The sequence below is a fragment of the Pogoniulus pusillus genome, chromosome 30 (assembly GCF_015220805.1).
Source record: "Pogoniulus pusillus isolate bPogPus1 chromosome 30, bPogPus1.pri, whole genome shotgun sequence".
Lineage (NCBI taxonomy): Eukaryota > Metazoa > Chordata > Aves > Piciformes > Lybiidae > Pogoniulus > Pogoniulus pusillus.
The window spans coordinates 17,911,001-17,971,948 of record NC_087293.1 but is presented as its reverse complement, the minus strand read 5'-3'; the positions used below and the strand labels follow the sequence as shown (position 1 = coordinate 17,971,948).

Here is a 60,948-nt window from a genome sequence, read left to right as displayed (position 1 = left end):
GGAGCAGGGGTTTGGTAGTTACCCTCTCAAACCGAGCTCACTTCTGCAAGGCTGTGCTTTGTTAAGAGGGCTCGTAAAGGCAGTACAACAGAGTAGGCCTCTTACATTCTGTCTGCAGTGCCAAGCCTTTATTTCTAAGGGCGAATGCTTTGTGGAAGACTCAAATTAATAAAACCTCAGTGGGACTTGGGAGCAGCTGCTGCTCATGTGGATGGTGATTGGAGCACAGGCGTGAGCCTGGCTGGCGCCTGAGGCTCTGCAGAACACCGAGATGAGACAGGACAAACACTGAGGCAGACATCCAGTTACTTTCTCCCCCACTGTCTAGTGAGTTTTGCATAAGCTCCATCTGTGATGTCTCACTCCAGCCCTCCCAAGACCTTGCCAGGGTCCTCCACAAAAAAAGCCCAGGATCTCATATTGTCCTGTAACATGCACCACTGGGAGGGTGCTCACTGGGCCGTCCCAGGCCGCTGTTACTGCCAGTCACTCCTCGAGCAGCTCACCCTGGCCGGCAGCGGCTGCACAGCACCCAGCTGCCTCACTCCTTATCGGGTGGGCTGGTAGCTGCCTTTGCCCACACTCCGTGGCAGGGATGCGCAGGGGAACCAGCGCATCCTGCCGAGACGCAGAATGGGTGTACGGGCACGTAACGAGGATCCTGCTCCCCCGGCTGCCCTCCCAGCCACTTCCCGAGAGCTGCGACTGTGCCTCGGCCGTCCTGCCGCTCTCCCCTTCCCCGTGGGGCCTGGACCTGTCCCACGGTCCCTCCGTTCCGTCCACCGTGACGCCGCCAGTCGCTGCGGTAACCGCGCAGCCTCCGCGCAGCCTCCGCGCTCCCCGCCGCCTCCCACAGTGCTTTGCGCCCCGGCCGCGCCGCAGCTCGCCGGTTGGACCGAGCGGCGCTCGGAACCATCCCGACTGGCAAAGGCCCTGAGGTCATCGGGGCCAATCAGTAACGTACCCTGGCAAGCGGCTAAGTGCCACACGTAAACGAACCGCCGTTAAATACATGCAGGGATCGTGACTCAACCACCTCCCCGGCCAGGCTGGCCCAGTGCTTGACTGCTGTCACTGAAAGAATTGCTCCCAATACCTAGACTGCACCTGCTCCGGTGCAGCTTGAGCTCGTTCCCTCTTTTTCTATCACTAATTACATGTGAGAAGAGACTAACTTCTGCCTCTACTGTTCTTTCCGGTAGTTGTAAAGGGCGATAAGGTGTCCCCTCAGCCTTGTCGTCCTCAAACAGTTCCAGCTCCCTCAGCTGCGGCCCCCGAGTCTCATTCTTTAGGCCCTTCACCAGCTTAGCTGCTCTTCTTTGCACCCGTTCCAGCGCTTCGATATCATTCTTGTATTGAGGTGCCCAAAACTGAACACAACACTCCAAGGGTGGCCACACAAATGCCGAGTACAGGGTGACAGTTACTTCCCTGCCGAGCTGCGTCGCCGTTCCGGAGAAGCCGCTGTGTAAAACCTCGTCCCTCCCTGAGAGCTGATTCTTGCCCTCGGCTCCACCCCGAACGGGCGCTACCGGCCTGAAGCATCCGCAGCTCGCAGGGACGAGCCGCGCACGCCTCCCCCATCCTGCGGCCGCTCAGCCGCAGCTGCTGTGCCGCTGCCCCTTGCCCTGGCGTCCCATGGATCTGTTCCCAGCGCAGCGCCGGCGGGCGGGACGCGAGCGTGGGGGCTGCGCCGCGAGAATTGGCGCCTGCGCGGCCGGCCCCGGCAGGGGTAGGCTGCCCCCTGGTGGCGGCAGGAAGGGGCGGGCGCAGCGCCGGGAGCCCGAGATGGTGGGCGCCGGGGCGCGCGGGGCGCTGCTGCTGCTGCTGCCGCCCTTGCTGCTGCTGCCTCCGCTGCTGCGGGGCGCGGCGGGCGGGCTCGCCGAGAGCGTCGTCTGGGCCGTCAATGCGGGCGGCGATGCCCATGTGGACGTGAACGGCATCCACTTCCGCAAGGACCCGCTCGAGGGCCGCGTGGGCCGAGGTGAGGGCGCGGGGGACGCCGGTGGCGCGCGGGCCGCCCGTCGCGGGAGTCTCGGTGGGGCTGTCCTCGGGGTGTGCTCTGCTCCGCTACCCCGGGGGCAGCGAGCGTCCTGGACTCGCGATCCCTGGCGCCGTCCCGCTTTTCCTGGCCGCGCCGTGGAGGGTTGGTGGTCTCCCCTTAGGGCCCCGGTGACCCGGTCAGGCCCGCAGGCGCCCGGCGTTGCAGGGGCGACGAGCTGGGGACTGCGAAGGCCCGCAGAGAGAGCCGGCCCGGTCCTCGCATGGTCCTTGTCACCTGCCGGCACCACGGCCGCTTCTGTCTTCTCGCCGGGACCGGCTGGGGTCCACAGTCCCCCCATCCCCGCGGCGGAGCGGGCCCTGAGCTGCGGTGGCAGCGGGATGAGCCCTGCGGGCTTCGGGCTGGTATTCCCGGCCTCGGGTGCGGAGTTGTGTAATGTCCGCGGGGAAGTCGCTCCCCGCGGGCTGGAGTGGAATTTCGGCTGCAAAGGTGGCGGGAGCGGTCAGGCTGCCCAGCTGGCCGCATGCAGCCGCCCGGCGCCGCCTTCTCCCGTTTTCCACTGCAGGACCCCGGTTTCCAGAGCAGGCTGCCCGCCCGCAGCGCTCGCAGGGAAACGAGAACATGCGCTGCCTGCTTTGCGCAGGCCGAAGGGCAGCAGCGCAGGCGGCTCGCTGGAGCCGCGGTGCTGGGGTTGGGCAGGAGGAAGGTGCAGCCGTGCAGCCGTCTGGTCAGTTCCACGGCTCCAGCCCTGGCAGGGTGGGCAACAGAAGGGCAGAGACAAGCAGAAATAGAGGTGGATGGGAAATGATCAGCAGCTCTGACTACGGAATCAGTGAAATCTTCTATCTACCAGTAAGCATGATAGAGAACTAATTATTGCACTTGGGTTGCTTTTGCCTACTTCCCCTGAGACCACTCTGGAGATATGAATTTTGCATGTTTCTGATAACTGCTGCGGCAGACTTAGCTGATTCACAAATGTATTGAAAAGTCATCTGTGCTGAGCTGCTCCAGCTGTCAGTTACAGGTAAGTGATGGACTGCAGAGAAGATTAGCTATCATGACTTAAGTCTAATCCTCACTGTTTTGGTGTAGGATGGTGAGGATTGGTCTGTGCTGTACAGCTGTGGCTGCCAGTGCGTACCCTTCACGGCAGTCATCCCAAATGGAGAGCTTTTTGGACACAATGGATGCAGGGGAGGTCACAATTAATGGCAATGCTGGTTGTTAGGATTTTTTCACCAGTGGAAGCTGATGCCCTGATTGCCATAGGTCACCATACCTTCAGGGACCTCTTGCATGTGTCTTCAAAGAGAATATCTTTGTGGATTTGAACAATTTATTTTTGAATTGAGGAGGAAAAAAGGTCTCTTTCAAATGTACACTTTGTTTGAAAAAGGCCGTGGTGTCTCTGAACAGCAGACTGTTCCAGTAATCCTGCTTCAGCCAGCAGTGCCAGGCACAGTGGAGAAGACTTTACCCCTTTGAGCTCTCAGCTGCTTTTCCCTCAATGGCTTTTTATTGCACCATTGTTGGCTTTGCTCTGGGCTCCTCTCTGTGTTGATAGCCATGTAAAGGGCTAGAGCAGGAGTAAGTGGCTGACTGGGACCAAACTCAGGGATAGCGTTTCTGAGCAAATTAGTATTTTTTTCCAAGTGTCAGTTCAGATTCTGTGCCTTAAAGGACTAAATGTGCTGATGGCAATTAGAGAATAGACAGGTGCTAAACATACCTGAGTTGCAACTTCATGGGTATGGCTTGGCTCTTGGTAAGTCGCCTTGCAGCACACCCAGAGGTGTAAAATCAAGTTCTCTTCCTCTGATGTGCAGGTGACAGACCTTCCTCTCCAGTTACCTTCTTGGCTGTTAAAGGGCTTTCTTCCTATGCAGGCTTTCTTCTAATAGGAGCTGACTTCTGCGGAGTTCTTTGGTTGCTGTCACTGTAATCTGTAGCTGGCAGAAAATACCTATGTGGGAGGAGAGGTTAAGCTTGTCACCTTCTTTATTTCTGGCCATTAGAGTCTTCAGCTTTTGTGCCTGTGTTAAGATAGTAAAGAAAACCAGAAAGTTGCCTGAGTGGCTCTGTGAGAAACAAGAGACTGAGAAGTGGCATTCATTTCCTCTCATTTGCATTGGCTCCATCTTCCACAACGTGTGCTGGGTTAGCTCTTGCTTTGTCTCGGCTGATGCAGCGTCTGTTCCCATGGAAATGGGGGTGGAAGGGGCATGTGTCATCAAGAGAACTTCTGGATCAACTTCTGCTGCCTGAAGTGCCAGTGGGCAGCTGCTATCCAGAGTCTTCTCTCCTGCCCCTGTTTTGATGGTGAATTATTTGGAGTTCGAGGCATGCATCAGTTTGCATTTGTACCGCAATCCTGACACAATAAAAAGTTGAGTTGGGTTAAGGTCTTTTGAGGGCTGCATTAGAGGTGATGAAATAATGACTGAATGCAAATTTTATGATTTCTGTTGTTTCTCAGATCTTCTCCCATTTGGGAATGGTGTTTGAGCCTTCCTGAGGGGTTTAGATGCCTGCAAACAGTTCAGCTCATAGCTGCAAGAACAGCAGTTACTGCACCTGCTGGTGCTCTTGAAACCTTTGTCCATCTTTCTTGCCTTTATTTTCTGCCTTCAGGCTGGCAGAAATTGCATGGCTGTGGTAAGAAGAAAGGGATTTCTAAGGCATCTAATACGTATTGCACTCCTGCCATTGCTCAGGTTTTCACTTGAGAATGAGCCTCTGAAAGCTGATGCCATGAACTGCTAACTTCATACCCATTGAAGGGCTGAGCAAAGCGAGTCAGTCCTGCACTGCTGTGGTGTTTTTTTATCACTCTGGAACTGGAATTTGTTAGAAAGGATTCTGGATGTTTTTCCACTTTGAAGCAGGAGTCAGTGGCCAAGTCCCTTGGCTCTGTGCCTGGTTTGTGGAACAGACTCTTCTTTCTGAAACGATGGCAGTGGGTTTACTGTGTCTTAGAGCACAAGAGGGACAGATCTGCCTTTCTGCGGAACCCGAGTTCTGACGCTTTGTCTCTCCCTGCTTCTGCTCCAGTACTGGTGCTTCCTGGGCAAAGAAGAGAGTCAGGGCTGGTGGGAGCAGAAGTGCTAATGCCACTTGGGGAGTATATAAAGGATCAGTGCCACAAGCCTCAAAATTAACCCTGTTCACTGTTTTGTGCTTGAAACCCAGCTTCTGACTATGGCATGAAGCTGCCGATCCTGCGGTCCAACGCGGAGGATCAGATCCTGTACCAGACTGAGCGCTACAACGAAGAAACCTTTGGCTACGAAGTTCCCATCAAAGAGGAAGGTGACTATGTGCTGGTATTGAAGTTTGCAGAGGTCTATTTTGCACAGTCACAACAGAAGGTAAGCAATAGCTCCTTGCTTGTCTCTTATGTGAGTTCTTGGCTAAGACTATGTGTCCAGGTTGCCCGGGCTGCTTTGCATGCTGGAGAAAGAACTGAAGCAAGGCAGTGATGGTTCACCTAGAGCTTTTCAATAGGGTCTAAAACTTTAAGCTCTCTTCCACATTCCAGATAAACAGTTTCCAGTTGCCTGGAAAACTGCATTGCAAGCAATTGAAAGAGGCATGCAGCTGAACAGAACTAGCACTAGAGCTTTAGCACTGGAGCTCTAGCAGCCCTGCTGCCTTTCAGAAGTGGTTTTGCCATTTTGCTGAACCTGACAAGCATGCTCGTGCTGGAAGGAAGGATTGCGCAGATTGGTCCAGGGAAGTGATCAGAGTTAAATATTATACTCCAACCAACTGTTACAAATGTGATAGTGGTAAAAACTGGTCCTGAAAGCAGAGAGTTAAATTCAGCCATCTTTGTTGCTCTTTAGAGAATAATCCTTGTCCACTTCTGAAATCCCTCACATACACATGTGGAAGCAGAAGCACAAAGAACTCCAAGCTCTGTGGTCAACTGGGAGAGGAATTGAGTGTGGTTTAGTCTAGCTTTCCTCCAACTCCATCAGCTTCTTTAGAGCCCTGCTCCTCAAGCACTATGCTGCCTTCCTGCCAGAGAAGTGTTTCAGGGAACAGAACTGGTGGGGCTGGATTACAGAGTGGATGCAAAGAGCAGCCTCAGATGAAACTGAAGGGCTGAGGCATCCTTGATTTCTCTTCCTTCATGTGGTTCGTCTGGGATTCCCCAGGTGCCCACTGACGTTTGAGACAGTACTGCCCTGAGAAGTGCTTCCACTCTGAATCCATGGAAACAGTTCAAGGCTTTGCCTCCTACAAACCCAGTGTCCTCCATCAGCTTGTTTCCTCTGCTGTGCTGCAGGCTGTTAGTTAGAAGCAGTTTAGGGTCTGGCATGCCACAGCCACCCTGGGTTGATAGGAACAGGTCCTCAGCCAGTAGGCGGAAAGTAAGTTGTGAGAGTATGAATAAACCAGAACAAAACTGTGCTGGCCTCGGTTCTGAGCAGCAGATATAGGCACTGGTTTCAGAGGAGGCAGATTTCAGGGTACTTGAAAGCAGTGTCAATGCTTCAGTGTCTTCCCTGGATTGTTTTTGTGCTCTGAATCTTTTCCAAGGGAACGGAGCTTGTGTGGTGGGACAGTGCATGCTGCAATGCTTTCTAATGCTGGGTGCAGAAGCAGCAGAGGCCTTTCCTCTCTGTTCTCCTTTCAGTTGTCATGGGCCCAAATCCATTCTGACACTGTCATTTCTTCCACCCTGAAGGTGTTTGATGTTCGCTTGAATGGCCATGTGGTGGTGAAGGACTTGGACATTTTTGACAGAGTTGGACACAGCACAGCTCATGATGAGATCATTCCCATGAGTATCAAAAAGGGGAAGCTGAGTGTCCAGGGGGAGGTTTCCACATTCACAGGGAAGCTCCACATTGAGTTTGTAAAGGTAATAAGCTTTTCTGGGCAGAGCTCTGATCTTCCTTTTCCCCTTCTTCCCTAGATGAGAAGAATATGTTTTGCCTCTGAGCTGCAGCACTGACCCCCTCCTTTGCTTTCCCTAGGGCTACTATGACAATCCAAAAATCTGTGCCCTATACATCCTGCAAGGGACAGTGGAAGGTAAGCACAGTTTTTGAGCCAGAAGGCTCTTCCTTCTTGGGAGAGCAGCCTGTTGCTTCTCAGACCATGAGATCATAGCTCTTGCTGATCCACCTCTGCCAAAACTGCTTCTCTGTTTCCCACAGCATGCTGTTGCAGTGTGAAGTAGCTGTGTAGTGCCCTGCTCCTCCAAGCACACAAAGCTGTGTCACTGTTGTAGCAAGAAAGTTCAGTTTGGTGTGGGGTAGAGCAGAAGGGGACACATCTGGCCAGTCTCAGCTTTTAGCTGTAGATAAGTTCTCTCTGGCCCTGGATGTCAGCAGCAGTCCCACCAACGAGTCATCTACAAAGAGCTAGTATTACCTGGAGCTTTGTTTTGCATTCTCAGCTTGAGAGAATTATTTAATCTTTTTTACAAATCGGCCTCACATGTTTTTCCCCATAAATTCCCCTAAACTCCAGTTCGTAACAGAGACAATGGCTTTTCTTCAGGGGAGGTTTAGGACCCCTTCTGAGCAAAGCAGCGGTTTGCTTTCCTGATGAGGGACTGCCAAGTGCTGCTGAAGATTTGCTGCATGACCATGTGGCCAAAGGTTGCCCCTTGCTGTGTGTTGAGCCTGCAATTCAGGCTTTAGGCACAGATCACTGAATTTGAGTAGGATGGGTTGTGCTGCTCTGATAGGTCTGAGGTTGTGAATTGCGGTGGTGTGAGGTAGAACCGTTTGTGGAAAGGGTTGTTCCCTCTTCTGTTTGTGCATGTATTTGGTGGTCCCACGGGCAGAAGGTGCTTGTTTTTAACACAGAGATCTAGTTATCTGACTGTTTATGTTCTAAGTGTGCTTTTGAGCCGTCACTTCTCCTGTGTGACATGTAGATGGAATGGAGGGATGTCATTTTCTTTGCAGAGTGGGTCTTCAGATGCTCTTACCTCGTGGAGGGAAAAAATAGTTGTGTGAGCCTCTGAAGGAGGATGCTTGGTGGCTGTGGTATGGATGTGATATCTGATGTCCTGCTGCCCACATTCCCACTAGACTGGGGAGAAGGGGAAGGAAGTGACTGGAGTGATTTCCCAGCTTACATCCTCCCTCCCTGTAACCTTTTGTCTTGTCCGACAGATGTTCCAAAGCTGCAGCCACACCCAGGTCTGGAGAAAAAAGAGGAAGATGATGATGAAGATGAATATGATGATGGCTCCAACATTAAAAAACAGGCAAATAAGAACCGGGTTCAGTCAGGCCCACGCACACCAAACCCCTATGCCTCAGACAACAGCAGCCTCATGTTTCCTATATTGGTGGCCTTTGGTGTCTTCATTCCTACCCTCTTCTGCCTCTGCCGCTTGTGAGAGCAAGCCCTACAGAGCATCAGCCAAGGGGCTGGGAGGGAAGGAGTTGGACTAAACATGGTTGCTTTCAATTTCTCCATATTGTTTATAATTTAAGGGAAAAAAAGAAAAAGAAAAAAAAAGAGGGAAAAAAAAGGATTTGGAATGAAAAGCAGGTCCAGGTGAGAGAGAGCTTACCTTCCCCCTGCCAGCAAGCAGCGAGGCCCTCGTATTCCCCTTCACACCATGTGCAACCTCTGATCCTCTCCAGGGCATCCAAGAGTCCTGGCAGTCTGTGAATGGAGCTGTTGAAAGCTGATGCTACCAGCCCTGGGCCGTGTCCTACTCCGAGAGAAAGCTGTGTGCTGCAGGATCTCTGCCTTTGCTGGGTGGAATGTGGTTCCTTAAATGGGGAAGCTGCTGGTAAAAGCAGGCCTGAGCACACGTTTTGTCCAGGAACATGCAAGTGTTGTGGTGCAGTTGGGTGTCCAATGACTCTGGAGGACAGAGCCTGGCTCAGCATCTCCCACAGTGTGTGCAACCTGATGTATGGTACTCACCTGCAGTAAGATACCAAGACTCCAGCTAGCTGCTCAGCCCCTCTGGAGATGTTCTTCTCCTAAGACTGCAAGCTGCACCAGGAGCAGAGGGATTTATCTGGTCTGATTTGCTGCACCAGTTGGGAGAGACTTTGCTAGTTTGGCAGTTGTTGGACCCACTGTAGAGGGAATCTGCTGTAGCCTGTGAGAGGCTGGTGCTGTTAGCATCTGATCTGATGCTCTTGTTTTCTGCATTGATTTTGGCTTTTGTTTCCTTTCATAGCCTTTTCAAAGGTTTCATTTTAAGACCAGTTCCTTGTTTTGCCCTTTCTAGAAAGTAACTTCTCCTTTGGAAGAGGCTGAGACTTAGACAACCTAGAGAGAAAGATCATTTCTTGACCTTCCTAAAAATTAGCTCCCTGGGCTGTCACTGAACAACTTGTGCTGTAGGACAGAGTGGAGCAACCTCGTGGATGCTTCCTGAGGATGTTCCCTGTTGTAGGACCAGTCCTGCCTGCAGTGGAGTTGGTCAGTGTCTTCAGTCATCTGGGTCTGTTGTGTATCCAAGGCCCTGTAGTGAAGGGGCAGATGTCCAACATTTCAGTGCTGTAGAGCAAGCTGGTTTGTTGCCCTTCAGAAATCCAGAAGTGAGCAGAACACTGGAGACAAGGTCACCTGCTTTCCCCAGGGATGTTTCTGCAGGGGGCTTCTGTTTGTACATGCAGAGGCTGTACCATCTTAGCAGAGGCTGAGCCCAGCAAAAGCCCTGGCTGTGCCTACTGCTGCAGAGCTGCAGGCCCCGAGGAGCTACCTTCCTTTGATCTTGGCCTCTGACACGTTGAGCAGTTGTGGCTGGTGGAAGAGTGATCTGTGTGCTGGAGATGGTGCCAGATAGGGTTGGGTCATTTTGGGTCAGCTTTGATGCTGGTGAGTGCTGGGCTCACAGAACAATTCACTTCATGTTGTCTCTTGTCCTCAGAAGTGCTCTCTACCTGGCACAGTAGCACTGAGCAGTGTCATCACTACTTCTCCACGTGCCTGAGATTTTGTGGATTTGACCCCAGTGGCTCAGCCTTCATTTCAGCCCAGGAAGGTCAGCAGAATTCTCTAGTTTCTCTCCTGCGCCCAGGCAGCTGAAGCCTTTGCTTCCTCCTAACCCTCAGGCTGTGACCCAGGCTGTCAGCTCCAGTGGGCAGATGGGGGAGATGTCGAGCACGCAGCAGTGGCACTGAACCGTGCCTGCCTGATTGCATGCAGCACTGTTGCAGCCCTGAGCCTAATTCCTTCTGTGAACTGTGAAGCAAGCAGTGGGACCTTAACTGCCTTCTCTCCAATTGCACCAGTGGTAACAGCCAATTTGGGAGAAGCAAGGGAGTCTCTGTTGCAGTGGAAGGAGAAGGGAGGCTTTAGAGAGGGCAGATCCTAACAGATGAAAAGGTGGCAAGCTTGAAGTTGTCTGCTTTGTCTTCTAGCTGCTGTGAAATTCCTAGTACTTAAAAACACCGGCTCTGGTTTGTGTGGTGATGGTTCCTGCAGAGCTTCTCCAGTAGTTTGGGGACTGCTCTAACTGGAGCACAGAGACATTTAAATCTTTACCAGTTCTGAGAGGCATGAACTGTGCTGATTTGTTAAGCAAAGAACCTGGACTCGAAGAGCAGGCTTCTCTCTGGGGAGCTGTGCTCCTCCGGGGCTTTCAGGTTGCATTTTACTTGAGCATCCTCTTAAAGCGAGGAATCACTCAAGCTTGTGGCTCACCCAGCAATCTGCACCTTGTCTAGCATGAGAAAAGGGATGAGCAGAAGTCAGAGACTTCTAGGATAGTTTATCTGTGCCTCCCCTGGCCGCCAGGGCACCCGTTTGGTGCCATTAGCACGGGCAATGCTGTGTGGGGTGAGCTGTTGTGTTCCAGTTGCTCAGTTTGAATGAATTTGTCTATTTGAGAATAGGGAGGAGGAAGAGTTCATTCTTCATGACTTCAATGTAGTTATTTTGGCTCTGGTTTTCTCCATCTTTGTCATTACAAAGTTGGTGTCTGTGGGGTTCCTGACCTAGTTACTGTGCAACAAGTAATTTGCCTTGTTGGTTCATCCCCTCCTGACAGATTTACTTGGGAAGGAGCCTTCAAATAAGGTGTGTGGGAACACAGGAGGGCAGTAGGTGATAGCCAGTCAGCACCTCACTGGGAACGGCATACTTGAGCTGGCTTCTTTTGCCATCTGTGTGTGGCACCTGCAAGCCAGTCAAATGGGTATAACAAGGTACCTGGTCCTGACCAGGGAAAGAGAAAATGTGGGATTGGTGTAGCTTTCCAGAATGGATGTTTATGGGGATATCCAAGATGTTGAACTGAGATGGGTTAAAGACAAAGCTGTTTGTGCTTTCCTGCCTCTCACCAGCAGCAGGCAGGTGAAGCAGTGTGGGGGCTGGGTCAGACTAGACCCTGGTTTCATCTGCAGAGCAGTTATGTAGAGAGGGACACATAAGGCAGTTTAATAAAGCTTCCACTTGTTGGCCATGTTTTGGACTGGGTTCCAGCCTCAGGGTAGTGGTTCCAGAGCCTGGTTTAATTACCCCTTCTCAGCCCATCAGTACTTCTAAGTCAGGCCATTTTCCCCTTCTCTGTGTGTGACTGAAAGAACAGCTCTGACCCTTTTGAGTGTCCCAGGTGGCTGTGAGCAGAAAGCTCCTTTACATTGAAATGGGATTGCAACAGCCAGGGACATCTCTGGTATGGGAAGCTGGGATGGACAGGCCTGGTTTTGATGAAAAACAGCAGGAGAAGAGGATCAGCAGAGCAACCTCAGCCCTTGATGTGAGACAGATTCTGAGTAGCTGCACAGGACCAAGCATTTCAGGCTCTGTTCAGTGCCCCAGTGTGGGAGAGATCTGTCTGCTTCTTGCATGTACGTGACAGGGAGGGAAACAGCATTGCTAAGAGTCTAAGGGCCAGCACTGAACCAGTTTACCTACTGGTGCTTCTGCATCTCCAAATGCCAAAGTCTAATACAGTTCACAAATGCTTCTTTTAACATCAGCCTGGTTCCACAGGTCTGTCTTCACTGCTGGCCCCACCTGGGCTCAGGTGTTCTGAACAGCACAAATAGCAGCAGGCTGGAGCTGTGAGGGCTCAGAAACGTGATGGCATGGTTTGGCCTCCCGTGCTTCCCAGTGGGGCTGAGGTATGTGGGTCCTAATGGTAGCAGCTGCATTGCAGTGGTGCTGGGATGGGAGAGGAGAAGCTAGTCTATGTCTTCTGTGGTTCTGGCTTGCTCCAAATTTGTTGCTGTATAGTAAATACTATTTTTTGAGACTGGGGGGGGGAGATGTGGGAGGGGGAGGGATGTGGCAGTGCTGTCCCCGGTCTGATCAGTGGGATGTTACTGCAGATGCTTTTTTTTTTTCTCAAGAAAGCGCTTATTGAACAAAAAAAAAGGAAAAACTACAGGACAAAGAAGTGCTTCCCTCCCTCCCAGCAGCAGTGCTGGCTGGGCAGAAACTGTCAGTGATCGTTTGCAAACATGAACGGTCTCTGCTAAAGAGTTTGTGAGATGGAGATTTCAAGGCAAGGGGCAAAGTACAGCTTGAACCAGTTTAACTGGGGAGAGTGAATCTAGGAGGCCTGGGATCTCTGCCCTTAAGATGCTCCCCATGAGCACAGTGGGAGGATGCTTGTGTCCCCCTGTCTCTGTCACACCCTAAGCTTCTGCCTTCTGCGGAGGCTTTGCGTGTGCAGGGCAGAGCTTGAGAAGTAGCCAGGTTGCTAAAGTAGCCCTCGAGGCCAGGGCATTAGCCAGGACTGTGAGGTGCTGTGCAGGTCCCACTGGCATGGCAGCTTGCAGTGCTGGCAGGTGATCCCACCGGTCTGTAGAGCCCAGCTGCGCAGGCTGGGTCTTGTGGAAGTGACTCGAGCTGTTGGCTTTAAGATCACAGCACAAACTAGAAGCTGCAGGTCTAAGTTGTCTGCAAAGGCCAAAGCAGAATGGGGAGAGGTGTCTGTACCGGTCAGTACAGAGTGGGCTTGAGGAGTTTCGATTCTGTTGTCCATTGCTTTGTGTTGCAACAACTGGCAGTGACATTCTTCTGGTTTGTTTTGCAGCAAGATTGAGCCCTGGGTGGGTAGCACGGAGGTCTGTTTCTGCCTGTGCTGCAGGGGCTGGTCCGGGGAGAGGAGGGGCGTGGAGGGGGTACTTTATTTTTGGTACATGGTAACAGGTTTATTTTTTTCGTTTCCCCAGGATGTGTGGTTGAGGGACTGTTCTGAAATCTGCTGTCTGGCAGTTTTAACCAGCAGTGTACTAAAGGAAAATAAACAAGATTATATTGTCGCTTGGCCGAGGTGGTGCCTGTTATCTGGCAGGGGGGGGCAGAGGAGCCCCCTCTGCGTTAAGGCTGGATGCAGGAGGCTGAGGCTGGCTGCGGTGCGGAGGGGACCGCAGGAGATGCAGTTTAACATCCCACCGCTGCTGCAGCCCAGAGCTCTCCCTGCTCCGCTGTCACTCTGCTGGCTGTTTTGGGTAATTGAATGCAAGTGAACGGTGCAGGATCCTCTTACTGCTGTGGCCCTCCTTACTCCCTGGCCAGCTCAGGAACACCGAGCTGTAGTCCGCCTTCTGGGGTTCTGCAAGCCACCCAACTTTCAGCTTGAAACAGCATCAGAGGTGGTCAGAAGGGCTGGAGCAGAAAGCAAGCAGCACCTTCTTCCTCTCAGTGCCTGTTCCTCTGTTCCTGTGCACAGCAGCTGTTCTTCCAGATAGCCTTAATCTTTGTTCATCTGTTCCTGGGGCACGGGATGGAGGGACCACACCCAATGCATTGAGGAGGATTTGGGAGCACTGTCGGGCTTGTCAGAAATAGCATTCAATTGACTCTAGCAGGCATGTGTTGCTTACGAGCAGCAGGAAACGCCACTAACCACCGCTCTGCTCTAAATCTGTTTCCAGTCAGCTTGAGCATGTTGAATGTTGGCTGCAGTCTGAGAAGCCAATGCAGATGTTTCTTGTTCTTGCCCTGCTTCCCTGAAGGGCTGGAGGTGACTCTTAAAAGCTCTTAAGTGCCTACTGCTGGCCAGTGGGCAGTTCTTTTGGGAAGAAACCCTTCCTTTCCTCGACGTGATGCTCCCGTGGGGCTTCCCGAATCCAGGAGGTCAGGCTCAGGAGACTTTCCCAGCATCTGCCATTGTCCCTCCAACGTGTGCTTATGGGGCACTTGAGGTGGGGGTGACAGTGGCGTGGCTGGGAAGCTGGCTGGCCTGGGGAGAGCTGCTCCCTCTTGTCACTGTCCTTGCCCAGGTCTGGGCCCCAGCTCCCCAGAGCCCCCAGCTGGGATGCCCCAGGCCAGGACAGCAGGGGGGTGTGCGCCCATGGCATCCCTGTGCACTGCTTCCTGGAAGGTGCCACCGATCCCTGCGGGGTCCACGGCTCCCTGGGAGACACCTACTCCTGTAATTACCGCCGCGCTGCGGGACTCGGGCCGTGAGTTAATTAACGGAAGACAGAGGTGCCTGCAGCGCCACACCGGGAGTTGTCCCGGGGAGGGTGCGGCAGGGGCGGGCTGCGGCTCGCAGCGCTACAGGGGTCGGGGCTGGTTTCGTTTGGGTGTTGCGTCCCTTTTCCGCGGTGCCCGTGAGCAGCGCGCTCGGTGCCGCGCTCGGTGCCGCGCTCGGTGCCGCGCTCGGTGCCGCGCTCGGTGCCGCGCTCGGTGCCGCGCTCGGTGCCGCGCTCGGTGCCGCGCTCGGTGCCGCGCTCGGTGCCGCGCTCGGTGCCGCGCTCGGTGCCGCGCTCGGTGCCGCGCTCGGTGCCGCGCTCGGTGCCGCGCTCCGCGGCAGGCGGCCGAGAGGCGGCTCGCGGCCCCCCCGCTCGGCCTCGGGCCCCTCTCGTTGCCCGGCAGCGCTCGGCCCGCGCCCCCTGCCCGCCCCGCCCCGCGCTCCCATAGCTACCGCGGGCGGCGGCGGCCATCTTGGCGGCGGCGGGGCCATGAGCGGCTCGAAGGCGAGGCCGGCGGCGGGGCCGGAGAAGAAGCCGCCGCCAGTGGCTGGGGGCCCCCTCAGCCGCCTGCGGGGGCGGCGCGGCTCTGCCGACGCCGCGCTGCGGCCGCCCTGGACCGAGTCCGAATTGCTGGCCCTGGACACGGTCCGGCCCGAGCACGTCTTGGGGCTGTGCCGGGTGACGGAGAGTGAGTGCGGGCCGGGGACGGGAGGGGGCCGGCAGCGCTCGGGCGCGCTCCGGCTGGCTCTGCGGTCGCGCATACGCCGCGCTGCTCCGTTAACCCCGCTTCGGCAGCAGCAGAAGGGGCTGCGTGGCCGGGGTCGCGGAGCCGGCCTTGTCCGTGCCCCCGGGGTGGAGGAGGAGGTGGCGGGAGCGGGGGACACTCGGATTCGTGCAGCCCTCCGTTGCGCTCGCGTTGGAAGCGGCCGAGGAGTGTGCGCTGCCGGGCGCTGGCTGGAGCAGGCGGAGCGCTGCTGCCTTCAGCTTTGTTATGACTGCGGGAAAGTTGGGAGGTTGGGGCTATTTGTTCTCCCTTTGCTTTTCTGTCCCGCGCCCTTCCCTCCCTTGCTCTGTTACCTGGCGCCTAGTGTGCCTTTGTTTATCCTGGTCTCCGTTTTCTCTTGTTTCCGTGAAGCTTCTACAAAAGAACTTGCTGCACGTATCTTGACAGGCTGGGGCTAACAGCAGAATAACATTCCTTGGTAACTGCTTGGAGACTCTTTGAAATACTTCTAGATGTCTTCTCTGTCTTCTAGATTACTTATGCAAACCCGAGGACAACGTTTACAACATCGACTTCACCAGGTTTAAGATTCGGGACCTTGAAACTGGCACTGTGCTGTTTGAAATTGCAAAGCCTTCTGCCCCGGGTATGTTTTGCTACCCTGACAGGGAGGTTAGAGAGACTCGAGAAGTTGTAACGCAGGATCCATGCAAACGAAGCAGAAAGGTCCTTTGATATTGCCTGGTGGTTAAACTCCTCTCCCCTAAGCATAGGCCTGAGTTTAGCTGTGCTGGCAAGCTCGTGAATGTGGTTACCGTGGGATGGGGAAGTGCTCTCGGCACTCACTACTGGCTGATTACGGTACAGAGCCTCGTGCTTTGGCCATTGCAATGGCAGACAGCTCCTGCCACGTTGAGGCTGATTTCAGCTCCCGAGCCACCAAGGCTGCAGCGACTGTCATGGCACATCTCTTATTACTTACTGCCAATGCATGTCTCAGAGCAATGACTGAACACCTAAATTGTAGCCTGCTTGTCCTGTTATCACCTGGCTGTGCACTGTCAGCAGAGTGACTCCCGCGGTGTGCTTTCTAGAGCAAGATGCCGAGGGTGAGGATGACAGCAGTGAGCCGGACGCTAGTGCAGGCCGCTTTGTTCGGTACCAGTTCACCCCAGCGTTCCTCCGCCTGCGGACTGTTGGTGCAACGTGAGTATGAGTCCCTGGAAGGGAGACTGAGGTCTTCACAAAGTGCCAGTTGAGAGTTAATAATTCAGAAACCAGGGCACCCAGCTTATGCTGCAGATATTCAGGCCTCTCTTTCCTGAATGGTGTATGTGATGCTCATGTAGCCTGGGGCACGAGGCTCTCTTCTTCTCCACAGGAGCACAGGTACCTTGTCTCAGGTGGTTTCTGCTGCTTTTTGCACACAGAGTGGAGTTCACAGTGGGAGAAAAGCCAGTGTCAAACTTTCGGATGATTGAGAGGCATTACTTCCGAGATCGCCTCCTGAAGAACTTTGACTTTGATTTTGGCTTCTGCATCCCCAGCAGCAGGAACACGTGTGAACACATTTATGAATTCCCTCAGCTCTCAGAAGACCTCAGTGAGTATCTCCTGTCCCACGCTGAGTTTGTTCGTGTGCTTGCACATGCTCCTCTTCTCCCTCTGTCTGCTTGTGGAAGAAGTGGTGACTGGGATGGGAGGGGACAGGAATAAAAAGATGCATGTTCCTGATTTAAGTTGGCTGTAATCTTGGCCAAATTGCAGATTTGTGCTGCAAATTCTCCTTTGAAAATGAAATCCTAAGTCAACTTGTGTTGTCAAGTCACAGGCTGCAGGAACTGATCAGTCACAGGGCTGACATGGCTGATGCCTGACAGCGTAGCCCAGAAGAAAACAAAACCCTGAAAGAAGATTCTCTTGGTAGCCACACGCCTGTTTTCAGCACTTGCTTGTAGGGCTCGAGCCTTCTGCTTTGAAACAAAACAGGCTCTTCTCTGGGAGGTGTTCTTTTGAGCCTGCCAAGACCTCTGCAGATAGGTGTTGTGCAGGGTATGTTTGACTTCAGAGTGGATGGGGCAGGAGCACGCGGGCCCGTCTGTGGCTGTCCAGGTGTGGGAGGAGGCAGAGTTTGTACCCTACCTGCATACCTGTGGGGAGTGCCACTGCTGTTTGGTTTGTGGGGCACCACTGCTGCCTGCAGCCCTGATTGCCACTCTGCTCCACTGGTGGCTCTCACTGTTTCTAAGGTCTTCTGTGAGATTGCTCGACCCCTCCTTGTTTGCTTTTGACAGCACTTGTCCTGGAAATAGGAAGAATAGGATGAATAGGAAGGGCAAGCCTGAGCTTTTGAAGCTGCTGAGCAGAGCAGTTTGCTTCTCTTGGGCAAGGCAGAGCATCAGGCTGGTAAAAGCAGCAGTGTCAGAGTACCTTTGACTCTGTGCTGGCCAGTGGAGTGTGTTTTGGGTGTAACTGAGCTTTCTCTGCCCACAGTCCGTCTGATGGTTGACAATCCCTACGAGACCCGCTCGGACAGCTTTTACTTTGTGGACAACAAGCTGATCATGCACAACAAGGCCGACTATGCTTACAACGGAGGACAGTAATCGCTCCACAGCCGCGGGATGCTGCGATGCCCTTAGCTGTTCTGGATGTCAGGAGTGGACTGGAGATGCTGTCTCGTGGAACAAGGCTGCTTCACCATAAGGGTGGTGAGACACTGGAACAGGTTGCCCAAAGAGGTGGTGGAAGCCCCATCCTTGGAAGTTTTTAAGGCCAGGCAGGATGTGGCTCTGGGCAACCTGATCTAGCGGAAAGTGCCCTTGCCCCTGGCAGGGGGTTTAGAACTAGATGATTCTTGAGGTCCTTTCCAACTCTGATAGGTCTGTGATTCTTGTCCAAACCTTTTCTCCTTGCGTGAGGCTGAAAACATGAAGCAAAGAACAGCTCGTGAAAGTAAAGGGAACCTCCCTACAACACTTCTCTGTCCTGCACGCAACATATTTTGCCTCTCATTCTCTACTTCTGGTCACTTTCTGATACCTTAATTTGGTTGTGGATAAAGAGGCATTGTTTAGAAAATTCTTGCTGTTACAATCTTTTTAGTTAGGTTGCACCTTTAGTTGCTTCTGGTGTTCCACCTCCTGGGTGCCTGCTCCTTTACAAGAGGTCAGATTGTCTGAGTAAGCTTTCTTGGCAGGAAAATGTTATCCCTTCAAGTAGCCAGTGATGCCTGAAGAGCAAATCTCTTCAATTGGGTAACTCATCTCTTCAGTGCACAGTGGCTTAATTTGTAGCATGGCTGACATTACTTTCTTAGAGTGCACCCCAGTATTCTCCAGTGAGAAAGATAAGAGGCATAATTCAGCTTCTAAGCAGGACAGATATCTTCCTTCTGCTCAGGGGACTTCTGCTGCCCCTGAGAACAGTTTAATGTCTTAGCAGAGATAAAGGATTGGGGAAAAAAGGGTTTTATCCAGGTTGGTAATCCAGTCGGTCTGATGGCAGTTTTGCCATCTTGTGAGCAAATTGTTGCATTTTGGAGTTCAGGGGTTGACCTCAGAGATGGAGTTAATCTTACTATGTTTACTGTTTCTCCTGCTTCTCTTCGTATCGGACTTGTGGCCCTTGCTACAGAATGTATTGCTTTTTAGATGGACAATACATTGTCAGTCTAGCTTGGATGGAGGGTAGGTGTCAATCTAGTGGGGCTAGAAAAAGGGAGAATGTGGAAAATCACTTGAAAAAATTGTGTAGGAAGCAGAGCTTCCTAGGCTTCAGTCTTTCTTTACTTGTAAACTTGAATGATCTGTCAAAGGCTCCTGAAGGAGAGAGATGGTGCTGGGACCTGCTCACTGGCTGTACTTCAGCTAGAGTGTTAGTAGCTGAAAGCATCCTGGATCAGATCAGTGTTAGGGAATGGGATCCTTCCTAAGAATTTACGGGACTTTCTTTTTATTTCAGCTCCCATCGCTCCTGTGCCTACTTAGATGCTTGTTTATGGTCTAGGAAGTTCTCTTGCCAAGGTTTTCACCACCAGACTGAAGGGTGCATTTCAGAGCTGCTGTTAGGATCTGGCAGTTAAAATAGCATTGGCAGTGGCAGGAGGAGACCTGTGCCTTCCCAGCAGCCATACTAGGGCCCAGCTCCTGGCCATGAAAAATCTTAGCAGACAGACCCCTTTTCTGCCTATTTTGCTGGCTCACATTTTTGCTGTCAGTTGTATTTCTTGTACATGGGAGTTAGGTTTTGTCTAGTCTAGAGGCATTTGCTACTATTAATTCCACTTGTTCCTTGAGACAGTTGAAACCTAACTCCTTGTGGATGCAGCTGGTTACTTGTTTTCCTAAGTAAGATTCTGTGTAGTTCATATTTTAGCAGGATTGAGTGAGGTGGGTCCCACAGCCTGAGCCTGGAAATGCATGAACAGCAGTAGGAAACCACTGCCTTTACCTTGCAGATTAATGGTATTAACTTTGGTGTGGAAGACCAACTGGCACCAAAGTAAGCAGTGAGAGTATGTGGGGTGGCAAGCTATGGAAGAATCTCCAGCTCTTGGGAATATACTTAATTATGATTAGCCACATCAAATGACCTAGTATGGGTGGAGCATTAGTCAAAAGCAACCACAACAAATGTTTTGGGAATGTGGAGGGGCAAGGTCTGCTTGGTTGAAAGATGAAGAACAATTCTGCCAGCATCAATCCCCTCCATCCATTCCAAAGGCACTTGGGCAATCTCATTTAGTTATTTCATAATTAGTTAAAGCTCCTTATGAGGTGGAGCTTGGGATGTCTCCTGCAGTGATTGTCTTTAGAAGGTCTCCTGTCGAGCCGGTGAGGTGGGAAACACTTGTTTTGCTGGAAGGTACTTGTGACAAAGCAGAACTGCCTGGAAGTGTGTTTTTAAACCTGGAATGTTTGGAGATGCTCAGGATCGTGTCTGGAGAGCCTCCTAGTGGTCCCCTGGGAAACTTTAGTATCTTGAGCTGAATTTGTGTAATGTAAATCCAAGTGCCTTTAAATGTTGCTTTTATCACAGCTTCTCTACGAAGCAACCTTCTGCTTTTCTTAGGAGCGTGAAGGAAGCTGAAGGGCTGCCAGAGCGAGCAGTAGGAGTCGCTGCACCGTGTGGTGCCAGCCCGTGCCAGCTGTTCCAGGGGCAGGCGGTGCGCGGCTGCCACCTAGCGGCTGCTTGGCAGGCAGCGGGGCAGAGTGGGTTCCTGCCTGTCGGCACTGCCTCTGCCTGTAGCCATGAGGAAAAGGCATGGAAGCAGTTCTCTGCCATGGGTGAACGTGTCAGCTAGTCAGCAATGAGGGGAACTGGAAGAGAGTCAGAATGCTTGCAGGCAGCAGTAGTACCCCTCGACTTGTAGCTGAATTGTTTGCTTTGACAAATTAGAAGTCCTTTTCCCAAAAAGCATGCTGCAGAAAAAAGGCTTTACAAGAGGGCAGCCCAGCATGGAGAAAGTTGATTGGAATCCAAGAAGTGACAGATTTCCAAGCTCCTGTCTCCACTTCAAATGCTTCTTGAAGGTCCCTTCTCTTAGATGCTTCCTATGAAGTCTTGTGGCAGGGATGATGGTAAACAAGATTTATCAGAGCATCTTCCTTCAGGGTTGTCTGCTCTGGTGCTTCGATGATGGCTCAAAGCTACTCATTCCAGTGAGATAGGAAGAAATCCCAGTTGTATCTCATCCTTGTTGGGTGGTTGCATTGTGTTAGCTATCAGTTGATGTCATGGGAGATGCTTCAGTGTTGGCTGAAGTTTGAGCAAGAGAAAAGGTATCTGTGCATACAGCTTGTTTCAGGACGTGTGCTGAGCTGGAAGAAGAGTTGGGATCATGCTGTGTTCTGCTCTAATGGAAAAAGGGACCAAACCCACAAACCCAGTATTTGTCTTTTTAGCACCAGGACCAACTTTTCATATTTTTGAGGCAAGTGCTTTGGATCCATGCAAATGAGCTTCCTGGGCAGCTATTTTCATTGACTGAAGAATACATATTGCACCTTGTGAAGGAAGGTCGTGTCTTGTTGTGTGGTCTGGGAAGTGCTACCTGTCTTCTGTTTTTAATGGAAGTGTCTTCCTGTGTGTGTTCTTAGGATTTTCAGTGTCTTTTGCTGCAGGGAAACAGCAGCCTCCTTTCTGGTGCTTGAGGATATTTATTCCACTAGTCCAAAGTTCAGGAAGAATAAAACAAGTGTTAGAAGTCAGAAATTAATGAGGAAGGTGGTGGTGAAGTAGCAAGGTCCAAGCACAGTAGCTACTCCTCAAGCTCTGTTTCATTGCATCCTCTTCAGCCGTTTCCCAGTGTTTGTCTCGTACCCTGCTGTCCTGTCACATGGAGCTGCCAGTAACTGGTGCGACCCTCGGGCACTGCCGACTCTGCAGCTTCACGATGAGGACTCTGGTGGAGTTGTCACCTCTTCCTCTGCAGCAGAGGACAAAACAGACACCAGCAAATGCCGTCTCTGTCTGCCTGATCTCAGTGCTGCTACAGGACACCTATTTGTATCTCTCACAGCGTGGCCTTTGGGCACGTCGACCTCCTGCTGTCCCTTTCGGGCACTGCTTCCGTGGCCCTGCCTGTAGTCAGGGCTCGGTAGCGTGCTGGCAGTGCCCATTCGGTGCCGGCGTGCCCAGCTCCCTCTCTGTCTCCCTGCAGGGTGCCGGCGGCCCCTGCACCTTCGGCGCGGTCGCGGGTGCCGATGTCTTTGTGTGACCGTGCTTTGTCACCAGCAGTAGTAATAAAACCGCTCCCGATTCCGCACCGCCGGGGCCTGCTGTCGGGGCCGGGGCCGGGGCCGGGGCCTGCTGTCGGGGCCGGGGCCGGGGCCGGGGCCTGGGCCTGCTGTCGGGGCCGGGGCCGGGGCCTGCTGTCGGGGCCGGGGCCGGGGCCGGGGGCGGGGCCTGCTGTCGGGGCCGGGGGCGGGGGCGGGGCCTGCTGGCGGGGGCGGGGCCTGCTGGCGGGGCCGGGGGCGGGGCCTGCTGGCGGGGCCGGGGGCGGGGCCTGCTGGCGGGGCGGGAGGGGTCGCGCGGGGTGGCGGGGGGCGCGGCGCGTGCGCGGCGCGTGCGCCGTTGGCTCTCCCCGAGGCGGCCATGGCGGCGGTGGCGGCGTTTGTGTCCCGCGGCGGGTGCAGGGGTGAGGGCACCGGGCTCGGTTCCGGGCCGCCGCTGCTTGCGAGGAGGGCTGCGGGGCGAGGGGGAGTGCGAGGGGGTGGGAAAGGGCTGCGAGCCGCGGGGAGGCCGCGCCCCGGCGCCTCTCAGGGCCTGAGGCGAGTGCCCTCGTGTTAGCGGGGCAGTGTCGCCCTTCAGACGAGCCCCCTGACCGCTGGGTCCTGGCCTCCTTCGTGCACCACCGCGGCCCCGGTACCCACCGGGGAGGCTCCTAGGCACGTTGTCAGATCGCGCTAGGGGTCGGGCTTTTCTGGGTCGATTTTGACCCCATTCTTCCCTGAGCGGTGCTTAGCGCCGGTCCTTCCCTTCAGCCCTGGCCTTAGGCTGCCTCCGCCGGCTGCACACCGTGTACCAGTCAGCGGAGCTGCCGGAGACCCACCAGATGCTGCGGCAGACGTGTCGGGACTTCGCAGAAAAGGAGCTGATGCCTCTGGCGGCTCAGCTGGACAAGGAGCACCGCTTCCCGGCCGAGCAGGTATGTGCCGATCCCGCCGGCAGTGGGCGCGGAAGGGGGCGAGTGGGCGCCTGCTCACGCCGGCTCCCCTGTGCTGCTGCTGCAACAGGGCTGCCAGGGTCCGAAGCAAAATGTACGTTAAGCTTTGGCATCGGAGAAAATTAATGTTCAGACTGGCGCTTGGGAAAGCTGTTTGAGTGCAGAGGATGCATGAGACGTTATGAGCTCTTCGCTTGCATTGCTCTAAACGTGGCTTGAGTACCAGTGAATTTTCATCTCTTACTGACTCTCCCGTCGGGTGTAATACAGTTGACTTATAAGATTAAGGAAATGTTTTTATACACTGCACATAACCATAAAAGTGAGGAAGCATAGATGAGTTGAGTGCACTTCAGATGATGAAGAGGCTGGGAGATAGGAGATGCATGTTGGTCATCCTCTGAGATTCCAGTCAAACTTGTGATTACTGTTGTGAAAAGTGCGAACAACACAGCAGTGCCTTTCGTGCCCTCTTGACCAGAGTGCCTGCCTGTTGCATTGCAACAAAACAACAGGACAAGGGAGGTTATTCTGCCCCTGTACTCAGCACTGGTCAGGTCACACCTTGAGTGCTGTGTCCAGTTCTGGGCTCCTCAATTCAAGAGAGATGTTGAGGTGCTGGAAGGTGTCCAGAGAAGGGCAACAAAGCTGGTGAGGGGCCTGGAACACAAACCCTGTGAGGAGAGGCTGAGGGAGCTGGGGGTGTACAGCCTGCAGCAGAGGAGGCTCAGGGCAGACCTCATTGCTGTCTACAACTACCTGAAGGAAGGCTGTAGCCAGGTGGGGTTGGGCTCTGCTGCCAGGCAGCCAGCACCAGAAGAAGGGGACACAGCCTCAAGCTGTGCCCGGGCAGGTCTAGGCTGGATGTTAGGAGGAAGTTGTTGTCAGAGAGAGTGATTGGCATTGGAATGGACTGCCCAGGGTGGTGGTGGAGTCGTTGTCCCTGGAGGTGTTCAAGCAAAGCCTGGATGGGGCACTTAGTGCCATGATCTAGTTGTTTGGATAGGGCTGGGTGATAGGTTGGTCTAGATGAGCTTGGAGGTCTTTTCCAAAGTGGTTGACTCTATGATTGTATGAAAATACTGAGCTCCAGACAAAAACACTGTTACATTAGCCAAAAGACTCCAAGTAAGCACAATCAGAGGCATGCCAGATGTATCATATGCCCCTCTGTTTGTTAAGAAGCAAGGAAGATAGATAGGGAAATCATACTCACTCTAAGGAAGAAAATACTTTCCTCTTTACAGTTCTTACTTGAGAGACCTAGAGTGAGACAGCCATTGCTCTGAAGAGCTTATGGTTAAGAAGCCAGAGATCCAGCTGAGACACTTGGGGTGGAATAACTTGGAATGTAACCAACAGTTAAATTCTTTGTCAGCAAGACCTGGTTTTGATGGGAATGAAAAATCACCTTGTAAACTGTGGGTCATTCTGTAAAATTCTTGCTTTGTGCAGCCTTAGGCTGAAGCTCAGCAGACTTAAAGGTAATATTCTAATGACTTACATGAGCTGGATTTTCCCTTGCAAGCTTCCAAGTGACAGGAGACATGCCAAAGGAGAAGCTTTATTGAGAGACTGAGGAAATTCTGGTGAACTTGTATCTCTCTCTTTCACCTTGTAAAGGTTCTCTCCTTCCTGGTGCTGAAGAGAGCTTTTTAAATAAGCAAGAGCTTTCAGCTCTTGTTGAAATAACTGTGACCAAGGGACTCTTACCAGTTTGCACTGTCAGGCTCCCATTTCACCAGGAGCAGTGCACGTGTTTTCTTCTGTGTGCAGCCCTACTTTGACCTGTCTTTATCTCCATGTGTCTGGGTGTACTTGCTGGACACTGGTGGTGCAGAGGAATTTACTTCACTATTCTTTACGTGCAGGTGAGGAAGATGGGTAGCCTGGGGCTGCTGGCTGTGGATGTGCCAGAGGAGTACAAAGGAGCAGGCCTCGACTACCTGGCTTATTCCATTGCTGTGGAGGAGATCAGCAGGGGCTGCGCATCCACTGGCGTCATTGTCAGCGTCAATAACGTAAGGATCCCTGCCTGCGTGTGAGGGACAGGCGTGGGGCCCGGGCTGGCATCGGGGTCGTTGCAGAGGGATGTGTGGGAGAAACGGGAGCTGTTCCAGGTGCTGGCATTTTGGAGAGCACTTAGACACCAGCTTGTTCCTGGATTAGTACCTCCAGGAGGCACTAACTCAGCTCTCAATTCTCAGTCTCTGTATTTAGGACCAATACTCAAGTTTGGCTCCGAGGAACAGAAGCACAAGTGGATCACCCCCTACACCAGTGGAGAGAAGATTGGGTGTTTTGCCCTCAGTGAACCAGGTGATGTGACTGTTCCTGCTGCAAAAACAGAGCAGCTTCTTTTCTTAGTCGGGTTTAGTCTGGACTTCAGGGCTTTGGACTTGTAGCACTTTGTAGAAAGCAGATTTAGAGCAGTTCTGTATAAATGAAGTCGTGGTGCCCAAGGCATTAACTGCTCTGCTCATGTGTGGAGATAAGGACATATTAGACGCATGGAATTTGCCTTTCCTGTTTGGGCCCTGTGGGAGGGACAGTGATGATACTATTGAAGCTACAAGAGGTGTTGTGAGCTGATGGGAGGGTGCAGGTGGAGGTGGGTTTGTGCCCCAGGCTGCCACCGGCTGCCAGAGTGGTGTTTGCTGGTGCCTGCCTCAGGAAACGGCAGCGACGCAGGTGCGGCTTCCACGGTGGCACGGCTGGATGGGGACGAGTGGGTTCTGAATGGCACCAAGGCCTGGATCACCAACGCCTGGGACGCCTCTGCCACCGTGGTGTTTGCGACTACGGACAAGTCCCTGAAGCACAAGGTGTGTTCCTTGGGGCAGGCAGGAAGAGAGGGTGGGGCCAAGGAGTTGTGCAGGAGGAGCGCTCTGAAGAGGCTCTGGGGACTCTGTTTAGCCTAGAGTGGCTTTGCTCTGTCTTGGCTCTCTCCTGCCTGCTCCACCTAGATAAATGGCTTCTGTGGAAAACGTTTGGAGAGAGCCTCCTGACAGTCAGGTGTGTGAGAAGTTGGCACCATTCCTGAGGCTGTGTCTTCTTGTAGGGAATTAGCGCGTTCCTGGTTCCTATGCCAACTGCTGGGCTGTCACTGGGAAAGAAAGAAGACAAGCTGGGAATCCGAGCCTCTTCCACAGCCAACCTGATCTTTGAGGACTGTCGGATACCCAAGGCCAACCTGCTGGGACAGCTGGGAATGGGCTTCAGAATTGCCATGGTGAGATCTGGCTTGGTGTGTAGCTGTGGTTGTGAAAAGCTGCCATGTTAAACGCACTTTCAGATTCACAGTCCTTTGAGTAAGAGGTGTCACCCTTTGCAGCATGGGAGAAACCATCCATAGAGCTTGATGAGTCATGAATTGACTACAGACCCTTGGCAGCACTTCTGCTGTAGTCTCAGTGTGAGGGTATGCCCTTGAATGAGTGCTGCTGCTCTTGAGGTGGTGTTTTCAGCAGAGGGGATGTATTTTAGTTCTTCTTCCCTTGCCAACGTTATTCCTTTAGTTTGTACCCACAGATAAAGGGAAAATGTGGTGTTTTCCCTCAGTGCTGTGACAGGAAGGCTGTCCTTGAGGTCCTGGGCAATTTCTGGATAGTGTCTAAAGGTGGGTGGAATCTGAGTTACAGCAAGTGTGCCTTGTGAGGAGAGCACATTACTCTTGACAGTGTTCAAGGTTCTCTGGTGACAAAACCCCCTGTGTTGGCCTGGCTGTCTGGAAGAGGCTGAGCTCCCTGGAGAGCAGTCCATCCTGTTACAGCCAAAACTAAGAGAGCCCACCAAGCACAGGCCACTTTTTAAAGACGGCCCAAGTCTGAACAGATGAAGCCTGTTCTCACTGTGCTGCAAATTCCCATGCCTAGTGAGTTAAAAGCCTCCTGGGCAGGTGTTGGAGGTAAGTCAGGCTCCTGTCTCGATTCTCGAGTGGTGTTCTGAGGTGCTTGCCTGAGTGTGTGTGTGCCAGTAAAATGGCAAAGTGGAAATCTCGCCAGCTTTCCTCTTTTTTTTTCCTTTTGTCAGTTGAGTCACTTAAGTGAAATCAGCTACCTGGTGAGCTGGGGTCTAGCAGATGCTGCTCCTGCTGTTTCCCTTACTTGGCATCCCCTCGTTTTGCTCCCAACTAGTAAGAAGCACCTCTGCTTTTGGGTTCCCCCTCCTCCCCTCGGCCTCTGCAGCACCCAGTGCATTTTGTGGCTCCCCATTCTTACATAACCAGCAGCGTTCTGAATCAGTGAGGCCTCTGACCAGAGGAACAAAGCTACAGCAGCTTCCCAGCAAGATCAGAAAGGCAAGTGTGCTGTTTCTGATCATCATGACTGGACTTAACAGGTACTTTTGTGTCTTTCTCAGCAAACTCTGGATGGAGGAAGGATTGGCATTGCCTCACAGGCCCTTGGCATAGCACAGGCCGCTCTGGACTGTGCTGTGGACTATGCTGAGAAGAGAATGGCCTTTGGGTCACCCATCACAAAGCTGCAGGCAGTGCAGGTACAAAAGTGAGAGGCCAGAGCACTGCTGGTGCTGGTGGAACCCTGTTGTGTCCTCTCAGGTGTGCCTCCAGGCACATGGTGCACTTTGCACTGTCAGTGGTGGATGTGGGTTATTTTAGTCTCCACCTCTTAAACTGGCCGTTGGGGTAGGGGTGGTGCTTTCCTAGCAATGGGTGGGAGACCTGTGCTGTGTATTCTTGTGCTGCCTGAGCCAAAGGCACTGTTTGCCCTTGCAGTTTAAGCTGGCAGACATGGCTGTGGCACTGGAGGGTGCACGCCTGCTGACCTGGAGAGCTGCTATGCTGAAGGACAATGGGAAGCCCTTCACAAAGGTATTTCCAGCCTTGCATTTGTCAGCACAGGGCACAGGCTGAGGACAAGAGAGCCATGCTGTGCCTAGCATCACTCGATGCTTAACTCACCAGCAGACACTGGACTCTGCTGGCTGGTCTCAGGCAGCATGCTGCACCCAGTCCCAAACGTAGCCAGGGGCTATGGCTGGGGTAGCAGGGGTGGCTGCTGGCAGCTGGCATTGCCATCAGCCAGCTGGTCTGTGAGCATCCCAGCTGCTTAGGCGGGTGAGGTGCTCTTCTCTCTGACAGCTGCACCCTCAGCAATGTTTTCTTTCCCCAAAGGAAGCAGCAATGGCCAAACTGGCTGCATCAGAAGCTGCAACAGCCATTGCTCACCAGGTAACTGCCGTGGCAGAGGCCTCTGGAGGGGATTGGTCTTGTCACACCAGTGCTTGGGAAGGAGCCTCAAGCAAACCAACCCACCCTGCTGTAGCTGATCACACAGCCACCTTCCTGGGCTGGGCAGGGATTGCTGTTGGCCTCTGGCAGCTTTGTTATCAAAGTCTTCCAGTGCATGCTGCTGTTCAGGGCAGGGCGGCATGGGCTGGGTGACGTGGGAGGGAGCATGGCTGCACCAGTCAGAACTGTGAAGTTTGCAACACAGGAAGCAAAGGGAGCAGGACCTCTGGTATTTTTTGAGTGGGTTGCAGGCATCCCCATGTGTCCCTCAGTTATGCTTAGCTCCTTGTTTAGGCAGCCATGTTCTGTAGCAGACCAACTTGCTCACCCTGCGTTCCTTCTAACCTGCCGCCTTTGTTGCAGGCCATCCAGATCTTGGGTGGGATGGGGTACGTGACAGAGATGCCAGCAGAACGCCATTACCGGGACGCTCGCATCACCGAGATCTACGAGGGGACCAGCGAGATCCAGCGGCTGGTGATAGCAGGGCAGCTGCTGAAGGCCTACCGTGGCTGAAGGTGCTGCCCCAGAGTGCCTTACGGCAGTGCTCAGCAGTGACTGAGGTTTGGTCCTCGTGACTGGGGCTAATGATGGATGTTTCCTCACCAGTGAGTGACCCTCTAGTTAACATGTGCTGATTCTTCTTTGGACAAAGGTCTCTGCACGGGAGGCTGCGTTAGGGCTGTGGGGGCAGGAGTGAACCTGTCCTTGCAGGGGAGCACAGGCCTTTTCCTGAATGTGGAGCCATGCTTTTGTGGAGGCCTTTGCTGTTCAGGGAAAGCAGGAGCTCTCCTTGTGGCCCCCGTGCCCTGTTCTGGGCTGAGGTGAGGCTGCCTCCTCTGCACAGCCTTCAGTGAATTTCAGGTGTGAGCTCCAGCTCCTGCATGAATCCTTGCAGCAGGAGAGGAGTCAGATGCGAGGTAGTACCTGTGCCCAGGGGAAGCTCTTGTGTGGCCTCTGGTTAGCTGCCTCCAGACAAAAACAAAGGTCAGAAACATGCCCTTGCTCCTGCCCTGCAGAGCCCAGCAGCCTGCTTGCTCAGCCACCCATGGTGCAAAAGCAAAGGACAGAAAAGCAACACAGTGCCTGAGACTTTGGGTTTTGTTTTTTTTTTTTCAAACACCAATGCTGCTCCCAAAGCCTCTTCTGCTATGCAGACTACTGCCCCACATGAAAGAAAGTGCATCAAGTGCCAGCAACAGCCTTTAATCTCTACATCTTTTGAGCAACAAGGAGGAAGAGAACTGATGACACAAAAACCTTACCAGGAAGCTTTAGTGGTAGCACATATCCTCAGTCACTGCTCTTCGGCAAGAAATTAACTTTTAGAAGGTCCAACAACCAAAACAAAAGCTCTAAAAGCTGGAAACAAGACTACATCCTCTCAGGTCCCCTTGTCCGAGGAGGAGTGCACTAAATGGTTATTGTGCCGTGATGCCATTTCCTTAGAGTTGTGTGGAGAAAAACACAGCAGGATTCTGTTCTACAGAAGAGAGCAAAGGAGCCAAATAAAACCTGACTGCTAAAGGACCGCCCTCTCCCCCCTTCTTTTTTTAATGCAGGCATGCATCCATTGAGAACATTTTCTTCCCCTCAGAAGAGGCAGAAGCATAAAGCAGCAGGGCGGGCAGGCAGTGCACTGGCACAGCCATCCCAGGTTGCTGGAGGGCAAGGGCTCCAAGGCTTGAGATTCTGCTTGCTGTACTCTCAGGCCTAAGGAGGTGCAGAAATGGGGCAGGCTCTGCATTTGGCAGGGTTACTTCTAGTGCCGAACCATCTGATGACTGTGCTGTGCTGTGCTGTATGGAGGGTTTCTAGCAGTGGTAGGGGCTGTCCTTGCTTGATTCCAGCCTGTGTCACCACTTTGACGCTTGCCGAAGGCTGAGCTCCATGACTCCAGGAGGCTGGGATTGTACTTTGTGCCCATTTCTCCTCACAGCCACCCAGCTGGCGCAGACACTGTTCCAGACTCATGACAGACACCTTTTTCAGCAAAAGGCTTCCTCATGTTACCCAGCTGGAACCGCAGTGAGGGGCACCCTGGTGTGCTCTTGAGCCTGTGCAGGCAGAGCAGCGCAACCTGGTCACGGCTTTGACAGCGTCCGAGTTGCTCCCGCAGGCCAGAACAGAGAAGAGCAGCTGCATGTCCAATGTGCTGTGCCCGTACTGGCCGACCAGACCACCTTAGGGCATCGCTGCCTTTGCAAGATCGAGTGTGACCTTAGGGTCAAAACACAAAACAGCAACATTTCTAAGCCTACTGGTCCCAAACTTGCAGCAACAAAGACTCCAGAACTGGTTCCAGGTTTGTACATCACAGTTCTAGTGTATGTCCTGACAGCTTTGCTAGAACATGCCCTGGTCTATCACTTCTACTTTCCTCCAGGATTTAGCTTAGTCAAAGAATTTTTTCTGACTGCTTTTCAGAAAGCAGGGCAGGTGGTGTGGCCATCTCACTGCAGGGCCATGCAACAAAATGCTAAACCACAACTGCAGGAATGCCAGACCCCCAGGACAGGGAACCCTGGGCCCACCATGGCCTCCAGAAAGCTGAAGGACCAAAGGCAGCTTGCAGTTTTGCCAAGCTGGTATGTAGCTGGCCAGACAGAACAAAGGAGGACAAAAAGTGTGTGCAGAGAGAGGGGTCACCAGCTGTTGAGGCAAAGCAAGGAATCTGTTTCTAATCCCCCCCAAAGCTGTGGGACAAAGCTTTACCTTTCCTAAAAAACCTAGGAGGGTGCTTTTCTTGCTGCATCCTGAGACCTTTGGCTTTGCAAGAGTAATGCTTGGGTTACTCAGCAAAGCACTGCAATGCTTTTCCCATAGCTGGTGGCTGCTGTCCCATGCCGAGGGGGCAGAGCTGTGGGCCCAGAGCTGCCCCCTGGCAGGTGTGAACCTCCTCAGGGAAGTCAAGCAGTCATCTTGGCACTGCAGGCACTTGCAGCTCCTCTCTTACCTTGGTGCAAGTCAGAAGGATGCAGTGTGCAGGAGGCCAGTGCAGCTCAACAAGGAAGGCCAGAGGTTTTTCTGGAAAGCTGAATTAATTCTCATTAAGCATTTGTCAGTTGGCACTTAGGAAGCATTCTGGTAGAAGATCCAGAAGTGTAGAAAATCATTCACAGGCAGGGACTAAGAAATGCCACTGCAAACTGGAGAAAGACCTTTCCTGTTTATTCCAGAGACAGGAGGGACCTGCTGAGAAGTGGTAAGCACTGGAGAGCTGGCAGATGGGTGGAAGGGCTGGGAAGATGCAGCAGCAGCAAACTGAAGCCACTGCTGGGAATCTCTGGGAAAAAAAAACCAAACCAAATATGCCTTTTCTTCCTCTCTGAATGCCCTCATCAATATTCTGTTCACCTTATGTTCAAGGTTTGTAGCTGAGATCCAATGACCCTTTTTGTCCCAACCTGACTGCAGGTCTGGGACCGGACACAGAATTTTAACTCAGACCTATTTACTGTTCTGCAGAGTGAGTTACCTGCCAGTAAGCAGTGCAGGCACATGCTAAATGCTTTCAGTTAAGTGAGAGATGAGCTGGGGGAGGGAAACCACTCAAGCACAAAGGCAGAACAGCCTCTGCCACACACACTCACCCCAGCTTGGTAAATCTGAGCCGCTGTAGGGCTGTGCTGCTCCTTTACTGTTTGTTCAGAAGTTGCACCTGCCTCAGAGATCTGTCACAGCCAGCCCAGGGGTCCCGTCCACCCCTCTGCCTGTGAGCAGTGCCTGAGAACAGAGGAAGTTGCTACTGGCAGTACTCAGCTGTGGTCACGCACAATATCCTCCTCTGGCACCATCTGACGGAGCAGGAAGGACAGGCCTGGAGCTTCTCATCTGCTCTGCCCCACAAGGATGTTCTTGCTCGGTCAGGAGCTGTTTTCCTTCCGCTCAGCCAGTGGGGACCAGCAGCACCTGCCAAGACAAGAGCCACAAGCTTTGGGAGAGCTCCCCAGACCCTGTCTGGGACAGTAAAAGAAAAAAGCTCTGAGTAGCTGGTGGAAGGCTTTGGGTTAAGACCAGAACAGCAGCTGGTGGTTTAAAAGTGCTGAACTCCACACTGTAACAGGCTACACAAAGCAGTCAACACAGAGACTCCAGCCAGGCAGACAGGAAAGGACTTTTCTTGTTCTTGTTCCTTTTTTTTTCTCGAAGGGGCAGGGGCATGGAGGATACAGCACACTACTGAAACAAAATGCAAAAATACAAAAAAATAGAAAATAGAAAAAATGTATTTACAAGTGATACATTACTATGATCAGAAAGCACAAAGACAACTGCTGCTATCATACATGCATGGGGCAGGGACTACGGAAAACCTGTGAGGGAGCTGTTCAGAGAAAAGAAAAGAAAGAAGAAAACAACAGAAGGACCCTCCCCACCCTCCCAAACCAACAAGGCTGACTTCGAGCTTTTTTTTCCTCCCTAGTTTGCTACATTGATCAAAATCAAGTATCCCCTAAGGTCCATGAGTACAACCAGTACAAACACTACACTTGGGTTTAAACTGCAGGTTTAGTGGTAGGAGAGGGGGGAAACAGCAGCTCATTGTAGATCCATATACAAGAAAGCCAGAGTACACTGCTCTACATGCTAGAAATTACAGCAAGCCCCTGTCTGCTACACAGCATGATCTTAGCAGGCTTCCTTCGCGTGTGTTGGGAGCTACCTCTCTAGGGATATATAGCTGTATAAAAACCGTGCCCTTTGTCACTGCACCATGACACCTGGGTGGAAATGGAACTCAGTACAACAATTCTTCATATGTATACTGCAAGAAGTCACTCAATGTCTGTGGATTTAATAAGTAACCTCACACCACAGGAAATATTTAATAGCTCAAAAAAACCTAGTATGGTGACAGAAGACTTTTCTGTCTCAGTTCAGAACCGAAGTCCAGCAGGAAACTGGTCCCAGTGTCCATAACGGGTTCTCTGAAGAAGCTTCAGTTTGCTCAACTGTTGTTTATTTTTAGTGTTTGCAAGGTGTGGAACAACTCCAAGCCGTTCTCAGTCTCCAGTCTGTCTCTTCCTCCCTCACAAAGGTAAGTCTGGTGCTATTCCATCCGAGTGAGGAAAGGAGGAAAGTGGCTGCAGTTGCACAAAGGGTCCCCAGGTCCACGTCTGCAGGGAGCCACAGAGCCACTTGGAGCTCCAGATCTTAGCCTTTCTTTCCTTCCCTACTGTTTAACACCAAGTCCTTTCATATGAGTCCTGTAATTGGTACCTTCCCAAGTACCAGCCAGTCCAGCTTGAGGAGACGACAAAGCCACAAGTTAGTTAAAGGACCAAGGCAGAAGTTCAGGTCACTTCCTCTCTGTGCCATCATACTTCCAGGAAACGGGAGCTGCTAGACTTGGAGTGGAAAGGCTCAGACCACATGCGACGTAGATCGCCCTGGGCAGGGAAACAGCAGAAGAACCAAGCTTCAGGACCCTCAAAGGCCACTCAGAACTTTCAGTTTGAAATGAATCACCAATATGCCTTAGCAAAGCTGGGCCTTGCCTGTGCTGCAAACTAACTGAAGACAGTAACAACAATTCCTTTCCCTAGCAGGCCAGACCCTCTTTCATTGTTGGCAGAGCTACTCACAGGGAGTTTGTGTTGAGCAGGAAATACTCACATGAGGAAAGCTCTGCCCTTCCCTGCACTCCTCAGCCTGTGGTGTTTCAGCCACAGCCCTCCCACAAAACGGCTGAAGGTAAAATTCAAGCTCAGAGCAGGCAACTGCCAGCCTCTGGCCTTTGTGCACATTGGTGTGACCAGCTAGGGGAGGCCAAATTCCCTGATGTCACGAAAGGAGCATTCCACACTTGAGAGTGGAGTCACCCCATCAGTGCTGGTGCCCTGTGTACATGAACCGCCTCTTCCCAGGAGCTCACCTCCCAGTTGCTCATCTCCCCCAGAACAAAGGCCCACCCCACTCGGTTCTGGACCGAGGCTGCTGGGGACACAGCATCCTCAGCAGAACTGCTGGCCAAAGCAAGATGTGCCCCTGCCTGCAGCTGCCCTCAGAGCCTCAGCCCTGCCTTACCTTTAAATAGGCCATGGTGAGCAGCGGCAATAAAGTGAAGGGTACCAGGTAGAGGAGGGCAGGCTGGGCTGCCCGGTGGATGCGGGATGCCACGGTGGCAGTTAATAGACCTGTGACAGAGAAAAGGGACTCAGTGTCTGCTGGCTGCAGGGGGCTGCTCTTCAGCCACAGCCACACATGGCTTCCTTCCCCAGCATTGCCAGAGGCAGGCTGTGGAAAAGGTCCCTGTCTGTGCTCCCCATTCCCTGAATACCACTGAAACAAACAAAGCAGTTCAAGTTACTCTGTTGTTAGGCTGTGGTAAGCCACTTGCTCCAGTGGAATATCAAAGACTAAGCTAGTAATAACTGACAAGAAGAGGCAAGGGGGAAGAAGCTGAGCACATCACACTGAAGAGCTACTCCAGTGCTGGTACCTCTTGAGACTGTCAGTCTGGGGCCTCCAGCCTCAGAAATGGGTCGAGAGGAAAGGCTGCATACACTGGGAATGATTTTCCTGGATACTTGCTGGAAGGGAATGTCAGGGGGAGGAGGAAGGGTAGGGGTAGGAAATAATCTTTCCTTTTCATCTTTGGAAGGACTGCAAGGAGTCAGGATATGCACACTTGTGGCCTGACCTTAGGGAAAAAATGTGGTTTACATTAGGGAGGAGAGAGATGGCTACAGCAAACTATGAACAGCATTCCAGGTGTGACCATTTACCATTTTCTGTATGCAACGAGATGTCCCAAGGTCATGAGCATTAACAGTGGAATACGAAAGTGCAAGAATTACCTGGGTGAGTCACCTCGATGTACTCTTGCACAGCATAAGCCACCTATAAACTCCCATATTCCTCCCATCAGCCAGGTATGAGCTATACCACCTGTGTGCTACCTCTGCTAGTAAAGCAAAGTGTGAACAACTGCTAAAACCCTGCACTGATAACCTCTTCCATTTTTTAAATACAGTACATCACCACCCCTCAGAAGACTGTAGAAGAGGTCTCCTCCCCAGAGCACATGAACGAAACCCAAGGAGAGGAGGATTCAAAGAACACAGCCCAGCACTCTCCTAAAGCCTCTTTATCCCTGCCTCCATCATCTCCCAGCCCTGCTCTGCTTGCCAAGTGGCGCTCAGGGCACGCTGCTCACTCACCTACAAAATACCCAATGAGTGTGCAGTGGAAGTAGGAGACCTTCTGCATCCGCCCAGAGATGTTTCCCGGCCCCGGGGTGCCGCAGGAGTCGCTGCTGGCCTGCTTCTTGTAGTTGTCGTAGCGCAGCACGAAGCAGAGCAGGAGGCCTGGCATCACGATGTCCCCGATGCCCAGCATGGAGAAGTGGCTGCCTGTGGAACTGGAAAGCAGCTGCAGTTGGCTTCATGTTCAGCTACAAGGTGATGAGCTCTACCCCCTCTGCTTTGGTTTTCAGCTTTTTTCAGCCTTCTTCCTACCCAGAGGCTTGTATGTGGCAGAAGCTAAATGCTGGCTCCTGAAGAACTTTTCCTATGCGATTTCACCACTGCCCCAGCTCTGCCCCAGCTCCGTCTGAAAGCCTCACTGGGACAGTGATGCGATGTTGCTGCCAACCAGTTTATTTCTGCCAGCAGTCTTGAAGCTGCCTCTGCTCTTAACTCACCCCGTGACACAGATCCATCAACCCAGTGTCAGCCATCTCTGTGCTGGCGGGAGGCACCAGCTGGCTGACCAAAGCGCTCTGTTAGGGCTGACAGACATTGACTGCACCTCCCCTCCCTCTGCAAGGATTGCCTCCAATACAAGAAGTCCGTTTATGGACTTCTCAGATCTTTGTCCTCGTTCAGACAAAACAGGTAGGAAACTCCAGGTTCCCAGGGAAGAGCCAGCTGTGAGGTAGGTGATGAACTAACACTGCCCCTTAGCTTAACGCCAGCATGCAAACGAAGCCAAATCAAGTTATTGCAAAGCTGACAAAATGAACCATTTTGGTTTTGTCATCACAGACAACCAGCTCCTAATCTCTGTGATTTAAGCAACCCAACATCTAAAGAAGCCACACTAAACATCCTAACATAACCTACTGCACAGCTGCTGAGGTGCCTGAGCTTGGTGCCCTGTCGGGCCTGCGCACACCCTGGTTAAAAACAGGCAAGGAGGAACCCCCAGAGCAGAGGGAGGTGGAACATCTGCTCCCAGCACAGCACTCCCTCTGTAAGCTGCCCTTGTCTAGGTCAGTTTCCAGCTCCCTTCCCAGTCACTTGCACTGGGCTGCCATCAGTTCTGCTAATGAACCTCAGGCTTTTGCTTTTAAACATTAGGTCTTAAGCATTACAAGAAGAGCAGAACTCCCACACGTGTTGAAGGTCTGGTTCTAGCCAAATTGAGGTCAGCTCTGTGCACCGAGGTCAGCCCACGCAGTGCCCAAGCCTCACCACCTGTTATGGACCGTTTCATTGTGAAGATGGATGACTAGCAGGGAACTAAGCTGCTAATTTCCAGTGGAATTGGTGCTGGTGCAGGGCAAGGGGAGGGAGCTGCAGTTGTACCTTGGAAAGACGAGCTTGCCCGGCAGCGACAGGCGTGGAACGTCTCTGCCCACGTTTGGTCCCAGGTGGAGCTTCCGGGATAGAACATCCAGGGGGTTATCAGCTGGCTGGGTAGCCACTTTCACCATGACATTGCTGTTGAAGATGTAGGCAGAGAAAAACACCTAGGGAGCAAGAAAATCATCATCTGTTAGAAACTGAAATGCCAAGCTGAACTCTGAGAGCTGCTGGTGCCTTAGTGTTCATGATAGAAGGCAAAACAGATTTTCCAGCCACCCAGGAAAGATTTTCACACCTAGCAATAGTAATTGGGAAACAGCTTCTGGGCTCACAATATTGACCAGCATCTTGAGATCCTTAGGCAAAGCATCTGTCCAGCCTAGTCTACAGAGGCAGTACAAGAAAGCCTGAATGTAGAGAAGAGCCAGGAGTGGTGCTGACTCGTAAAGGGAATGATGCAGCACTGGCTTCAGGGGCTCCTGCGCTCCAGTTTATCACACTGGGAAACAGAGCAGCTGCCAGAGCTGTCAGCAAGCACTCCCCTGGATCGTGGCTGGGTGTAATGCAAAAGGTGAAACAAAATCCTGCCAGCATTAGGAACGATGTCCTGTCAGGCTTCCAGCAGAAGTGAAGTGCAGTAAGAGTTGCTGCCAGCCCTACTGGCTCTGCACTGGGCTGCAGTCCTGTTCTGCAGATTTCATTGCCGACCACCCGCGTGCTTACTTGCAAATGCTCATTCTAGTCTTCAGCCAGGCTTTCAAAACTGGGTTCATACTTATATTTTTAAATCATATGCCAAAGCTGAAATATTCTGACCATGTTTCTGCTCTGTCAAGTAATTAGAGAGCAAACACATCCGCATCCTGCTGCGGACTAACACCTCAGAATGGAGCAACAAAGCCCATCCTCTATCTTTGCCAGATTTCATCAACTCACACTAGCACAGTCCATGTCAAAATGGCCTGAGGCCGACTACAGATCCAAAGGATAAAAGCAATTTTAGCAAACCCAAACAAAACACTTACCCAAAAGACATCATAAATTAGTAACCCAGAGAGCAACAAGCAGGAAACCTTCAGGCTGGGCAGCCGAACAAAGGCTATCATTGCAACACACAGGCCCATAGCCAGAGCTACAAAATGCAAGCACATGATTAGTCCATTAAAAATAGCAAAACAAAACAAAAACCCCTTTGCCAAAACCTCCCCCCGAACCACCCTTCCCCCTGCCAAGATGCCTCTCTTTGCACCTGTGCAGCACTGCATGCACTAGAAGACTGTCTTCTGTTTCCAGAGAGTTAAATTCTTCTCACCAGAGTCAAGAAAAGTCAAAACACATTCAGCAGCCAACTGTGGACATGCTGCCATGGAAGCAGAAATGCCTCTGCAGGCACAGTTGCCCATTCCACTCAGCTTCCCCCACCCACCAGAAAGAAATGTTTTCACGTCTGTGTACTAGAGCCTCGACCTCCCACTGACTACTCGGTTAGAAACAGGAGCAGCAAAACAACTCCTTGTGCCCCAAACATAAGCCTCTGCTCTTACAGCATGAGGAGGTTTTCCAGTTGCTGTGTAAAACCCAGTGCGTGGCTCTCAGTCCAGAGGCAGCCTGCTTACGTGACCTGTTCCAACAGAACCCCTCTCAGCTTGAGGCTGTGCAAGGCTGCCCAGATGGCATCTGTGAAGCAGCATGGCTCAGGCAGACAGGGATTTGCTCACTACAGAGGCAAAGCCTGCCCACCGCAGGGTAAAAATGTGGCCCAGTCTTGTCCTAATCCCTCACCAAGCCCAGGTCACCAGGCCACAGACCATGCCACAGCTCTCATGTTAGTTCTGTTCCAAGGGGAATTCTGTCAGAGCAGAAAGCTAAGATGTTATCCAAAATGCAGTAACTCCTAGCCCACTACCACAGGCACTCACCTGGCTCTCAAGCATATTTCACATTCCAGCTGGCTACATGCAAATCCTTAAGGAGATGCTAAAAACCCAGCAGACCTTTACACGTAAGCGAAGTTCCACCCGTGACAGCATTGTATCTGCTAGGGTAAGGGAGCCCTGCAGGGCCTGGGCTGCACTGAAGGATGCAGACAGCTGCACACAAAGCATACCTGACAGTGCTGTCCTGACCAACTGCAGCTGCAGGGACCACACACTCAGGACGTCTGCAGCCACTGGCAAGGCAGCTTGTCCAGGACAGGGTTTACATGCTGGCCTCTGGGTTCTGCTGTAATCATGCAGCTGTGAAACTGCTCTGCACCTCTTCCACCTGCCTCCCAGGCACTGAGGAAACCTTTGATACAGAGTCAAAGCCAAAAAAACAGCACAAATGCCTGCCAGCCATGGCAGTGCCCAGGGGCTGCACCCCACCAGCAGCTTTGCCAAGCCCACCTGGTCACAGACTCAACCAGATTGGAAGAGACCTCCAAGATCATCCAGTCCAACCTATTGCCCAGTCCTTTGAAAGCTGACAAATGTGGCATGACAGTGAATGTCACAGCTGCCATCTCTAAGAGCAATGGGATTCCTCAGAGAAAAACGTACCCTGCAGTGTGCTGCACAACTGCAGCCAGCTATAAAATGTACAAAAACTGTTAAGGCTTAAAGATTTTGTCACAGCAAAGCAGCAGAAAAGAGAACTGCGCTCAGTAACACAGGGTAGCCCTCACTTACAGACCTCCTCTGGTAGGAGAGTAAGCAGAAGGGAACAATCTGCCTGAAAGGTTTCTCTTAAAGGTAGAGAGGTTTCTCTCTACAGCCAGTGCTAGCGACAGCTCAAGCAAGCCTTCATTTAGGAGAGGGTTTCCATGCTACAATGAACTAGAAGTGGAGAAGTTATAACCAGCCTTAAGTTTTATCTTCATATACTTCATTTGCCCATGGCTGAAATGAGTGCAGGCACACATGTGAGGCACTTCCATCCAACTGTGCAAACAGCAGGGAGAGGAGGAGATGGAAAGAAACCCCTTTGGATGGCAGTGAAACGCACATGCTAATCGCTGTGCAGTTTTGCAACTGCCTTAAGAAATCTTGGCAAATCAAAAAGAACAGAATGCTGAAGGGCTGCTATGAGCAACACAGGGCAGAGTGCAGCCACAGCACCCAGGGGCTTCTCTAAATGCAAGCCAGGTCTTTTCCAATGAAGTAGTCCAGAAATACAGGAGGAACGGGTGTAAGCTCAGGGATGGTGCTCACGAGCTATATCAGCCATCTCTCCACTCAAGTGCACCCCAAAGCATCTCTACAAAAAATAACGAGAGAGAGAGGGAGGCCAAACAGCCTTACAAACAGCAGCTCTGGACAATGCCTTAACAGAGCTGAATGGCAAAGAGCTAACTGTGAGAGATAACCTCCAGCCAGCAGAAAGAATTAACTTTGCAGTGCCTGCAAGCTCTGCCCTTACGGAATAAGGACATTCTGTGGATTAGGAATATTCCTGCTCGTGTGATCAGCTTCTCCAGCTCCAGCCTGTTTTGCAGCTTTACTGCACTGCTGCATCTGGAGCAGACGATACCAAGGTGCTGATGGTGTGGTGTCTGCTTTACAAAGCATTATGCAAGCTGGCAAGATCAAGGTTCCCCACCGGCCACCAGATGACCTTCAAAAGAAACAGGTACTGAAGCTGTGACCTAATCATAGTCCTACACAGCTCTCCAAGTGTCTTTTGAAGAGTGGGAACCAGGATACGTGCCACGAAACGGCCTCCAACTGACTGCTGCAGCAGCCTCCAAGGTACCCATGGCTGTTGCACTCACTGCAGCTATACAGACACTGCACCTCCACAGAATTCCCACTGCAGAGATCCAGCTACATGCAATGTTTAGAGAAGCTTTTAACCAGGCTTTGGAGGGGACAGTGACCATCCCTGATGGCTCTATCATCAAATAATCCACTCTGAGAATTAAGCATTTCAGGACTCAGAGCAAGCCCTCAGTGACAGGATCTGGCTTTGGAAACAGCCCAATCAGCTCCTGCGCAGATGAGGGGAACTGCACCACCTGAGTGAGAGTTGTTCTGGCAGCACTGCCACACTGCCAGTCTGGACAGACCGAATCTCTTCACCCAGCTCAAGCAGAAACACTCCCTCACAGTTAGCTGCAAAACAACAACAAATCACATACACAAGAACCGAGGTGCACTGCCCCACTCCTCCCTTCAGCACCTTCTCAACACCTGTTTCTTTTTCTGGCTGCAGCCAAACGAGCTCCTCCTGGGCAGGCAGGAAGCAGCCAAGTCCCAGCACAGCCTGATAGAGCAGGGAGAGCTCCACTTGCATCACCCTGCACCTAGGGTGCAGACTCTCTGGGAGCTGGTCTCGAGTGTGCAGTTACAGAGAAGCAAAGGCACAGTTGATGTGATCCCACTTCCAGGGGGTTAGAGCAAGGACTCAAACTGCAGAGTCTTCCCACAACAAAAGCCAGTAAAGGCTGCTCCCTGTGCAGTGTCACAGACAAGTGCTGATTTAACTGGATCTGAACAAAGGGCAGGAGTCTGCACCTGCACAGGACAAACTCGAAATAGACTGCATCAAGTACTGCAAAGCTGGACACTGGCAACACAATGCAGTAAATCATAAACCACCAACATAGGAGACAACCTCCAGATCTTCTGCAGCAGCAGTTCATGGCTCTGCAGATGGATCGCCTCAAGCCCACTCTTCCAGACCGAGATGTTCACAAGCAGCCAAGTTTAAGGCAGTGCTCCTGCCCATACCTCAGTGCAGCTCATACCTGGCAGCTCTTGCCAGATGTTGCCAAAATCCACACCTGCCTTTCCTCATGCAGCACCTGGGTACTTTATGAAGTAACAGGTGGGAATTTCAAGTGCAGCAGAAAGCAGGAACTGAGGTGACACCAGTGTGAAGGCAGGAAAGAAGCAAGGGTATGCCAGGTGCCCAGAGACCTGCTGTGGCCACTCACCCCAGGAGGAGCAGGGAAGCTGGCAGTATGCATGCTTGCTGTTGCAACAGCAATTTCAGGGGTGGGTAATGTTGTCCCAGCCTTCCTCAAGCAATCACAACCTCAGGGTGCCACTTCACCAGACATCCTAAGCCAGTTTAGCTGCTTTGACACTGCTGAGAAGCAGGGGTCCTGCTCTTGGCCATCTCTCCATCCCTTCGCTGCCATCTCCACTCCATTCTTTGGGATCCCACCACACTGCCACTACCTCGTGCCAAGTTTAGCACATACCTGGCTGCACAATGATCCAATTCAGCTCACTGCAGCAGCAGCAAAACAGCCTGGCAGAAAGACGGCACGCTGCCATTCTAGAGAGCTGAATCACTTCAGCACGTGATTAAGTGAGCGCCAGAGCAGGCACAAGAGATTTGGAAGCCAGGACAGAGAAGAAAAGCTTTTTGGAACACTAAGCTGTGAGAATTCAGTTCAATTAACACGAAAAAAATAAATAAATCACACCTTCAGGCCAACTGGATGCCTGCCAGCTTTGCCCATCTCACTATCCTAACTGGCAAGCATCAAAGAGATCAAAGACAACCAGCTACTGTGGACTGTCTCACAACAGATCATTTGATCATCTGAACCAGAAACCCAACAAGATGCACAGCAAACATTAATGAGGCTGTTAAGATCAAGTTATGATTCATAACAACCACTGTCTGCAGACATCTTTAACTAAAGCTGGCGATTCACCCTGTGCCACACAGGTGCAGAACATCTCTCATCAGCTTTCACAAACCTGAAAAACGTGTCCCAGGCACTACCCTGATGCGCTCCTGGCAGCGCTGCCGTTCCAGGAGTCTGCCACACAGCATCTCAACTCGGCAAGCCAGCAGGACCAGCAAGCTTCACTAACCCTCCCCTGGGAATGGACATGCCAGAGCAGGCCAGAGCAGGAACTAAAGCCCTTCTCTTCTGTACTCACCATCCATGAGGAGCCAGTGGCCAGTTAGGACCCAGATAAGGACAAGCATCACAGAGAGAGAAAATGAGAGCAGCTCAGCAGCAGTGAACCGCCCACAGCAGCCAAAGGAAATCCTAGGAAGAACACACAAACATCAGGCAGCAGGCTTGGTGTTTCCACTTACGGAACAGAAAAGGGATGCTCTTGGAACAAGGCTCAACTGCCAATGAGAGGTGCCAAGAAAAACTGAAGGGAAGTTCCTTTGCTGCAAATAGGCACCAAGACAGCAAGGAATAAAAGTGTTGCTTGTCCAAAGGTGGTGTGCAGAGCCTTAACTACAGAGGATGCTGGCAGCTCTCTTCAGACTTCACCACCACTGCTAGCTCCTTGTCCCCTCTCAGAGTGCTTTCTGCAACAGCAACTCCAGTCTCAGGGTAAGGAACACCACCAGTTTTCAAACATGACATAACAACTGCAATTTTCAGCGGAGTAACCCCAGCCTCTGAAAGAGACAGCACTGAAATCCATAGCCACACATTAACAAACAGCAAAATCCAACATCCCAGACACTGGAAGCTCAGCCAAAAAAAAGCCAAACCCAGTAAAAAGCACTGCTGGGAGACGCTGTCCTGGCAATGACTTGCAGGCCTTGTGCTTCTTGCTTTTAACCTGAAAACCTGCTGTTGGCACCAAAACAGACACCAACACCAGCCCTAAGTTTACTGCAGGTAACCAAAGACTCCAGTAAGGGATTCTCATTAAAAGAAATAATTGCAACAGGCAGGGAGAGGAGCAAAGGGGTTCTCAAGTCCTTACTTGTTCTGCGGTGAGCAAGGCCGTGTCAAGTACTGGCACATCGGGAGCAGCAGGAAAGCAAAAGCTATTGTGGCAAGGACTAGAAAAAGAAGAAAAGGCAACATCAGCACGTTCAGACTCCGTTTCTGTGGTACACAAGCAAGCTTTTCCAACTTGAAAACGCTCTTGCTACAATGTCCTGTTATCACAGGCTGTAGCACCGTTAAAGCAAGAGCAGCTGCAGGCCCCAAGGCTTTCTGCTGGACTTCCCTTGCCAGCAAGCTTCCCACCGTCAGGCACGGGAACAGCTCCCAGAGGAATGCAGTGCCCCATCCCCAAACCCTACCGACCCCCAGCTCTTGAAGCTGGTCATGATCTTGTCAGCAAGTGCCCAACTACTGAGTCAAAACGAGAGGGCTCGGCAGGAACTGGCTGTGACTCTGACAGTCCTTCCCCACGTGTCACAGTCAGCACCATGCAGGGTTTCCCACTTTGAAACTCAAGAGGGTTTGCCCTATCCCACTCAAACCTGTCACTCATTACTGAACACAGTACAGCCTCAGGTAAGCTGCAGTCAGCTGCTAAGTTACAGTTCTTAAATACAAAGCAAGTTTTTGAACACAGGATGAGACAAACACACAAATATGCCAGCAGCATTTTCTGTTTCAGAAGCAAACTCATCCCACCCACACAGTTGTGAACACAGTTAGTAGCTGCTGGGATTCTAAGCATTTTCCCTTCCACGTTTTTTTTAAACATAACAACACCAAATCTGTACCAAGGCCTGTTTCAAAGGCTGAGGAGTGAGGGTGTGGGGACACCCTGGTGTCAGCAGCACACATCCAAACCTGCTGTAGGCAAGAACAGGCTCAAATTGAGATGAAGAGTCTCTTGGCATTTTCTGCACACTACAGCTCAAGTCTCTGTGAGGTGCTCTGCTCATTTCTTACAAAACTGGGGTAGGTTGTTGTTGGTTCTGAAAAGGAGGACATTTTCCTCTTCTCAAAGGAGGACCTCAACTTTCCTCCCCTCAATTCTGCCCCTTCTTGTGGGAAGAAGATGTTTTTAAGAAGAGACCAGTCGATTTCAAAACAGAGCATTACCAAGCACCTGCATGCAACAGCACCATGGAAACTCAGCTCCAGCAGCATTTAGGAGAGGAGGGAAAAAAAGCAGAATGGGTAGGGAAAGAATGAAGTGTGGCAACTCCATGCCAAATTGGCAGCTTTTCAGAGGTGCCTGGCAGGGAACTGTGCACAGCAAAGCCTGTGTCCCTGCTGCCCCAAGTCCCGCAGGCCTCCTGCCTGCCCACCCTGACCCTCAGTGGGACTGGCCCTTCCTCACCCCAAACCAAACCTCCTTCCCCTTCCTCCCCCCCAGCTCTTTTTCAGCAGGCAATCCTGCGCCTCCTGTCCTGGCACCCCCAGCAGCTGGCAGCCCAAAGCTGGGCTCAGGCAGAGAGTGCTAGAATTCAAAAGCAGTCATACAGTGCCCACCAAGACCCAATCCTGGGCTCGTTTCTGACTATCCAGGCTTCCAGTCACCATTTTTCTCTTTCTTCATATTACAGTATCCATTGTTCAGTCAGCTTAAATCTTGTCTGCAGGCCACATGCCAACTCTTCAGCTCTGCCCTCTGCTTAGCAGCTGGTCCTGGCCCTGAGCTGTGCTGCACCTACCCCAGACTCTCCCCTGAAAGGCAGTCTTTGGCAGAGGGAGATTCTGCAGTGATTTAAGAAGCAGAGACCAGCTATAACTGACAAGTTCCTATGCATTGCTCTCTAAAATCTACACAAAGAGGATGTGACATAGCACTGCCAGAGCTTCAGGGGACAGAGGGACCAAGTCTCACAGCTCCCCAAGTCCAGCAGGGTCCACACTCTGCTGTATCCCCTCTAACAAAGACTTGCATTTCACAGGTTCTGGGGTCAGAGTCCCCTGTGCTGAGTGACACCCTCTGAGGCAAGGCACGGAGGTATCATAAACCCAAGGTCAACAATAAAGATATTCAAGTGCACTGACCCCAAAAGACTCCATCCTCTGAAAACTGCAACGAGCCCCAGCTGCCAATCATCACTGAACTACAACATGAAATGTCACAAATAAAGTCACAAATATCAAGGCCGTGCTGGAATCAACAGGCCAACAAAGATGGCAAATTAGAAGTTGTCTTTTGTCAAAAGTCCTCCCTTGTAATATCTTCTCCATGTGTGTGCAACACTCCCCTAAGGTCCAACATACAGCAAGAGTTGTGTGCAGCAGTAACTGCTTTTCAGCAGGAAAGAACTTGTGTGCCAGAGGGCAAAGATAGAGAACCAGTGTTCAGCAGAGCTCTGCAGAATTCAGCAGGCCTCCAGAACTAGCAAGAGGGGTCTCAAGGCTCAAGTCAGGAGCAGAGATTTAGACTCCCCCATCAATATCAGCCCTGTGTAAAAGGCTAGAGTTAAATAATGAGGGACAAGCCTGTACTGCATGTACATGAACTAGAAGAAGATGAGAGCTACTTAGGGGTTTAAAAATGCTCACAGACAGAGGAGTGCAGCTGTTAAAGCTGCTGAGTACTTGGAGTGGCAGAAGGAGTCTTGCTACCTTGAACAGCAGCTGGTCTCCTGCAGAACTGAAAAGATCAAAAGGCCAAAACGTTCCCCAAATCAAAGTCCTGCTACTTACTGAGAATGACCAAGTGTAAGCAATTCTGAGCAGAACCAGAGGACTTGCCAGTTATTCGCCAGCAACAGTTGTTCTGAGCACCACATGAACTTCAACTACAGCACTGCAGCCAGCATCTTTCACAACTCTGGCAAGTTGTAGTGCAAGAGTAAACCTCCCAGTGGAAAACCCTTCTGGAACCACAGCTGGCATGTTATGAATAGCTCCAGAGACATCAAGACACAAGTGTGAGGCCTGACCATACACCATGACACATATGACAATTCTGATCACACATCTTTAACTGTAGCAATGCTTTCTGCCCTATGCCAGTCCTCAGAAAGGTGCTCACCTGCTGTGCATATTGTAAAGACAACCTGAACGGAGTCAAAGAAGAAGAACATGACCAGGAGAGACACAGAGGCGCCGATGGGCAGGAACAGCGCCTGGGTAGAATCGATGGTTTGAATACCTGCAGGAGAAAGGAGGAGACATTTAACTTGGGCCGCTTCTTACCACACAGGCACCAACAGCCTGTCCTCGCCACACAGCTGAGGACTCACAAGACACTTCAGTGCTGGTGCCATAGACACGTTCTCAGAGATCCTCGTGCACCAACACAGCCAAGCACGGCAGCTATGCGAGGCCAAGCTGTGTGCAGCCATGGCCCAGGAGCCGTGAGCAAAAAGAAAGGGTCTGGGTTCTGTTCTGTGCCACACACAGAGTAACAAGTTACAAGAATGGGCGTTACTTAGGCACCAGGAATCACACAGAAACGATCTATTTGTGTCATTTTACGCTGAGCACACAAGCCTGTTGAACAGAGTACCTGAAGGTTTTGCTCAGCCTCTCAGCACGAGGCAGAGCCTGACCAAGAGCAAGCTGCAGATGGTGCCAGGCTAACCCAGCTCATGCAAAGGGTGCCACAGCTTCAAATGCTGCCTGGGTGAAGGCCACCATGCACTTAAATTGCATCACTATTGGCACTCTCCAGACACCATCAGTGCTAACAACACAAGGTAGTTTCTCAAACCCACCCAACTCAATCACCTGCTCATAAAACTACCCCCAAGCACAGCCTGCACTACAATCACCTCTGATGCTATGAACCAAAACTTCACATCCTATTTTAGAGCTGGAAGCAATTTCAAACAGTGCAGAGACACCAAAGGGTTTTGTTCCCCCACCTCAGTCCTGCTGTGTAGACTACCAGGGGTGCTCCTAGTGGGACAGCAAACTGCATGGTGCCCCAGTCCTTAGAACAGCTAATGAAAGGAAGAAGATCAGGCTCTGAACAGCCTACCTGGCCCTGCACATTCTAATACCTAGCTCAGGTCACAGATCTCTTATCCTTAAGCACAAGCAGCACAATAAATTTTACCAATGAAGAGCAGGAGGGCTCAGCCACTGGGATTTCAGAAGCCAGGGTCTGGCACAGAACGGTGAAGGGCAACAGGGCCCAGCGACGAGGGTGTGAAGGCACAGAACTTCCCACCTCCCATCTGTGATTTCAATATAGTTCCTCCTGCTCCAAGAGCATTTATTCACCTGCCCTTCAGCTTGCCAAGGGAAAATAAACAAAACAACCCCCCCCAGAAATTCCATCTTACAGGCCAGTCTGGTGCATAGAAATCAGTGCCTGCAGTGTTAAATGTCAGAGTTCTTCCTTTCAGCCCTGATTATTTTGACAGTTAATCCTTTACTGTGCTCACTCCCCAGCCCCAGCCTGGCTTCTCTTACATCCTGGATGCCAAAAGCCTCATCTGCTCATTGCTGAATCACCAAGCACAGCAACATCTTTGCTCTGTGTTGAGCTCTGTGTTGACAACAGAAGCAGTGCTCCAACAATTCCCTAAGTTTCAAGGGTCAGGATTTAGAGAAAGGGGAGGAAAACCCCAGCCACATGCAGCACCATGGACATGCTTGGGAGTCCTGAGCAACATTTCTGACTTGAAACACAGCAACCTCAGCACTCAGGTGGTTGTGCACAGGGCTGCTCACTTCTCACTCCTCTCTTCTAAACTTAGGGAAACTACTCTAGAACCTTTTCTCAGGACATGGCCACATCAACTGCTGCAAGTGAACCTGAGGTGGGAATTTCCAACACACTGTGCATGTGCTGCACTCTGTTTACATCTTATTGTTACCTGCAAACCAGCACAGCTCAAACAGCCAAGCTGCCTGCAGCTTGCTTAGAGCCCACGGAGGGGACAATTGCTGTGTGTCAGCTAGCACCTTGACCTCCACTCTGAACAGACTGTGTGGACACACATTTTGTTGTCCATTATTAATTAGTTGCCCCAGGCCATGGGAGCTCCACACCTGGATATCTCTATTGATAAAGCTGAATTAACCCTACGAACAAGCTGTCAGAGCAGGAGATCTCCCACGGCTCACAGATTGGCCTGTATGCCAGAGTAAGTGACTCCAGACAGGCAGCAGTGGCTTTCCCTTCTCAGAGCTCTCTGCTGGTTTTCACCAGCAAAGCTCCTTCATTTCCAGTGAAACCTGACCAACCGAGCCACTTCTTTGTACTCTGGAAATGTCCCATTGAGGTTCTGCATTTAGCTTCCATGGGCACAAAGTAGGCAGCAGCAGGAGCACACAGCAAGGCAGTAAGTGCCCAGATAACAGAGCCCCAGGTAGCTGCCCTGCGGGGACAGGTGAAGCAGAAGCAGCAGCAGAGCGAAGTGAGCAAAGCAAGAGAAGGAGCAGAGCTAACCCTTACTGTTATTGGTGCTGTTGCCATTGAAGGACCCGGCTGTGCTGCTGCTGTCTTTCTCTTTGTCTTGATTCTCAAAGTCCATGTTAAGAGACCTGCAGGGAACAAGGCAAACTTAACAGACAAGTTTCAGGTTCCTGTTTATGCTCCTTACCGCTCTGCACCAGCACCCTCTAGTTCTAGAGGGGACACCAGATCCTACAGGCTCTGACAGTGGCACTTGTCACCAGTGTCTGAACTGGTGTGTAACAACAATCTACAGGAAACCCTTCTGCATCACTGGGGGGTGCAGAACACGATGGAAGTGCAACAACCATTTCAATTCTCTGAGGAATTTTGACTCTTTCCAAATTCTTCATTTTGACCCTTTTCCTTCAGATTTAGCTATCAGCTTTCACTTTTGAAACAATATTACTTCCTTCCTCTAAATCATGTTAGGAGTGATGACCAAAACTAGCTTAAAAGTAATTGTCTGAGGAACAAGGGTTTCACTGAAAGAGTTTCAGCACTGCCTAGAAAATGAGCAGACGTATCTTACGTACAGCAAAGGTGAGTAGAGGAAGCTCTGAACAAAGAGCCTGACGGGGTGCAAGGAATCCAGAGGAGGTGATGGCATTCCCCTGTGCACCCAGCTCTGCTCTAAGTCATCTGAGTCATCTTTTCATTTTGATGACAGATGTTTAAAATGTTCCCAACCAACAGAGTCTCCCACCCTTTTGCCACAGTCCTTCACTTTGATGCAGCCTCTACAGTACATTCAACCAATTCTGCAGAGCTGTCTGAAACAGGAGAGTTTCACTTCTGCTGTCCCATCCTCTGTGCGTTTTAACAACAGTACCATGGCAGTCTCTGTTCTGATAGATACATGTTACCCGTGACAGTTGCTTAGTTATTCACTCAGGCTGTAGGGAACCACCACTAGCACTGCCCAGCTCCTGCCTGAATTCTGCAGCAGCATTGAAGTGTTGCAGTAAGACTTCCAGGTCAACAGGCATGAAACTTCTTTTCAAGTTCAGTTGTGAGCAGCTGCACCATGCAAAGTACACTAACCCTAGGGACTGCTCAGATACCCTAAGACACTGTACAATTCTACAGGCACCAAAGTTGTGTGACTTTAGTGTACAGGCTACTTGTTACGATGCACAGGGGGGGCAGTTTGTGCTGCAGCCACACCACTTGAACCTACAGCGCAGCAGCAGGGCAGGCTTGGGGTGCTAAAGACAGAGGAGATGAGCAGCTTTGTTGTGTAAAACAGGACCAAAAGAAAGGCTCTTTCAGCATTAAACTGGGTTGCTCCTTTGCTTCTATTATGTATGAAACTCAAGCAGCTTCTGAGCTCAGGCAAAAGATAAGAGAGGTTCAGGCTCATACAGCCCTTGTGCACAGGCTGTGGATCACCACCTAAAAGTGATGAAAAGCACAGAGGGGCCACAGAGAGCACTGCGATGCTAACAAACTCACCTGTTCTTAGCTTGCTCTGCATCTTGTTCAGGGCATCTTCTTCACCCACACCTACCTCTTCCCCATTCATGCATTCTAGCCTCATAATTTTCCCCTCAAGCTGTAAAAATCTGGGAGGAGGCCGACAATCCTCCAGGACTTGATCCAGGATCCAGCCAAACTCAGTGCAGCATTTCATTCCACTCTGAATCAGCTCAGTTCAGCAAGAACTTCACACCATCATTCTCCCAGCAGCAGCAGGCAACTCATTATTCCTGGGCATGCTAGCAGCAAAGAATACTGGAAACTAACTCACAGATCTACTGCTCAGAAGCAACTTCGGTCCCTGTCTCTCCTTTCAAGTGGCAGCAATAATTACATGATTACCTATCAGCATCCCTGCTTCCACAGTAAGCATAAATTAGGACATAGCTTTCACTTAACAACACAGCTGCTGATTGACCCAAGACAGCTTCTGAATCATCTCCAACTGTTTAAAGATTTGGCCCTTCCCTTTGCTACAAATTATCACTAACATCATATCAAAAAAGTGACCACTGAGACATCCTCCTCCTGTAAAACAAGATGTACTCAAAGCTCCTGGACTGTAAAGAAATGGCAAACTGAGAAACATTTGCTTCTTAGTTCCAAGTTTCTGCTGGGCTTCCAAAGGCAGCAACCAGCTGGCACCTCCCATCTGGTCATAAACTGCACAGTTGCGTATCCTGCAGGACCTTAACAGTTCAAACTGGTAGATTTCTAGCACAATGGGTTCAGCCTCCCACAGGGAGCCATGAGGAGGGTTACACTGGGGCAAAGCAGTGAGTAAGCTGCTGGCACACACTATCTTGAAAGTTCAACTTGAGCCTTGGACCACTTCCACTACAGGAATGCCTGAGGGAAAGCCTGTAGGGAATACTCCTGCAAAACCGTAGAAGAACATGAAAGCAAGGGTTACAGAGTCACTTGCAGGTGCAACATAGTGAGGTGATTCTTCTTGCTCTGCTTAGTGGGCACAGCCACCCACCTCAGCGGCCCTGGGGCTAGGAGAACTGCGGGCTGCTGCAGAACTGCCACACTGCAGCTGCTCTGCACAGCAGCAGGGCTACAACCACAGTCAGCCACAGGCTGGAGACAGCTTCATGACACCTCACCTCTGCACGCTGCAGATAGAGAGCCTAAAATATCCTGTGTGCTCTAGCGCATGGACCAGCTGCTTGTAAAACCTCCCTGTGACATTCAGGGGTCCGAGGCAGGATCTGAAGTGGGAACCAGAGCAGGGAAAAGGAGCAGGCAGTGCATGCAGCAATGCTTTCCCTGCCTGTGTGCAGTGAGACTGCCGAGGGCTGTGCTTCTACTAAGCACAGCTCTCTTCCAGCACTTGAGTGTGCACATGCAGACAGCCTCTGGTGAGAAGGTCTCTCCAAAGCTCTGCTCCCACCCTGATGGTGCTGCAGCTGCAGGTGGTTCTGAGCTCTGAGCACAGCCTTTGGGTTTTCTGTTGTGTCCTGATGTCCATAAAGGTCAAGTCCTAAAGCCAACTGTAAAGACACTGTTTCAGCTACTTTCTCTTTCTGCAGGCAGCTCAGGGACCCAAAGCCTGGAGATAAAGGCATCAGTTTCACTCTGTGTTCCCCAGTTCAGAAGCAGATACTTGGGCAGATAGCTCCTGGGATAAATCTAACTTTATGTAAGCTGAGAGACCATGTCTGGCTACACAACAGGGCAGACAAAGATTTAGCTGTCACCTGCCTGCAGAGTGGCTGCACCGCCTGAGCCACAGAGAAGCTTCTGCCCAAGAACCAGTGGCTGTCTTGCAAGAACCCAGAGCAAACAACCTGCTCCAAGCTAAACTCTCTTCTTTAAAGACCCAAAACTAGCAGATGCACTTGCATGCTCCAGTTCCCAGCTTGTAAAGGTTTAAAAGGATTACACTTGCCCCTTTGGCAGACAGTCACAAAGCACATCAAGGGCTGAGAGACAGTGAGAATGTGCATGCGGGAGATGCTCAGGAGGGCTTGAAGCTAAAACTCCTGAGCCAGCACAGATGTAGGGAGGAAATATTCCTTACAGTAAAAAAAGCTGGAACTCCACTCTACAGCCTGTATTTCATTCTGGTGGCAGACTTTACCCTCCTAGACATCTCTCAGACGTTCTAAGTATCTTGAGGCAGGTTTGTTTTGGTTTTGGATCAGTGCTGCCCGTATGAATAAGAGTGGAGCAAGGCACTGTTTTGTTCCCCTGGAACATCCCGCATTAGAGCGGATCCACCAGGCATGTGGGGTTGATCCCAGTGACTCACCCACCCAGTTCTTCCTGATCCTATTACTGCACTTCTGCTCAAGTCACTTCCAAGCAACAAGCAAATTGACTTGGGGCATTGCAGCCTGAAAACCAGAACAAACCTCACTTTCTGCAACATTAAGGTTAACTAAGGAGTGCTGTTTTCTGCCTTATGACTCAGACGTGGGTGAAGACATCACTACTGTCCTTTGACCACAAGCACCCTAAGCTGTAAGCTTTGTCTTTCCAGCAACTCACCCTTCTCAGAGGAGCCACTGACTGCCACAAGTTTTCATTTTGATGCTTCAGGAACTTCTTACAGATATCATTTTGCACCTCACTACCACACTTGAACGTCTTAAAGAACTTAATGGTATCCCAGATCCCCTTGTTAACAGCCCTGGATAACTGATAAAGAACTGTCTGTAGCCTCACTTGTGAGCAAACAACAGGAATCTGTCCACGTTACCACCACAGCTGTGGGTGTCAGCTCAGACATCTGGCAGAGGAATGACAGATAGGAAATCAATTACTGAATCAAGACTAGAGGAGCCTCGCTTGGTCTGTAATAGTTTGTGTCTTAGGCTCTCAAGGATACAGGCAAAGAAGTGGACTACAACAGGGCATGTCTTCCTCTGACTTGTGCCCACCACCATTCCACTAGCCCAGCCATTCTGAAGTCTACAGTTCTCATTACGTGAGCAATTTGAAATGTAAAGCACAGGACAAGGTGATAAAGAGCATGGGTAGATAGGAACAGGATGGCTGAGAACTGGGGACAGTTCTGAAGAGCAAGAAGCTGCGAGAAGGGCAGGCAGCTGCAGCTGGGGCACTCCTGCTGGTCTGCACTGCACGATGTGTTCAGTGTTGAACTGTAAGAAGTGCTCTGGCTTCTCTGTGGTGCAGCCAGGGGCACAGCTCTGTGGCACACACCTACAGAAACTCCAACAGCTGCAAACTGAATTATTCCCTCAACTACTTGAAGAAAAAGCTAAACAAGCATTTTATTTCTGTTCTCCTCAAGCCTTCTATTTTAAGTCCACCAGCAGCACTGTTACCCAACACTTGCTAGCAGCAACAGGCAGCTCTAAGCAGAACCTGGCTCTCTCATCATATGATCTTCTTAACTCCTGATGGTGACCTAACACTCCTGTCCTGACAGCTGTGGCTTATAGTGAAAGCATGGCCTTTTGTCATGGACTTGCTACATGAAGCAAGACCATTGGGTCTTCAAGGGCCAGGAAGAGAAGGACCCTGCATTTAAGTCTGAAAAATCACCTGCTTTCATCTTGTGATTCATTTTTCCCTCAGAGTGTCAGTACGAACCTCAGTCCTTATTTGCCTTACATGAAACAAACTGCAACACCAGATGTGACTCTGAAGGCACAGCCATGTTTTCTCTAAACAGTACTCAAGCCTCCCAAAATGAGGTAAATTTGATTTCTGAAGACTCAAACTTATCCTGCAGCACTTCTCAGATACTTTGAGAGCTTTTTCAAACTGATGGTGTCTCCCACTCCTCTATTAAGCTGTTACACTCAAGTCAGCAGCAGCGGGATCGGGGATTTCTGCTTTACAAGGCTCATTTGCAATCACAACAAGGATGTACTGAACCAACCAGCACTGAGACACCATCCACAGAATTCCAGCATCCATGCCATGGTGTTTCTCCCTCTCTTGACAACCTTTTTATCCTCTCAAAAAGATAATTTCACAGAGCCGTCTTCAAGGACTAACTTCTAAGTTATCTTACACATGCTTGTAACACAATTCTGTCTTTCAGAAACCCCAGCTAGCTACTTTCTCTTTTCCATTTCCTTTTCAGAAGCAAGAAATACTTCATCTACCTTGGCCACCAGTCTGACAGAGATACAGTGAAACAAAAGGCATAAATTGTACCCAGCCACTTGCCACATCTGCATTTGAAACAGAAAAGTTCTGCAGAACATTATGGAAAAATCTTACCTGAAACTGCCGTAGACTATGAGGAGAATAGAAATCAGGAAGGTAGACACTTGACTGGAATCCACAAGGGAGTATGCCCTGGAATTAGGAAAAAGAAGGCAGGTGTGTCATTACCACGGTCCATCCCCCCAGTGTCACTTGCTTATTCTTTTTCCTATTAAAATACAAATACAGAGCTGGATGGAAAATCTTTGTTGCAGCTCTCTCTAAAGTTCTTCTCCTGTCTAGGAATACAACACCTGAAACTTGTAAATTCACTTTTAAATACTCATGACCACAGCGAGCAAAATCTGTAGAGCAACCACAGGACAACTCCGAAGTCTTGTGGCAGTTTGTTCTAAGCCCCCTGCAATCAGCTGGTTTCTTTTTCTTAAACACATTAGAGTTGCTTCAGCTGCAACAAGTGCAGCCCCGCACCTGGAAGCACTCTGTCTCAGCTGTGCAGCAGTGTGGCAGGAAAGGGCCACTCAAACCAGGAGAACCTGGCCAAAGCTCACAAGAATCTGCGGGACGCACACACAGCTACCCCCCTGTAACACACCACTCCATCCGGGATTCCTGGGGCGCTTCAGCAGGAGGCTTAACTCTCAGCTTCACTGAGGCTATTTCCTGCTCCAACACACCTCTGTGCACAAGGCACGGAACCTGCAGCACTAACAGGGGCTGATACTCTGTCCTGTCCTTGTCAGAGCAGACTGCTTCTGATACAGCCCTGGGGGACAAAAGGCAGACTCAGCAAACTCAGCTGACGGCCAGCTGGGGAGAATGAGGTGAAAGAGTAGAAGACAGAAAGCCTTTAAGGGGGACTTTAAGGAATGGACCAACAAGACCACAACAGCTGACAGGTCAGGGGAAATGATCACTACTTTGACCCAGCACTTGAGAGGTTGCATTTAAAGCCCTGCCCACAGTTTTGGGGAACCCCAAAGAGAACAGGCCTGACACACTGGGTAACCCAGGCAGAGGGCCACGAAGCTGGCTGGGGTTCAGCATCAAGGAGAGGCTCTGGCACTTATAGCACAACTCCCAATAGCTCTAAAGGAAAACAACAGTCCCCAGCACTAAATGCTTTAGACTTGTCCTACAAATCAGGTAACTAAACACTGCTGAAGCCAACCAAAAAGCCTAGCTGCAGCAAGACTATGGATATGGAACAAAGATAACTAAACTGCAAGAAGGTTCCAAATTAAATATCACTAAGCAAATAAAAATGAAAGATAGAAGACACTGGAAGAACCACTCATCCTGTTGCCAATCTAGAAGCAATTGTGAGAAAAGCACCAAACCACCACACAGTATTTAAAAGTTTTACTTTTAACAGATAATCACAAACGTGAGCCATCTCCTCTAGAAACTCACCGTGAAACACCACTGAAAACCAGACTGCCTCTTTCAAACGAAATGACACACCTCTGGAAGGAGCTTTGAAGGAAGGAGCAACTGCTTTCCTCAGTGACCAGAGAGCTCAGCGTCACCTGTGCGAAGCAACAGCCGGCTGCATCCTGCACTCCCAGCAAACTACCACACAACAGCAGCCCTTTCCAAGAGTTCTCTGCCTTCTGGGGGCTCACGTTTGACCTTTTGTTTCCACGTTGTGGAAGAGAGGTCTTAAAAGCCTCCATCCAGATCAACAGAATGACCTGCAAGCACAGGCAAGGTGCACCCAGACACTCAGTGCACGCATGAACACTGCTCATGTCACACACCACACAGCTCACAGCTTGTGATCTGCAGCCGAGCACACGGAGCTGAAGGAGGGGCAAGCTGATTGCATGTCCTGCTCCTCACTTCAGACAGAAGAGCTCTCACACAACCTTGGGTGTGGGGATAGTGAACAGTGGAGTTCATCTATGAAAAGAATATTCAGGACCTCCAGACTCGTAAGAAAGGCAAAGTAACTGCAGGGCATTCCAGCTGGGGTGGCACACATGCCGGGGGGCACTGAATGTTAACTGATGTCCACAAAATTGCGTGGACATTCTAAACGGAGGAGTCTTCAGAGATGAACAGTTTGTAATTAAGCAGTGGCAACTTTGGCAGCTGTGATAATTAAAATGCCATTTCATCAGCACCGCCAAACAGTAGCCAAAGCAAGGCTGCACAGGTTAGAAAGACTTGGAGAACAGCCAGCTAAGGCTGGCACAGGGATCATGGGTCAGCTCTCTGCACAGTCCATGCAGTTTTGTAGTAAAACCTGGGAGCCTTTGGCACAACGGAAGCAACAAGCACAGGCAAATCCCTTCTAAACAATGATCCCACTGCTGCACTCAGTCCTGGAGGTCTCTGCCAACCTCCAGGCTCCTGTGACTCTCTGATCTACTGTACCCTAGTGACAGAGCCCAGTGATGATGAAGTCAGCTATCTGCTGATTCTATGCCAAGGAGAACGGAGAATCCAAAGTCCTTCACTCTACACAAGAAGTGCAAGGGTTACGAACTCATTGCAGAGCAGAGATGTTTCCTGACTTCTCTGCAGAGATCTTCCAGCAGGACTTCTTAAACACTCCCTGTTGGTATCAGGATTACAGTCTGGGAAGACTCATGCTGACTGATACTCCAGCCAATGGGGCCAGGGAGATACAGTCACACTTTCCTTCTTCCTGAGGCAGCTGGAAAATGCCCTTGCAGAGCACAGAGGGTGTGACAGGCCCAAGAGTAACGGCACGGCAGGAACGGAGCGAGCAGCTCGGGGTGGCCAGATTCCAGTCAAAGGTTCAAACACAAGTGGCCCACATGCAGACTCCAAGAACAATCCTACAATGCTGAAGTGAATCTCTTCCTACCAACCCCTGCATCTTTCTAACAGCCAGCTTCCCTGGATTAGCAAGGTACTGCACAAAACCCAAGGGCAGAACTGCGCCCTAAAACCCTGGCCACACAAGCCAGGGCACCAAGGGGACACAGCCTTTTCATCCGGAGCCTCTTCATTCCTAATGCATTCAGCTAGAGCAGGAAGAAAAAGGACATGACAGCATCACAGCGAAGAATCCAGAAGGGAGATGGCTCCGAAGTTCTCAGGATTGGTCAAAACACCAGACAGGGATCTGCAAACCCATTAGGGTTTTTAAACTGAGGCCTCAATGACCTCCTCCAAGCCCAAAAGGCTCAGGATAGAGCTGGATTCTCCTACAAGTGCATTTGCAGTCTGCAAGCTCACGGAGCCCCACAGACAAACGAGGCACCTGAGCCACTCTCTTCTCACATGGGATCACCCAAAACAACCCTCCCACACCTGCTGGAGCAGGCTTTGTGCAGCCACAGCTGAGCACCTACGGCAGACCCAGCCTGCTGCTCCAAGCTACTTTGTACCACTCAGCATCTGCCTCAGAGCAAGGAGTGGAGACTCCTGGACGAAAAAGGCCTGTGCCAGGCCTGCACAGCGCTGTCCCCTGATGGAACTCTGGTTTCCAGAAGCACTTTGTAGGACCCACTACATGGCAATGCACGGAGCAATGGTGATTACTCTCCACTCTCATCCTGAAAACTGATAGTGATGAGGCCATGCTACAGACTGCTGCCCTCGGGAGGATTTTAGAGCAGTTCGACTGCATGCCACATTCAACTCTAGCCTATATGCAGAACACAGAACCACAGAAAACACTCAGCTGGAAAAGACCTCAATGACCACCCAGTCTGACCCTTGACCCAGCACTGCTCAAGCACAAAGCCACCACTGGTTTTCCCAGGAAGGGCGTTTTTTAGGATTCTTATGCTGCCACTCCTGAAACTCAACACCCACATAAGAAAGGTAGGAAAGGTAAATAACTGGGCTACCAGACAGGCTCTTGCTAACCCAGGCAAGTAACAAACAACTATTTTTCAGACCCAAATGTCACAGAAAGCCAAATGCACCAGGGGCTTTCTTTGCTCTGTAAGCTCCTTTCCTCAGCCAGCTGAGGCTTCCCAAATGCCTTCTCCACAACTCGAGATCTCACCCCAAACCTGCATCTCCAGAGGGCTCAGATCAATTCTGCCAATTTTCTGCCATCACCCATCTATTTCTGGCAGCTCCATGGGCAAGTGCTCACGAGAGAGCCTGCTGAGGCATGCCAAGCTAGAGACACAGCCAGCACTGTTCTATAGCATACTTTGTGTGTCAGTCTGAGGGCTACACAGTGACAGCTTTGTCCCAGCAACAATCCCAGCAGCGAGCTCCCCAGCCTGGCACAGCCTGCTCCATGGACCTTTACCTACAGAGCAATTGCAGGGGTGCCCAGCAGCACATCCACACGTCCCAGACAGGCACCACACAAACCAGACCCAGCAGCCACAGCTGGAGCTCCCAGCAGCACTTTTCCCTCTTCTGAGAAAAAAGAATCCCTTCTGTATTCCCAAGGGAACAGAGCTTCAGTCCCAGCTACAGAAGATGGTACCCAGCTAATAAAAGCTGCAACCACAAGAGTCACAGCCTGAGAGGAGAGACCCTCGCAAGCTCTTCCCTCCCTATCGGTAACTGCAGGGAAGCCTCTCTTTTCCTGTGGCCCCACAGTCAAGCTCTCCTGTCTGTGAACCTTCACCCTAGAGGGTCTCTGCCATCTGACTACTTAGAAATTTCCTATAATCCCTCCCTCCTTTTAGCCCTTCTGCTCTCCTATCATGTTCTTTATTCCTCTGGCCTTGGTAATTCTTTTGCACTTCCAGTTCAAGAAAACCACCCAGCCAAGGCAAGCGCTGGCCTTCATCTTTAAGCTCCTCCTCACCACCTGCTTTTTTTCCTATACAGAAAGTCCTTCAAGACTCGCAGGAAGCTTCTCACAGAGATACAACTTGAGCGAACTGGATCCAGATACGAATTCCCTGCTGCTGGAATAGTGACCATACAAAACTTGAAATACTCTTCTGGCTGCATTAAAAGCCACAGCTACATGTTCAACCATTGTGGTCCTCTTCACCCACACTTAAAATACCAGGTTTACTATCAGCTCACCAGCTGACAACAATCCATGCCCACAAAAACATGTATCCCACTTTCCCACTAAGTAGGCAGCAGTTTTGCCAAGGTGACTTTGAACCATTTCTTTCACTGCCCTGTTGCTCAGGCCTGGCTGCCAGAGCTTGCTGAGTACAAACATTCATTTGCAGGTCCCATCTCAGCAGCCAATTCTTTCAAGAGGGAAGAAAAAGCCCCAACCCCCCCCCCCCCAACAAAAGTAAAAAAAAAAAAAAAGAAAAAATTTCCCAAGTCCAGAGGGTCGACTTTTGCTGGCATTCTGCTGTCAAGGGCAAATCGAGGGAGGAAGCTCCCAGTTTCCCCTCCTCTCCACGTTTCAAAGGCTACTGAATGTGTTCTCTACATCGGTGACTGCTACAGCAGCAAACAACGAGGCCAGGCAGTGCCAGCTGGGGAACTCAAGACAAGCAAAAGGATGTTTTGCATCTTGCTTCCCCTACCCCATCTCTGGCTTTTGGAGCTACCAGCTGCAGGCAGAAAGCAAAGTTCACCTTCACCCTGTTGGAATGACACCAAGCATCTCTCTTCTTTTTCTGGTGCAAGGATATGCCACTTAGGAGGGAAAAGGGTTTTTTACCTCTACTCGTCTCTGCCACTTTGCAGTCTCCTAAGTATTTCATTCCTTACAAGAAATATGAGAGAACACAGGGGTCAGGACAGCTTACTGCTGAGAGCAGCTCGGGTTTGATGCTACCAGTGCAAGCCGTTTGTGAGCCATCACTGCAGCATCTTTTACGAAGAGGAGCAAATCACACCGAGAGACTGCAGAGCCCAGCCCTAGGGCAGATGAAGGAAGAGCAGCACCAGGTAGAGGAGCTCACCTACAGCTATCTGCATGAGTGTTCACTTGGGCTGGGGGCATGCTCATTCCCTAGCTAAAACCAAGACTACTTTTCTCTTTTCCTGGATTCCAGGTCAAGGGTATAACTAAAAGCCTCTTCCAACTGCCTTAGATGCACAAGATACATCCACATTTAAGGGGTTCCATTAGGCTTGCTGCTTATCCCAAGCTAAATCTGAGTTTAAGGTATAAACTGAAGCATGAAGTCAGGGCACTCACAACTGCAACCATCACTCAACACTATGCCATTCTTTAGTGTGACTGACAGGCAAAACAAGCACGCTGCTAGGCCTTCACTCATGCTGAAGCAACAGCTTGCTTGCTGAAGCAAGTTTACAGCTTCACCTCATTGTCACCCATGGATAAGGTCTGCTAAGTCCCAGTGATTTATGGCAACATGGATCATACAAAACACAATGAATTAAAAGCAAGTCCTAGTGCAAAAAAAAAGAAAGTGGGGAATTTGAGATGCCCCATTAAAGCCAGATTGTTCTGGGCAGGTTTCAGAGGTGTAACTGGAGAGTAATTCTGGTGTTTAGCACATCCAGGGCTCAGAACATTTCCACACTATCTGATACCAAGCAGTTCATTAATGTGCACGCCCAATCCAAAACCCCATTCCCTCTTCTACTCTTTCCAGAAGGCTGCTTTCCTAAACCTCTTGCCCTAGAAGCAAACCCCAAGCTCCCCACTGAAGTGCTAAGAGAACACACTGCTCTGAGGTCAGGTCACCCTGGGAGGAGACTGCAGTCCACAGCCAGTAACGCACCAAGACAGCCCAAGCCTACATGCTCTGTCAGAATGCCACCTGAGATGCCCTTTTGGTCTAGCCCACTACTTGCCAGCAGACCAAGGATTACATCCTTCACAGGGTTTAAGAACTACTGTGCCT

General features: G+C 51.2%; 4 protein-coding genes across 5 annotated transcripts in view; 3 read left to right on the top strand and 1 right to left on the bottom strand.

Annotated features, from left to right (window-relative positions):
- The first annotated feature begins 1,627 nt into the window (after positions 1 to 1,627).
- Positions 1,628 to 8,795, top strand: MLEC (malectin). The gene is made up of 5 exons (XM_064168710.1): positions 1,628 to 1,984; positions 5,195 to 5,373; positions 6,699 to 6,875; positions 6,991 to 7,048; positions 8,143 to 8,795. The coding sequence occupies exons 1-5, from the start codon at positions 1,639 to 1,641 to the stop codon at positions 8,370 to 8,372; spliced, it is 990 nt and encodes a 329-aa protein (XP_064024780.1). The 5' UTR covers positions 1,628 to 1,638; the 3' UTR covers positions 8,373 to 8,795.
- Positions 8,796 to 14,791: 5,996 nt separating this feature from the next.
- Positions 14,792 to 21,866, top strand: UNC119B (unc-119 lipid binding chaperone B). Its single transcript, XM_064168423.1, has 5 exons — positions 14,792 to 15,061; positions 15,630 to 15,743; positions 16,192 to 16,303; positions 16,528 to 16,700; positions 17,591 to 21,866. The coding sequence occupies exons 1-5, from the start codon at positions 14,863 to 14,865 to the stop codon at positions 17,701 to 17,703; spliced, it is 711 nt and encodes a 236-aa protein (XP_064024493.1). The 5' UTR covers positions 14,792 to 14,862; the 3' UTR covers positions 17,704 to 21,866.
- Positions 21,867 to 22,183: 317 nt separating this feature from the next.
- On the top strand, positions 22,184 to 29,550 carry ACADS (acyl-CoA dehydrogenase short chain). Its single transcript, XM_064168970.1, has 10 exons — positions 22,184 to 22,238; positions 22,585 to 22,748; positions 24,638 to 24,787; positions 24,974 to 25,085; positions 25,440 to 25,591; positions 25,828 to 25,998; positions 27,129 to 27,266; positions 27,505 to 27,600; positions 27,904 to 27,960; positions 28,384 to 29,550. The coding sequence occupies exons 1-10, from the start codon at positions 22,196 to 22,198 to the stop codon at positions 28,534 to 28,536; spliced, it is 1,236 nt and encodes a 411-aa protein (XP_064025040.1). The 5' UTR covers positions 22,184 to 22,195; the 3' UTR covers positions 28,537 to 29,550.
- Positions 29,551 to 32,125: 2,575 nt separating this feature from the next.
- The window catches only part of SPPL3 (signal peptide peptidase like 3), a 57,609-nt gene continuing 28,786 nt past the window's right edge, over positions 32,126 to 60,948 (bottom strand). The window contains exons 2-11 of one of the 2 annotated variants that reach the window (XM_064168971.1): positions 54,266 to 54,343; positions 48,578 to 48,672; positions 46,208 to 46,327; positions 43,229 to 43,307; positions 42,434 to 42,546; positions 37,580 to 37,686; positions 36,555 to 36,718; positions 35,187 to 35,386; positions 34,051 to 34,160; positions 32,126 to 33,413 (exon numbers count right to left, since the gene is read on the bottom strand). In XM_064168971.1, coding sequence (XP_064025041.1) covers positions 33,342 to 33,413; positions 34,051 to 34,160; positions 35,187 to 35,386; positions 36,555 to 36,718; positions 37,580 to 37,686; positions 42,434 to 42,546; positions 43,229 to 43,307; positions 46,208 to 46,327; positions 48,578 to 48,672; positions 54,266 to 54,343 — 1,138 coding nt within the window. In that variant the 3' untranslated portion in view covers positions 32,126 to 33,341. The remainder of the gene's footprint in view (positions 33,414 to 34,050; positions 34,161 to 35,186; positions 35,387 to 36,554; positions 36,719 to 37,579; positions 37,687 to 42,433; positions 42,547 to 43,228; positions 43,308 to 46,207; positions 46,328 to 48,577; positions 48,673 to 54,265; positions 54,344 to 60,948) is intronic. The other variant, XM_064168973.1, reaches the window with a different exon arrangement.

Coding starts and splice junctions, on each gene's coding strand:
- MLEC (XM_064168710.1), top strand. CDS start 1,639: ATGGATCTGTTCCCAGCGCAGCGCCGGCGGGCGGGACGCGAGCGTGGG. Junction 5,374..6,698: donor TTGCACAGTCACAACAGAAG/GTAAGCAATAGC, acceptor TCCACCCTGAAG/GTGTTTGATGTTCGCTTGAA. Junction 7,049..8,142: donor CCTGCAAGGGACAGTGGAAG/GTAAGCACAGTT, acceptor CTTGTCCGACAG/ATGTTCCAAAGCTGCAGCCA.
- UNC119B (XM_064168423.1), top strand. CDS start 14,863: ATGAGCGGCTCGAAGGCGAGGCCGGCGGCGGGGCCGGAGAAGAAGCCG. Junction 16,304..16,527: donor CTGCGGACTGTTGGTGCAAC/GTGAGTATGAGT, acceptor TTTTGCACACAG/AGTGGAGTTCACAGTGGGAG. Junction 16,701..17,590: donor TCAGCTCTCAGAAGACCTCA/GTGAGTATCTCC, acceptor CTCTGCCCACAG/TCCGTCTGATGGTTGACAAT.
- ACADS (XM_064168970.1), top strand. CDS start 22,196: ATGGCGGCGGTGGCGGCGTTTGTGTCCCGCGGCGGGTGCAGGG. Junction 25,999..27,128: donor TGGGCTTCAGAATTGCCATG/GTGAGATCTGGC, acceptor TGTCTTTCTCAG/CAAACTCTGGATGGAGGAAG. Junction 27,961..28,383: donor CAACAGCCATTGCTCACCAG/GTAACTGCCGTG, acceptor CCTTTGTTGCAG/GCCATCCAGATCTTGGGTGG.